Source organism: Dermacentor andersoni, chromosome 4 (assembly GCF_023375885.2).
Source record: "Dermacentor andersoni chromosome 4, qqDerAnde1_hic_scaffold, whole genome shotgun sequence".
NCBI classification, from domain to species: domain Eukaryota; kingdom Metazoa; phylum Arthropoda; class Arachnida; order Ixodida; family Ixodidae; genus Dermacentor; species Dermacentor andersoni.
The window spans coordinates 173,764,163-173,836,251 of NC_092817.1; the positions used below are offsets into that span (position 1 = coordinate 173,764,163).

Sequence of the window (72,089 nt, forward strand, 5' to 3'; positions counted from 1 at the left end):
CATGGCTACGGCTTGAGTGCTGGAAGCGGTTTGCGTGAAAAGGGTATGAATATCAGCTTCCATGGCGGTGACTCTGTGCATAATGGCGATTAGATAGTTGTGTAATGTTTCTACCGTGCTTTGGAGGGTTACGAGCATGTCCTTGACTTCGGAGCGTACTTGGCCCTGAACTCCTTCTTGGAGGGCTCGCTTTTTTGGGGCTGGTCTTGAGAGTTCTTCGGTTTGGCTGTTGCTAGCGGGTTCTAGGGTGTTGGGTGTGCGTAAGGTTTCGGGTTGTTTGAGGCTGCCAACCTCCTGGGTAAGCTTTTGGATTAAATCACACATAACTGCGTTTTCTTTCTTAAGGTGTTCGATATCTGTGTTGTCTGTGTTGGGTGTAGAGACCATTACTTTTTAGAAGATACAATCAAGCAATATTCCAAAGTACTCCATGTAAACATTTTTGGACGCACACAAAATATAACTTTGATTTGCTATTTTCTTGGCACCTTCTGAGTATACTCGAAAGTATACTCGAAGCAAGAAAAACTCCGCGTGCTTCTATTTCGTTACATCGTCTCATAAAAACGCCGCACGTAATGAGTAGTTTTTATTGTACATATGTGAAAATACTTTGTGGATGTATTGTGTAACCTCATATGATTCATGCATCGCAGCTTTAAAAAAAGAATACTTGTATGAAAAAAGTTATGTTTGCCGCATAGACAACACGCAAACGTACGAGGAGCAAGATGTGTCGGAAGAAGACGACGAACCTGCTGCTAGCCTGTCTGAGTAGCTCTGCCTACATTTATCGTTATTTTCATTATTTTCTGGTAATATTACTGGTCAGAACAGTTCAAGACGTCTGTCGACTCTAAAAGGTACCTTCCGTATTGGAGACCGACGGGTGCTGCGCCACCCGCCGCCTCACAAGGTGCTAGAAGGAACCAAGCTGGCCCCGACGAGCAGCCCGCCATGACCTCCCAAGGGATGACACCGGGTCAGAAACGCCAGCTCGTTTGTACAAGCCAGCCTGACTGCAAGCGACAAGACACTGGTGAATCTGAAGACGAGTCAACTATCGTCGAGGACGACAACGTGTCGAACCCTTCAGACCTAGACATGGATGAGGGTGGTTTCCGAATTGTGCGCCATCGTAAAGACAGGGCGGAGGGCATTCCAGTGTTAATCACTGCAGCATCCGAAAGAGATGATTTAGGGCAAGTAAACCCTATTGTCCTGTATTCTAAGCTTGAAACGTTTCTCGGTGGAGCACCAGTGAAGAGCCACTTCACAGCACAGGGAGCATTGCTCTTAGATGTAGAGACAGAAGGACAAGCCAACGTCCTTCTAGAGACCAAGAATATCGGCGGCATAGTCATATCTGCCCGTGTCCCACACAGTTATATGAAAAACGCGTGCATTGTTAGAGGAGTCCCTAAATGGTACTCTGATGAAGAGCTGCTCACCTACCTGAGACCTCAGGGAGTATTCCATGCAAGAATCATCCGTCGGATCCAAACCTCGTTATCTGAATGGGAGTCATAGCGCACTAACTCGGTGGTTCTCACATTTGCTCCAAATTCTGAACGTCCGGAGAAGATCAACCTTGGTTTCACCAGACACGAGCTTGTCGACTACGTGGAGACACCACCACGCTGTTTTAAGTGTCAGCGCTTCGGACATATCGCTAAGTACTGTCGTGGGGAACAGAGGTGCAAGCGCTGTGGGGGACCTCATGACTTTAAGACGTGTGCAAGTAAAGACAACTTTGTGTCTGCAAATTGCGGCGGTGACCATCCTGCTAGCTACGGTCGATGTCCTGCGCGGACAGCTGCTCAGCGAAGAAATAAGTTGTTTGTTCTGGGTCCAAAGAGTGCAAGCGCACCATCGAACACAAAAAAGACGTCCAGAGCGCCACAACTAACTGGTTTGGAAACAGAGTACGCATCTCACTTCCCGCGTCTCACACCGATAAACGAAGTTATTGAGCCAACGCAAACGGTCACAGCCGCTGAGAAACCTGTTCGAAAAGAGTCCGAAAAACGCACTATGCGGCCGCAGTAAACCGACCTCAAGTACCACTTGGAAACAGTCAGCAGGAAAACTGCCAGCATGTGATACGCGCTTTGTTCACGGCACTACGTTCCCACGTCGCGAAGATGCGTGCTAGTTCAACGAAGGATATGCTGGAAGCAGTGCTGGCCCTTGAGTCAGTAATACTCTGCTCTACTTCCACATACCCTCAGTAGCATAATGGCAATTTCTCGCCCACTTGGTCCATTCCGTCGTCCAAAAGTGCCCTTAATAATGCAATGGAACTGCGCCGGTATTCTACAGCTTCTTTTTGAACTCAGCCTTTTCCTTCGAGGCATACCTATACCAATTCTAGCCCTCTCGGAGGCCGGTCTCCCAAATGGAAGGACGATCCCAGGGTACATCAGACATGGAAATCCGTGGATACCACCATTTGCAAATGGAAGTGCGATGATATACATCGGGCGAGAAATAGCTCACGTCACCTTACCAGTGCAAGACCTGTGTTCTACCTTCTTGCAAGTCGCCGCTGTTCAATTGTGCCTAGGAAAACGAAAACTCAGTGTGGTGTCGGTGTATATAAGTCCGCGCAGGAAGGTCTCCATGGAGGCGTTCAAAGGACCTTTGCATTCGTTGCCCCTCTCCTATAATAATCCGTGGCGACATTAACGCACATCATTCGCTTTGGGGAGATAAGACTGCAGATTCCCGAGGCAAGGAACTTGTCGCAGCCGCAGATGCTGCTGACTTATGTATCGCGAACGATGGCAAACCGACTTTCTTCAGACCACTAGATTCATGGAGTGCCACAGACCTCGTGATCCATTCTACAGACCTTGTCGTATCGTCAACAACGGCCCCAGACAGGATGGGCAGTGACCACTTTCCGATCTTCACCAACATCACCGGATTTCACACTGCTGGGCGACAATTCTGTGCTGTGACACGCTGGGACACCTACAGAGAAGCGTTGGATGAACCCCTGGTGAGCTGTTCCCAGATATGCTGCGGAGCAAAAGAGTGGCTACCTCAATGTTGAAACTGCCAGATCATTTCCCTACTCCTGATTTGAAACTAAAGAACATCTGCGCAGCGCGTAGGAGAGCGGTGCAAAAACTAATGAGAAAAACGGGAAATCCATCTGCGAAAACTGAATACAACAGGATAAACGCTGTCATCCGTCGTCACACAAAAAGGTTAAGACGAGTTCAATGGGCTGCTTTCTGTGAGAGTTTATCGGCGTTTACTCCCATGACAAGGATATGGAGAGTAATGAATAGCCCATCCGGAAAGATTCGCCTACACAGGCCATTCGAAGCACTTGCTTTAAAGCAAGGAAAAGATTTGCCAACCCTTGCAGAAGATTTTGCAGACGTATACACATCTGGCAGATCAGCAGGAGTATCGAACCCTCTGTTGTCTGAAGCATTCCATACCATGGATACGCCGTTCACCTTTCGTGAGTTGGATTTGGCACTCAGCAAATTAAGAAGACGCTGTGCTGTGGGTCCCGATTCGATCACCTTTCAGATGCTGACAAATCTGCCATATGAACGAAAACGAGCCTTTCTGGACATATTTAGTCACGTCTGCAGCACAGGAGAGATCCCAGAAGCGTGGAAGACAGCATGGGTGGTGCCAGTGCTCAAGTCCGGAAAGGATCCTGCAAACCTCACCTCATATCGGCCAGTATCGCTAACATCACGCGTATCAAAGTTGATGGAGAGACTAATATGTACGAGGTTAACATGGTATCTTGAGCAAAGAAATAGACTGCCATCATGTATGACCGGATTTCGTCCACGGTTGAGTGCCCAGGACAGTGTCTTGGATCTACTAAACCATATTGAGAACCATCGCGTAGACGGCCTTTCCACACTCGCCATCTTTATGGACGTTGCCAAGGCATACGACTGTGTACTTCATACAGGCATCATCAACGGACTTCGAGCCATGGGCGTCTCGGGAAATGCTCTTCGATTCGTCCATGAATTTCTCAGTGATCGATGTGTCCAAGTTAAGCTCGGAAGTATAATGAGTGACAAGCGACGAATTTCCCTCGGCGTCCCACAAGGAAGTGTCCTATCTCCCTTGCTTTTTAACGTTGCCATGGCCAGCCTTCCAGATGTCCTGAAGGTAGGTCGGACGGCAGTTAAAATGTCCATCTACGCAGATGACATCTGCATTTGGATCTCGGGGTACCAACACAAACGTTTGCCCGGATAGTCCAGGCCGCAATCTCCACTATCGATCGCCACTTATCGACGCTTGGCCTCTCTTTATCAGCAGAAAAATCTGCCTTCATGCTTTTGCTGGGAGTGAGACGCAAGTCAACACGTCTGACGCTGAATATTAGAGGGCATTCAATTCTTCGTGCAACTTATGCTCGATTCCTGGGCGTCACCATCGACAACAAGCTACTATGGCGTGGTGCGGTCGAAAGTGTTGTGGCTGCATCAGTGCAAAGAGTCAACGCACTTCGTCGATTGGCAGGTGTACATTGGGGAAACAATCCTATATCTATGCTTAAACTGAACGCTGCACTGATAACAAGCCGCATTCTCTATCAGCTCCCTCTGATATCACCGTCAAGTCAATTCGAGCGCTTGGAGGCAGTGCACAGAAAGGCACTTCGCTTGGCGATGGGAGTTCCAAAGGCGGCTTCAAACAAGAAAGTCACTAATGAGGCAGAGTCTCTTCCACTCCGCCTCTTGGCATCTCAGGCCTTGCTGACGCAGCTATTAAGGCTGGCCGAGTCACGCGCAGGCACGGCGCTTCTCCGGCGGCTAAGAGCAAGAACTCGCTCACACATCCATGCGGCGCTGAACACCTTCCGATTTTTTAGGATTGGAATGGCCTAAACGAAGTCGGCTTGACCCGCCATGGTCTTTTTCGGACATTACCTGCAGCCTCAATGTACCCCACCTACCGACGAAACGCACCATTTCAACTGCCGAAGCAAAGTTTATTGTGCCCGACCACTTGAGCACTGTTTCAAAGCCATCTACAAGCGTACACAGACGGTTCGGTGTGCGCACAAACAGATAGCTGTGCAGCGGCATTCTGCATACCATCCCTTAATGTGTCATGGTCTGGCCGACTGGATCACGTACTTTCCTCTACAACAATAGAAAGCGCCGCAATCACCGCGGCTTTTCGGAAACTACGGGCCTTTTCTGCACGATATGTCGTGGTGCTGACGGATTCCAAGTGAGCATTACAGAGATTACATCGGGGCCTACCTCTAGAGAAATTTACAAGGCAGTCTCTGGCACTGATTGATGACCTAACGAGCAAAGGATTTAACATAAGGTTTCAGTGGATTCCATCACACGTAGGAATTGATGGAAACGAGGAAGCTGACGCCCCTGCACGCCTAGCGCTGACATGTGTCCCAAAAGTGAATGCTCCAAAAGCTTTTCAAAACCCTAAGAGTGCAATCCGCCTTCACTTTAGAGAGATGCACAAGTATCCACACGGATCCTGTGTGACTCATGGATTTAACGCGAACAAGCGACGCTATTATACCGCATCAGGACCGACTCCGCGTACACCCCAGCTTGGTTATTCAAGACTGGGCTTCGCGCTTCACCACTCTGTGTTTTCTGTGGTGACATTGGCGGCATCGAACTTTTCATTTGGCTATGCCCGCAGTTTGACACAGAAAGAAAAGCGATGGTCGACAACCTACAAAAGATCGGTCTCATGCACACGACCTTTGAAGACGTTGTTTTCCCCGGAGGGCCCGCGGCATTCAGGAAGAGAGAGCAACGACTGCTGATAGCCTTTCTGCGAGACACGGGGCTCATCAACACCTGGTGACACACCCCTGATCTCAACTCGAAGGAGGATCAGGCGGAACAATTGCCAGCTATGTATGCCAGGCTAACCACGCCTGCTTCAACATCACCACCACCACCACCAAAATGTGCCACGCTTCTATGGCTTCCCAAGTACTATACACAAAAGTTATCAAGGAAAACGAGACACATAATTATTTAAGAGAACATTGCGTCCCCCGCACGCCATCCTAAAGGATATCTGAATTAAAAATGATGTGAACGCGAAAGAACAAAACAATGTAACATGGTGGTAACAGTTAGAAAAAAGATAATTAAATCTTTTACACGCGCTATATGTGCAGTGCTGCACCATCATAAATTTAACAAAGAGGCTAGCTTACGGAAATGATAAAAATCTTCGTGAAAGCTGACCTACTCGAATTAAGAGAAGTACGGTGCTTTAACGAAGAGTCTGGCTTGCCAAAATTATAAAAACCTTCGTAGAACCTTGCCAACAAGTATTAGAAGTGAACGGAAAGAACGGTGTGTTTGGAAGGTGGGAACTTTTTTTTTCCGATGTTGTGGAACTCATTCTTTTGCCACGAAGTCCCCGCGTACCTCCGGGAATTGCAAACAATGCTAGCCCTCTTTCCCGCCTGCAGCTGCGTTAAAAAGCGCAGCAGCCAGGCGTTCTTCCGAATAAACAAAGCTCAAAACTTGCAATACTTGCAAAACGCACGTGCGTCGTGGCCGCTAGATGCACACGTGGCCCCCTAACGGCGGCCGGAAAAAAAAAAGTAAAAAAAAAAAGAGCTAAAACGAGTTTCATGACGTCTTGACGGGTTGAAAAGGTATACGAAACCCGAGACACTACGTCGACCAAAGTAAGACCTGTGAACAAGGCTCCCGTGTGGGAGCCGAAACGTCTTCTTTTCTTTTAAAATTTTGCTTTGGTTGGCGTAGTGACCCAGGTTTTGTCTACCTTTTCACCGTATTTCATCCCGACCAGACGGGCTTCCGTCAAACACTGCACTTTTTGACGTGTTGATCAGCGGATTGGACAGTTTCGCGCACTGCAGCCAATCAGCGCGCGGAAGCGAAGTCGTGAAACGGCGAGATGGAAAAACAGGACAAAAGCGGCATGGGTGAAGGAATGGTGGCAAATATATGAGTAGTGCTACCTTGCAAAATAGAGGGGCCTTATCGCATCCGCGACACGTCGCTGGCGCCTTACGACGGCCTGCCGGTGCGTGCATGAAATGATATCGGACAAAGGAGCAGTAAAAAACCGGCGGATAATACAATGCGATGTTGCAGCATAATGCTTTATAAGCATGCATCGAAACCCTGCATAATCAACAGGGTCTTGGGAGCGAAGCCGGTGCGCCAACTAAGTTCGACCTAATTTTGGGGCCAGAAAAGAGGAAGTCGAGCAACATGCACAAACGTCAACAAATTTGCTATGACCTAAAGTAAGTGTTGCTATCAGCCGTAAAAGCAAGATAAGCGACATTGCTTTCAATGCACCGAAGCAGCAACATACACCAACACAGTTCACGCCCAATCCTTGCCGCGCAGCCTGAGCTATAAGCCGTGTTCAGCCATCTTGATAGGGAAACGGAAATAGATGCTCCCATATTGTCAGCCCTGGTCGCCCTACGGTGCTTACATGAATTCGACAAGTGGCGCATCGCATCTCATTTGCACTGCGTCGCATTGATGTAAGTGGCGGCAATGCGCCGGGAATGCGAAGCGCAGGCGTTCCGCATTAAGAGAGAGAGAGACACTGCCTCCTGTGCTTTCTTCACTAAATCCCGAAATGCAAATAACCGGAAACAGGTTCCGGATCTTTTGGAACTAGGCCGCATGCTACACGTGGAAGTGCTGTCGCATAGACTTTACAGCGTTAATTGAAGTGCTAACAATATGCAGGGTTAATTAGAATGAGAAGCCGCCTAAACGCATTCTAAGAGGAGAGGCGCTAGCAGAGCGACGTCGTTAGGTAAGGAATACGTTCTCGCCAGTGGCCCCGAGTGGAGAGAGCCAGACTTATCGATCGACAAGTAACCATTTTCCATTGCTTGCAAATGGAGCAAAGCCGCAGTCTCTAGTCACTAAAAAAAAATTTTTTTTTTAGTTTTCTTCGGTTGATAATGCATATCGAACACGTCACTTCACGGGGTGAGCTTGCATGGTTTGCGATGAGCGCGGCCCTAAAGATTTCTTCCCATAGTAGAGGGCTAGGCAACGGTCATGAAATCCCAAAATAATTTATTTTCCTTTGTTAGCGTAATCATGCATAAGCACTGCGCACGTGACGTTTTTAGGTGATCGTTCTAGTAGCTTTCGTGAAAACGCAAGTCAGAACGATTAAGCGGGCGTGGGTCGAAGAATTTTGACCAATCACGAAGCGCTGATTTTGGAATAGGAATAAAACAGATTGAAATATATTTACGTCATACTGCCCTTGAGCACATAGAAAGAAGGAACGCTGGCTTTCGTACAATCAAATAATTTCTTGGTTTTCACGCGTCAAAGCATCGATTTGAGTGTGAGGCAGGCCGTAGTGGGGGACTCGGGATCGTTTTCGACCACCTGGAACTCTTTGCACTTCGCCCCTAGTGAGATGTGGTGGTCGCGGCAGCTAGTTGATCCCGTGACGTCGTGTTTAACAGCGCAACGCCAAAACTGCCAAACGACCATGGCGGGTAGCCTACTGGCTTTCTGGATGAAAAAGGATAAATTATGTATACCCACCGGCTTGATGCCTCTCACCACAGTAGAAGCGTCTGTTAATTAGGGATGTGCGAATATTGAAATTTTCGAATACGAATCAAATAAGAATAAGGCAAGAAACTGTCTTCGAATATCGAATCGAATATCGAATATATGTGTAGTATTAGAAAATTGCAAAACGAGGTAAGAATAGCTTTATAACCCTTTTAAATATAATATTACATTTTACAAAGCTGCTTCAGGTTAAAGAGGCACTCATTGTAATTAATGTACTCAGGTAATGTCAGGTAATGCTGTCAGTCAGGTAAAACGCTCGTTCCAGATTATCGAGAAGGAAAATTAACTACTCAAAATGTTCAGAAAGTAAAAGCACTCTATGAACTGTGACAACATTTCCACCGGTAGAAAAGTCTTTTACTAGGAACTGAGCTGGCAGGGATGGCCAAGTACTTCTGGGCGAGTGCACTTAAAAGCGGTTACTTGAAGCGGCCGATGGACTGCCACCACTCACAAGGATTCTTGCCCATTTCCAGAATAGGCTTTTCCGCATAGTCTGTAACTTCCCTCTCAGGGTCAGATGCCAAATGTGTCTTCTCCTTGTTCATCACTAGATCGTCAAAAGCATTCCATACATTGGATGCCACCAGTAGACAGGAAGTCGACGCTTGTACGGCAGTGTCCCCACTGGGTTCCAAGTAAGCTGCCTGGAGCTCCCTTGTCACAAGGTCTTTCAGCCAGATCATCTGACCAGATGCCTGATGAACTGTGGCCTTAAAGCGCCCATCAAGAAACATGGCCAGGCTGGCCACTTCGTCAAATTCGCACTCCGCAGAACGGGTCTTGATACATTTTGCAAGACTGTTAGCAAACCCTCAGTTGCCTTTGCAACCTTCAAGGCAATGCAGTATTCCAAAAATAATTGGAATTTGACATGACAAGGAGGTGTACTTTTCAGCACTTAAGATCACAGTTGCGTAAAATAAAGGTATCTATGCTGGTGTCCGAAGTGGTGAGCTCAAGTTTGATGGACTCTTTGATTTCATGGAGCCTCGAGAGCATGAGGTACTGATTGTTCCATCTTGTGTCAACATCCTGCACAACATAGAGTACGTCTTTGTTCAACTGCCTCTGCAGATCATTCAGTCTTTTCTGCGCACTAAGGCTGTGTTTGTAGCGTCCTACAATCGATATCGCCTTCTTGCAGAGTCTGTTGATTGCCGAAGTACTAGACAGCGCATCGCTGATCGCCAGCTGCAGAGTGTGCGCAAAGCAGGCTCCCTGGAGCCATGGCAGTCTCCTGGCTGCCACAGGGATTTTGCGGTCGTTGTCCGTCACGATATACTTCGCGCATTCGATTGGTATCTCCCAGTCGGTGCATAGCTGCTCCAATGAGGCAGCTATGTTCACAGCCGTATGACTATCCGGCATATGTCACGTGTTCAAAGTGAACTTTTTCATCTCGAACTTCACCGTAAGAAAATGACACGTGAGGCTTATAAAGCCCTCGTTGGCACGTGACGTTCAGATATCGCTCGTAAAAGCGAGAGTGCTTGTTCCTTGTTCAAGTGTTTTTCGCAGATAGAGTCGTACGTTTGCTCTTGTGTCGTCGTACAGGCGCGGGACGATCACATGCGACAGCTGTTGAAGCCGGCAGATTGTAGCACGGTACAGCTGCTTTAATCACTGCTTTGAAGCCCCGGTTTTCTACAAAGCTGTAAGGAAGAAGATCTAAGGTGACCATTTCTGCCACTTTCTTATTAAGTGCACTTTATTTCTTCTGAGACAACGGCTGCTGTCTCTACTGTAGTATATCGTCCAGTGTCGTTTGATTCTTCAACGGCGTGTTTGCAGCGGCGTCTTTTTTCTACTCTTCCATCAAGAAAGGGTGCTGTTTCATGCGATTTTCAAGAATAATAGTCGTTTCCGTTGGCGTTTGTAGAACCCGTTCGCACGACTTGCACCGAGCTGTCGACGGCGAGAGTCTTGTGTAGTACCGCCAAAGAAGGCTACTTCCAGGTTTCTTTTCTTACTTGCTCGGTAGCTCGTCTTCCGCAGTTGATGCCATTCTCATAGAACACGCTTGAACGAGGGCTGTATCAGCACTCAGATGGTTACAAATAGCGCAGCGGCGAATTTAGCGGGGTTTGCATTTTCCTCACAGAGCAGCAGCGCAGCACGTAGTAAAGAGCCGGCGACCACCTTAGAATATCGGGAACACAAGGTGGAGGTGTCGATGGCGATACGATGCTCTCCTCGTTCATATATTATCTTCTTTTTAATTCCCAGACATCTAAATATTGTCCAGGTAACATTTTCTAGATGCATATTTTATATCGTTGCGAAAGAGCCCTGGAATCAAGCTGGTAAAAAAGAAACCGAAACTGGTCATGTGTCATGGGCCTGATGCAGATAGACTGCAACAGAATACACAGATAATGAGCGGATCGTGCGAAGTTCTTAGTGAATAAACATGTTGTTAGGAGAATGCGGAGCAAGCATATAATTCGTTAATTGCTCAATTATTTGCAGTCTGTCCGAATATTTGCCGTCGCAGGATTACGGGTGGGTGAGAGTTTGGCAAGGCTAGCCTGAATAGCGGGACGGCTCCCCGGACAATCCCACAGAAGGTGAGCATTATCCGGGAAGCCGCCACATGCCATGCAAGCAGCTTTACCAGGCAAACCTTGTATGTAGTCTTCAAAGTGTGGGGACAAGAGGGAGTGCCTCTGTGCACGCCTCCATAGCACCGCCTCTTTTCGCTTCATGTGTGTGTCTGCTTCTGGATACTTCATGGAGTTGTTTCGCAAATCGTCAAGTTTTTCGCGCCTTTCCGTCCGCGCGAACCCATATTGCTAATTCAGACTCAGTGGTCCCGCCATCACAGAGGAGGGCCCGGATGATTTGCGCGTGATGTGGCATTTGCCACTTCGTTCCCTCTGATCCCTGTGCGACTCGGAATCCACTGAATCCGTACTCTAATGTTAGGGAGTGCGTTGAGGTGCGTTGTTAATGCTGAGTGTAGTGCCGCGGAAACGTTTCTAGCTGCGAGTGCCCTGCATTCAGCCTGGCTATCTGCTCGAATGAGCAGATTTCGTTCGTGTAAATTTGGCATGGTCGCGGCCTCCACGACAGCTGTAAGTTCCGCTTGATGTTGTGATGTAATATTGCAGTGTAGGCCAAATGATAAAGGTGTAGAGTCGGTTGCCATTCCTGTGCAGAAGCCTTAATTATTTGGGGAGGTGTCCGTGTATAGGATCCAGTCCTCGGTGTCATTCTTGAGGTGTAGTGCTCGACTTCGTCGGGCAGCCCCCCCCCCCCCCCCCCATCCGCCAATGCCACCACTCCTCACACACATTCCTAAAGCGCCGACAAATCAATCTACTCGGCGGTCAACTGTTGCTGCCTTTTACAGCGAAAGCAGTGTATGACTAACTTCCGTAGTCTCTTCCACATCATCATGTGGGCCGATCCTGGTGATAGTGCAAAAAGGGTCCAAGATCAATGGCACATACGCCTGTGTACTCGGGAACCTATAACCCGCCCTTCGGAATCTTCGGGATGGGCCCACGTATGGGGAGTGCTTAACGCCTGCTTCACCTCCACCGCGGGTAGGGTCGGCATTGCACTACCTTCGGGGTAGGCCCACGTATGGGGAGTGCTTAACGACTGCTTCACCTCTGCCGCGGGTGTGCCCGGTATCGCAATATCTTCGGCACTGACCCACGTATGGGGAGAGCTTAACGCCTGTTTCACCACCGCCGAGCGTCGGCCCAGTGTCGCACTATCTTCGGGAGCGGCCCACGTATGGGGGGTGCTTAACGCCTGCTTCACCTCCGCCGCTGGTTGGTCCGATATTGCACTATCTTCAGGCCGACCCGCAGCGCAGGTGAAACACTTTGCTTTTCGTTTGAGAGCTTTCACTCTCGTCAGCTTTCGCTGCCATTCTATCTTTACAAAGTGAAATGGTTGTCAAGTTTTTCACTCCTTTTGGATGGCGGTAGTTATCGGCATCTCCTGGGGCATGGAGGCCAGTTTTCTCATCGATTTGGTGCCTGCGAGATTAAGTTCATATGAACTCAGTTGTCACCATCTAATGCAGCAGACAGGGCGTAGTTCATTGTCTTAATTACAATATTTTATTTTATTTATAATGCCCAACACAATTTTTATGTCACCATCTATTCAACGATCACGCGCATCGCTGTTGCTTCCTTAGTTCAACGTTCTTTGTTTAGACTGATCCAGGGGCCAGGAAAGGGACTCGGTTCATAGTCAACAGGTCTGTATCCACGCGGAAAGAGTTGTGGACGGAGAAAACGCCAGTTGTGTGTAACTTTTCCTTTTGCTTCATTATTTCCTCGAATGACGGCTCGTCGCGACGCTAGCAGATCCTCGGAACCATATCCGCGATATGGCTTAGATAAGGTGGAAAATAAAATACTGCGAAACAGCGTCCATCATCAGACCCTGCAATAACCGTTCAACCCATAAGCGATGTGACTGTCACCCCTTACCTCGTCTCGTTCTTCCCTAATTGTACCGCACTTTTCGTGCAAAATTAGCAACTGGAAACAAGAGTCGCAAGGAGATGAGAAATTAAGCGATCTACTAAGGATAAAAGCCAAGGCAACAGCGAAACGGGGAGGAAAAGCAACAATTCTTTGTGAAAATATTTATGGATCAACGCCTTTTTATTTAAAAAGGAAGTAGAGAGAACGCCGCCGTAAGTGGAGAATAATTCCGTGTGTTATGATTGACTATTCTACAGTTATCAATCGAGCCGCCTGACGTAGCCATTTTCCTGCTGTCCTAATAGGGGTGTTTTTCTAACCTACCGCGGTGGGCGCAGTACGTCTAGAACCGCAGCGTCCTGCACTCTACGCGGTTGTACGGGACTGGTGACCACGCATTGTTACGCAACTTCCCAAATAACAACACGGGTTGGTGTTGGCACTTGGTAGAGCAGTAAAGAAGAGATCCAAAAGAACTGTGGTTGTTCCGCAAATATACATTTGTCTATAATTCTTCCAGAGATAATTAAAAAGACGGTACTATAGATCTTTATTTTGCACTTTCGCTGGTTAACTTGTTCTTGGCAAGGTTATTCCTGCGCATATTTCATGCGTGAGTCCATTTGATGTGGCTCTTTGTTTGCCAAGTAAAGAAGAGGTGTATCTCACAGGGGCATACCTGCGAGATACACGTTAATTCAACTCTCTTTTACACGTTTACGCGGCCTTATGGCGAATGGTGGGCATTATTCACATTTCTGTTAGTAAACGTACCTTCCTCCTCATTTGCATAGAAAAGTTACCTTGGGTTGCCCCCCCCCCCCCCCCCCCGAAAAAGATATTGCGTACGTTCCTGGTGTCTGCCACCATATTTCGAGGCATTGGGTCGGCGGTAATACGGTCTACCGTGTCTCACGGGGGATATTGTTGTTCCCTGTCAGGGCATTGTGGGACATCGTAGCCTAGATCACGCATAAATGCCCGTCCCTGTCTAGATAGCTTCAGGCGACTAAATTGTGCCTCTTGGTGGAGTTGTTTCAGCTCGTCCAATTTAGGCAGCGCTGCCGTCTCATCGACTCGGTTGCATCGCGAATATGCAAGGGTGCCCAGTAAAACTCTCGTTATCTGCCGGAGGATGGTTTCCATTTTGCCTTTTTGTGTTTTGGTGAATTGTAAGTATGGATATTGGTATAATATTCGAGCTATAGCCAGGGCCATGGAGAGCCTACTGAGTGGGTGCTCATTGATACCTCTCACCCTTTGTGTTGTTGTAAGTAGCCTCTTGACTTCATGGAACCGTTCAATGGCTTGCCGAACCCAAACGTCCGCCTCACCATTGCCCTGCCGCCAAAAGCCCAGGACCTTGACATGCGTTTTTCTCGGGACAATATCTTGGTTCACTTGTATTGTTAGCATGGTCCAGCCGCTTGTCGCTTGAAACTCCTTCTCGCACATCTACTCGACTTCATAATCATCTCAGTTTCAGGCGCATTTTTGGCCACACACAGTCATTCAATAACTCTGCATTACCGCGCGCCATCGCACTATGGAATAGCCTTCCAAATAATATTGTCTCAATAAAAGATCCTGCGAAATTTCGTGAACATTTGGAACTTCACATGTTCGCTTGACTTTGTAGTACGACTTTGTATTGTATTCGCCTTTGTATTGTTTCTGGACTTTCTTTTCCATTGTATTTCCTTGAATTTGTATGTATTTTTTCCAATGTTGAACAGTGTTCCTTTTTTTCCAATGTACAAACTTATTTGTTTCTCTTACTATGCAGTTCCCTTCTTTGCGTTAATTATTTGTCATTTTTCTGTAACCCCCCCTACTCAGTGCTCCTCCGAGCCTGTAGGGTAAACTGAATAAATAAACTGAATAAATTATTCGTTCCTCTTCTGCCTGCGGTTCTCTTTGGTTGGGGACCACTATGGGCTCGCACTTGGCACTGGACAGGGCTAGGCCCCTTTCTTGAAGGTAATGCGCCGTGACGTTAATACAAACTGGGATACATAGTGCAAGAATGACACAAGGATGAAGCGCTATGTATCCCAGTTTGCATGTATCCCACCAACACTTTCAAACTTCTTCCCTGCTAAAGTGCCATTAATACCTGTTTGTAGTGTCTCTTGAATTTCAGCTGGAGACCCTCTGCTGGCCCAGAGCTTTATATCGTCCGCATAAATTGTAAAATAAAGGTCTTCGATCTACACGCCTCAAGAGAGTTGGCAGCTTGCTACAAGCATTGAGAGAAGTGTGTTGACAGTGCTTACCTGCGCAGCCACTGTTTACTCGCTAATGCTGTTGTGTGCCTTTTCTTTCTACGCACAGGTCTCGCATGAGAGGTCTGAAGGACGGCGTTCACTTGGCAGCGAAGCGTGTTGACAGCAAGGGAACTGATGAAACATGTCTAGAGCACTGAGTGCGGAAGATTCAGTCGACACCCAAGGTGCGCCAGACAGAGACAGCACCGAGCAGAACTGGTTGAACATCGAATGCACGAGGGAGGACGGTGCGAGCTGTAGATTACTGTAACATCGACGCGAGTTGAACAGTCTTTTTCGGCGCTGGCCTGGAGGTCCGCGAAGATAGGGAAGGACAGAGCCCAGCTGATGTGCTTGTTGGAGTGTGCAGTCAAACCCTTGCGCGTACGTCTTGTACGGTTCTGGCAAAGACTCTAGCGAAGCGAAAGCACAAGACCTTGTTGAGCGTCTACTCGGCCAGCACCACTGCGTCACAGAAATGCAATTCAACCTCGACGTGATGTTCCACCTTTTGTTGCTCCTAGCAATAAAATGCCGTCCCTCTTTAAAAAGCGTTACTGTCCGCGGAAGATTCATTAGACATCGCGAGGTAACTTTCATGTTTGAGATGATCAAATGTCTCTCACAGCTTATGAACCTCGCCTTCGAGGTTTACAATAATGAGAAAAGTACGGGAGAGAAGATTGGCTTTTTTGGCGGCTCATATCTCCTAGGCATGCATTATTTGACGACCCCTGACATGGCAGAGCTCACAATGCCCGATTTTGAAGCCAGTTAGCTAATCCAGACGCCCATTCAAAACAACATCACCGACCTCACCGTGGGAGAATGCGTCTGCTACTACCACGATGAAGACTCCAACGCAATCTTCCACAGATACCTCGCCCAAGCAACGTGCATTCTTCGGAAACGAAAGCTCAAATCTGACTTCCCTTTTTCTACAGCTGGTCACCTTTGGAGGAAAAGATCGACGAGTTCTGCAAGATGAATATTTTAGAGGCGCTTTCTGCGGACTGTCTGACTGAATAGCTTTATTGGCCGAAGTATTTACAGGTAGGGTGTGGAGCACTTCTTACGGGGCCGTTCCTTATAAACACTAGGTGGGCTCCTCATTACAGGAGCCATTTGGCTTTAGCCCGGCTCGGGCACGCCCGACCAGGGCTTTCTGGCTCGCCAGGTCGAAGCAGCCGAGCAGGGCCGCCTCCCAGCCCTGCCGGGTGGAGTTGGGTATATGAAGGTGCGGAGACTATTCCTAACAGCGTGGGAACTTCCCTGTGCACGCAGGGCCGAAATGTTTTTGGACTGCAGAGCAGAGCAGCGTTTTAGTATAGAGGCGAAGGAGTACGATCCTCCGCCTTCGTGAGGCCTTTACAGAGCTTAGGAAAGATTGCATGGCCGAATGAGTAATGTTAGGTGATTTCCATAAAGGTAAAAGCCGTATTGGGGTTTGAATCCGGATTCACGGGAGGCGATCGAGGGCGATGCCCGGAGAGTGAATGCGCGGGCAGCGGCGTTGGCCACTTCGTTGCCCTCGAGACCTGTGTGCGTGGTAGTCCATATTATCATGCGGGACGCGAGGGCCACAAGATAATTGCTGTCTTGAAGCATGCGGGACACAAAATAGAGAATAAGGCTCCTTTCGATGTTCCTGCTCACCATTCGCGAATCGGTAGTGATCCGCGAGTCTTGATCTGCGGCGGAGCGTGATGGCCACTTTTCCGCATGTGTTACGTCTTGTGCTTTGAACGTAAGGCCGTTCATCGCGGCGTTTTGGTGGACGACTGCGGCCAAGTACCAACCGCCATGGTTTGGGCTGCAGGCGTCCACGTCGAATACTCAGTCTTTGTTCCCATAGTGGGGTGCCAAGGTTTCCACCCGCGCGAGGCGCCGGCCACTATGGACGTCTCGGGTCATGATGGCCGAAAGAGGGCACACGCACCGGGCGTATCCAAGCGTTTGAAGTTTTCAAGTGAGGGAAGCTCACAGTAAGATTGATTATGAAGAACGACTGAGAAATATCAACATCGTCAGCTTGGCTATGACAACTGCAGGGCAAAGGCCGCTCCCATAGATTTCCATCTACTCCGGTCATGTGCTAATTGTGGCCATGTTGTCCCTGCAAACTTAATCTCATCCGCCCGCCCAACTTTCTGCCGTCCCCTGGTACGCTTCCCTCCTATTGGAATCCAGTCCGTAAACTTTAATGACCATGGGTTATTCTCCCTCCTCATTACATGCCCTGCCCATGCCCCATTTCTTTTTCTTAATTTCAACTAAGATGTCATTAACTCGAGTTTGTTCCCTCACCCAATCTGCTCTCTTATCCCCTTAATGTAACACCCATCATCATTCTCTCCATAGCTCGTTGCGTCGTCCTCAATTTAAGTAGAACCCTTTTCGCAAGCCTCCAAGTTTCTGCCACGCAGGTGAGCACTGGTAAGACAGAGCTTTTACACACTTTTCTCTTGACAAATAATCATCTGAGAATGCCTGCCAAATGCACCCCAGCCAATACTTATTCTTCCGATTATTTCACTCTCATGATCCGGATCCGCGGTCTGAGGAAAATGGAGCAAAGTAAATGGGCTGGAAGAGTGTTGAGGTATCTGTACAGGAAAAACATTCACAGTGGAGAAAAAGAACTAGGAAGCTTACCAGCAAGTATGCAGCCTGTAAGGTGGGCAACACAGCAACAAAGAACGTCAAGCAGAAAGTCGGAGAGGCTCAAATAATTTCATAGGTGGGCAGAATGAAAAGAAACCTGCCATGAGTAACTACTTAAGGGGAAATAAAATCAGGGAAGGGAAGCTCATTACTTTTGGAAGCGAGATCGGGATGCCTTAGAACACGCACCTATAAAGCGAAATATAAGAAGCACGTGCTTGCTGCGGTAAAACTAGGTAGGGAAGCGATGGAGCATGTTTATTAGAATGAATATGTCTGCCCAGTGGTCGATTCAGGCACCACTGGCCTCCTTCAAGCCCTTGGGTTCAGGGAAAGCAATTTAAGGAAAGGCATTTTCAAATGTCCACACAAGGCTGTCATTAATTCACATTTTACCCAATCATTAACCTGCTATGACAGCATTTCACAACGGTCCTCCAATTTTTGTTGTGCTTGTATCTAAACAGCTCAATAAACTTCAACATAAAATGATTTAATAAAGGAAAAATTACACATCCACCCAAACGTAATTGTTACAAAGGAAACCCATACGGGTTCCTTGAAAGAAAAGCCTCGCAGTTGAAGAAAGATTCGTCCTGGTCTGGGACTCTAACCTGGGACCACCGCCTTTCCGGGGCAGCCCCTCTACCCTCAGAGCTAAGCAGGCGGCTAGAATTTGGCAGGGCAAATTCGAATTTATCAACTCGAAGCAAAGGCAAGAGTTGCGTCAAAATAAACTGTAGCGATACTGTGTCTAGAAATCACTTGTACAGAGCACTTGTACGTGTCTAATGTCTACCAAGAAGTTGCAAGATTTCGCATCAGCAATTTTCGTCGTCAACTTCGTGGTTCCCAATACTGTATGCAACAGTCATACGATCTTGCCCACAAAAGACTTATCTTGGCTAACCATCACATAGGGGCTCGTCTAGTGCCCACACTCGTCTCATTCCCAGTCTGACAATTCAAACGCTTCGCCAAAGTGTTTGACCCGTGCTATTACTTTTGTAGTAGGAGCTGTGATGCTGTCACAAGTCTTTTACTTCCAGTATGTACCAGAAACTTCCAGCAAGAATGAAGTACCGGGCAAGTTGGAATGGAATTTCGATTTACTGCACAGGACAGATTAGGAAAATGACGACACGAGTGCCATTTTTCAACTAAACACATATTGAAAATGTGCTGGTACAGGGTCACCGAGCCATTAATATGGTACGCGGATCTTTGACATCTTGTTTCTTTTGTGACCCTGTGTATTTGACCCATTTTCTATAAAACTTCAATTCAAAGACACCACACCTGTCCATATTTGTTCAGTCTTCTTGCGCAGCAAATCGTGAAACCTCGAATAGCTTTTCACTACTGGTAAAACCTGTCTGCCTGTTTAACATCATGCATCTGAGAAGCTGGGCCCACAACCCTTTGAAAACAGACGCAGTAATAGGCCTGCCCTATGCGGTAGTTTAAATCACTGCGTTAACATTGTCGCAAGCCAATTTGCTTGCACCAGTATCCACGTTCGCAGTGCCAATTCAAGATGCTGGAACATTAAATGGAAGCAGCACAAGTGCACAACAGTCCAGGGCAGCAGGTCACACTATCCAACAATCGTACCCAACATTTCGAAAATGCCGATGTCTGAGCATTTGTTTCTCATGTTCTCCAGGAGTTCAGAGTAACCTTGAATGTGTCCAGTATAACAAAGCACAGTGAGTGAAACTCTTTAATAGGCACTTGGGACTTGGCCACACCATGAACAGAAAACAATGGGGAGAGACAACGCAAAGCCTCCGAAGATGAACAATGAATGAATAACAAAGAGTGCTATGCGATGCATAAATCGCTGCCGCTGACGGCTGCTCATGTGCATGCATAGATGTTATCACAATGCTCTGCAGAGTTTCTTGCCGTGACTACTAAAAATGTTGCGATGAAATGACTGACTTCAGATGCTTATCCTTTTGCGTGGATGTTAAGTCTTAAAAACTACATTGCAGAAGCTCATAGGTGTCTGCTTGGTGAGGCACAACTCCATCGCCTGTCTAGAGCGCTGTGCCAAGAAGCTGCTGAGGGCTTCTTAATGCCTGCAAGAAAAGAAAAAGACCACACACATTAAAAACCAACAAAATGGATACAGTAAAACCTCGTTAAACAGTACCCGCTTAAACAGCAGTTTCGTTTTCATAGTAGTAAAATCAAATCCCCGACTCAGAAACAATTGAATATAATGCATTTTGTATCTGCATAAACAGTACCAGCTTATTGGCTCTCTATTGATTAACACAGTGTTTCCACTTTTCATAGCACAATCGCAGCAATGCGTTGTCCCTATTGGGCAGCCCAGAAGCCTCAGAAATAGGAACGGCCTCCAAGCGCCCTGTGCGTTTGTGCATGAAGCCGCATCAACATCAACATCATTTTGGTGTTTGGAAGCAAGGACAGAAAAACACCGGGTGCTCAGCATAGAAGAAAAATTGGACATCCTTCATGCTATCAAACGTGGCCCGAAGAAGTTGGCGCTTGCACGCGACAGGGATCTACCGTTCACTACGGTGTGCGACATTTGGAATGCGAAGAAGTTGCTCAGTAGCGCTGCTGTGACTGCTAGAGATGTCGGCTACGTGGTTCGACTTTTCGCCATTATTGCCTCTGTTGCCGAAGTGTCGCCTGACGACAGTGATGAGGACAGCACGGAAAGCGACAGTGCAGGTGATTCAGGCCCAAGAGTGGCAGGAATTACGAGTTATGTCAACCTCGTGAATGCAATCGGTGCGATGAGAACAGCACCCCACAATGAAAAAGGTGCCCCCTAACTTCTGCAGCGCTACTGTGCCCGTGCATGGAGAATATACAACGCCAACGAAGAATCTGTCACAAGAGACTTTGCCAAGAAGAGGGGACTGGCTGAAAAGCTGGCTCAGAGCTTCAGTAAGTTTGAGGGTGCTGTCGTCGCTGCTAGGCTGCCGCAGCATCAAACCAAAATAACAATTTAGTGCAGTGAAGTGAATAAATACTGCACGTTTTTGCCCTTTCATCACACTCTCTCCAAGTCCTGTTTTTGACAGGTAAGTGGACGATATGCTTTTTCGCTTAAGTTAAGCAGTACAACAGTTTAGTATGTACTTTTTCTGAGCTACGGCCAACTACGGTTTAACGAGGCTTCACTGTACATGTTAACCTTAATGGACCACTAAACAGAATGATTTCACATACACAATTACCCTTCTACAATACCAAAAAAAGACAGCTGCCATGAGAAGAGGTTTCGCAATGCAGAGAACACTGAAAAACGAAAGACAGGTGAAGATGCCGCATTGAAGTTTCCACCCCAGCTCACTGTGACGTAACGTATTTTGATGGTGTTTGCTAGGGCCTAAAGGGGCCAAAGACTGAACATGGTGTTACGATCGGCCTGCAGGGGTACTGCTCTGCAAACCTATCTCAGCCCGCTGCAGTTTCGATCGACCTGCGTGGAGGTCGATCGAAAGGCTTAGGTGAAGGCTTATTGTATGCCAGAGGTGCTTCAGTGTAGTGATCAACTGTCACATATTTGTTACTTTTTTCATAGAAGGAAATTAACCAACATTTTAACTATTATGAACAATTATTCACCATAAAGCTGAAAAAATATCAATGATGCAACCTGGGTAGTCAATCGAACAGCTTGCCCAACTGACGTCGATTGGGCTATGTAAATTGTGAGGGGGCTGCTGAAAACTTGGGGGAATAGTGATGTTGCGATCGGTAGTGATGCACATTTTTTATAATAAATTATATGCTTTATGCGAAGCACTTAAATGCCTTACTTAATGATCAGAAGGGCCTACTTTATTGATTTAGTATGTCTGTACAAAATCTTGAATATCGTTTCCGGGTCATTGTAACCACCACTCTTTGAATTATTTTTTTCCTGGGTTTCTAAGGCTCCTCTAGCGATAAGGGCGGCTTTTTAGGTATTGCGCAATGGTGAGTTACTTGTACAGCTCATTTTTCACTTAACTGTCCCTGTAAAAAAACTAACTGTGAAAGGTGTTCCCTAGCAATTCAGCATCCAGCTGCACAGGCAACGCGCTTGTCTACTCACCGCTCATCAGTTGCGGGGAAGAGGACGCCCACGTCCAAGGCCCATGAGCTTCATCCGTGACCGCACTTCCGCTTCCAGGTCGTTATCGCTTGCATGAGCAGCTCCTGTTCACATGGTCGGAGACCATATTTAAGCACATTACATTTTTTCGACTTTCCTTTTGTGCATCGTTGTGCTCACAACAGTCACAGAAAGCTGAGAAAATCCACAAATGAAATTTACAGCAGTTGAGCTCCTTTATAACAAAGTCCCATCTGGCAAGAAAATATCTTCTTTATAGTATCCAATATTTGTTATAAGCGCCTATTTACTAGACAGTGATACGAGTGAAAAACATTTTAAATTTACTTCATCGTATGTCACAATTCATTATATCCATTATATCCATATTCATTTTATAAAAGTTTAGCTACCGTTGAAATTGAAATGTACCATTGAGTTTGAAGTGAAGGTAAAATATGCAATAAGCTTCGCATTCTTAATGAAGGAAATCATAAATGAAAGCAGAAGAAAAAACAAGCTGCCAGTGGGAGCTGAACCTACAATTACAGTGACCGAGCGATAATTCAAGCTTCACGGGGTCCACCACGATGTCTGAATAACCAGGAGTTCAAAATATGCTGAATTTACCGAAAAATAAGCGGTTTATTCAACAAGTCACCAACAAAGATGTGCCATATTCTTGGATCATCACTTTCGGGGATGCCTTCAATTTCACATGACTGCAGCACATCTTAAGATGCGAAGGCATCTAGGAGTGACAGCATTCTTGGCACAGTGCCAAGCACGCTACCTCATCTCTGTGCAAATGCTGGTGCTACTCAAGCGATATATTGTGAAAATACAAGTACCTTTCAGAAGTGATCGTTCATGAATACAGCCTGAGTTCGTCAACGCATGTTGCTGTGTGCACATATGTTTTGCCAAATCAGCTAGTATTTGATTCAAAAGACACTATTTGAAATAGTTGAACCACTGGAAATTCAGCAATTTTCTAGCAATGCCCTTTTATGCTATTCTTTTCCACTAGTGGTGCGCAAATATTTGAAGCGTCGAATATTCGCTTCTAATCAGTTAGCATTCAATTCGAAAGACACTATTTGAAATATTCGAACCCTGGAAATTGTTAAATTTGGTAAGTCAGCTTCTGTGCAACACAGCCATGTTATGCGGCGAAACATACAAACTGCATTGCGGTGAAGCATCCTTGCCATGCAGTGAAGTATATCAAAAGTAATTAAGGCATTGTCATGGGGCAACCCCTGATGCTTATGACTTCACGACACAATCAGCTGAAGTAGCCATACTGTGCTGCCTCTATGTATCTGCACTACACCAGCCGCCAGGTGGAAACCTCTGCGTCTGCTAATAATCTGGCCAAGTGCCTAAAAACATGGTTCTCAAACAAGAAACTTGACCAAGTAGCAAGCATGGCAGTGCTTTTAAAAAAAAGACCCCCATCTAAAGTGGTGGAGTGCAACCTGGATTATAGACCTGGCTTAAGAAGAAGCAAGGAAAATTTCGGCACCAAGGAACTCGGATAGTATGTCTTCAACAACAAAAGCTAAAGATGCTCGGTCCACATCAGCACTGTGGAAAGACATAAGCTTGTCAACCAGGAGAAATTTTTTTCACTTGCTTGAGGCAGCAATTTTCAGTACCACAAGCACAGGTTGAAAGATATGTACATGACGAAATTTGGGGCCAAAAAGAGAACAGTCATGTGAGTGGTGACGTAAGCATAGTCCAAACAGTTGGCTTGGCTTGTAAAGGGATATCTGATGATACTAGATACTAGTGTGTCTAGTAAGCAGCTCTTTTAGGTGTATGAAGGCATTCTGACACATAGGAGGATGGTCACAGCTCTCCGAACATGTCAAGCAGCTATCCTTCCTTCATGACAACATTAAGCAGCTGCAGTTATGACACTGGCAAGCAAACGTGCTGTACTAGAAGAGAAACTTGGGTGAGTTGGTGGTAATTCATGTTTCGGAAATTAACAGCGCTAAACAGACAAGGACGAAGGAAAAGAAGAACACGACGCTGTACTATAAGATATTGTTCACTACTAAGCATAATTTTCTGTACGTTATTTGCTGTACAATAAACTTGCTTTTTTTCTTAGTGCTCTGGCTGGTGAAAAAAAAATTCATTTTTGCAGAACCACTTATATTCACATTAAAAAAATATTCGATTCGCATTGTTTTCATTATTCAAAATCACTTTGAAATTTTAAATTTTGATATTTGCACACCGATAATTTTTACGCTTTGAGCTTTGTCTGGAGTCGGCGATGCTCTGCACGTGTTATCAAAGAGATCAGCTGGCCATAAACAGTCTATAAGAGTGATATGATAGACATGATAAGAGCTGTCATGATATCACTACAGATCGACAGTCAATGCAAGCAATTCTCGTCGGCGACTACCAGATTGACTAGGTTTCGCTAGTTTGTCGGAGCGCCGGTGACACTGCCGACCACCGTGCCGGCGATACCTGAAAAATATTGCTATTTCTGCTCGACTCGGTGGCTACATAAGCACACAGTCATACAGTCGAAAATCCAAATTATCACACGAGACGCTGTAAGGCATCTGAAATTTCGGTCGCGTTTATACATTAAGTCTATGGGGCTAGTGGCGATGCAGGGAGACTGTCCGAATAACCAAGCATGTATGTCCCTATGCTTTCCTTCATTTCCTCTTTTTGGTGTCGCACGGCTGTTTCTTAGGAAACCTAGCCCATCAGTTTCCCAAGCACTTCTTGCTCACTGCAGAGCAACCTGTATACTCCGGCGGAAGCCTCGAAGACAACGGACAAATTACTGATTTCTCCATTTCTGTACCATGTACAATATAAAAGGAGCTTGAACATGGCTGGTGCTGATGCTAAAGAGTTCTCAAATCAGGAGGACCATGGCAAGCTTGCACGACTGAAAGCGTGATGCGAGTGAAAGCATGGGAGGGTAAGCTGAGAAGGATGGTAGTTTGATGACCACTGTCTGCTCGCGCAAGCAAGGGTAAAGGGGGAGGGGGTGAGAGGGGAGCGAAGTGAACTCGTGGTAACATGATCAAGCGCACTGCGGGTGTGGGAGGCAGATTGATGTGCGTCTCGTTTTCTAGTGTGGCCGTGGTTGTGCATGGCTGCCAGTGTGGCTAAGCACATACGTAATCTGCCCGCATGCACGCTTTTAGAGGTATACAGTTAAACTGGGGTTCTCAAGCATGTTGGGCCCAGGGAACCCTGCTAACCTCCATGAAGCGCCAAGGTACCCACCCCCTAATAGAGAGTCTAGGTGTAGCGCGTAACGTGTTTGGGACCAATGATCGTGTTGGGCAGGTTACTTTGATGGCAACATGCAAGCCACATGGTCCAAACTGGGTGCAATCATTATCAGCGAAGACAAGATAGCATCGCAACCAAGGCATGCTGAGAAACAATTGCAGTTTTCAGTGCTTATTGCATGGGGAAGGGACACACAATATTTCATTGCAAGAGGTATTAGAATTATTGCCGACTCTACTTTGAGTACAGTAAAACCTTGTTAATTCGTATTTCATGGTACCGCAAAAAAAAAGAAAGATGTCTGAATTCACTGAATGTCGAATTATCGAAACGAAACTACTGTTTGCAGCAAGCACTGCGGACAAAACTGTGGTGGCTATCAACGCGATCATAGATGGTGCCTACACACGTATGACGACACGCGGCCAGCTGGCAACACGGTGTTATGCAAGGTGATAAACGCAAGAATAAAGGCTTTAAGTGCAGGCACAATTAGGCACGAAGTGTTCCAGCATTGCTGTGAGCCACGTATTCATGCGTATCACATACTATTCCACTGATGACCACAGCTATGCGGACTCCGCCGCTTTGTGTCTGTAGGACATTAGCCGTTCTCACTCTTTTGCATAGGGCATTCGCGGTGATTTGCGCTCGCCAATCTACCGTACTAGAACCAACTGTGTTGCACTGCTGCATGCATGTTTTTTTAAAACCTCCGACGTATACATCAGCGTATCGCGCACGCTAGCGGCACTCATCCACAAATGGGAGAAATGCGCACAGTAAGTTACGGGCCTCCGAGATTCAAGCGCAAGAGCTTAGGCGCGCTGCCTAAAACCCCTCAAAGTTAGCGCTGCCCGTTTTCGGAGGCTGAGTGGCTACAAGCTGCCAGTGGAGTTATTGTGCAGTCTGTGTGTTTCTGTTGCGCACTGTAATGTGCTTTTTGACACTCTGGCATGGGTAATGGAAGTCCCTTGGATCGAGTGCACCTTGTGTTCACTATCCCAGCCACTTGGCGAGCGCAGAACCAGGAAAATTTATTGGTGGCTCGCGAAACCCTGAGGAATGGCCTGCAGACCCCTTCCCCCCAAGTTCAGCAGAGCCCACTTTATAAACCCACGTAGTAGAACCTCATCAATACGATCCTGTTACATACGATTTCTCAGCGCCAACGTTCGCGATCGAGAACACAAAAAATGACTTGGGAGAGTTACACTTATTTCTGCCAGTTCATACGTTCCCAGAAAACACAATTTGGCACTACCATACAGTACACTGCCAAACTGCAATCGTATGATACGTTTTCCGTCCACTAGATTCCATGCAAACAAGAAAATGCACGAGGCGTGTGCGATTGAAAACGATAGTTGCCCGCCACATCAGCTACCCCGCGATACTTGCCTGCCCATCATGTAAAAATGCTGGCACACACTCAGCAGAGACTTTTGGAATAGGGGCCCCAAAAGTTTGGGGCCCCAAAGAGCTTTGTCGGTGTTAGCGTTGGGACATGCAGGATTGAAGAGATTTAGAATGGGGTTTTGCACTCGCAGATGGCGCCTCGTGCTTGCAGCACCACTATGGCGTCAAAGAAAAGTATAAATAATTAAAATATACCATTTTATGATGAGAAGGCTAATTTTGAAATTTGTTCTTCCATGTTTAATTACAATTCAGAGGTTATTCTATTGGCAGCAAGCAATTAGTTGCGCTTAGTTTTGAGTAACCAACTTCACATGCCTTCACCAACCAAGTTAAGGGGGGACACGGGTCTTTGGCACTGAAAAATCGCGAAAAAATCGAATTTTGGAAAATGTTATATTCGGAATCTACGTTCATTATTCTACTAATCTGCAAAGTTTCATATCTGAAACATATCTATTTCAACCGCAATATCATTTTTTTGCGTTAAAGGTAGCTCAATCTGTGTAGCTGTAGAAACGAAAACGGTGCAATTTCAACGACGCGCAGCTTCCGCGCTATAGCTCCGCTCGCGGCCATGTTGGTATCATTTGAAAAAGCAGTTTTGCGTCTTCAATTTTCGCGCGCCAGCGCTTATCTCCAACCACCTGTAGCAGTAGAGAAACGCCGCGAAAAAATGATGAAATGCCAGTCGCTATTGGCTGCTCAGGGCACGTGATGAAAAGCGGCTACGCGATTGGCTGAGAGCATCGTCTGCAGCTCGTCCCGATCGCTTACACGGACGCCATTTTGTCCTGTCGTCGGACGCGAAAGCAACTTGCCGCGATGTCAACGAGAAAGTTTGTGTGCCGACATAAGTACGGCAAGAAAAGAAGGTCGTCACTGATTCAGAACATCAGAAGAGTGGCTGAAAGATCGAGAGGCACCGAGGGCGAACTGCAAATCGAAGATGAGCGACTGCAGGCATCGAGCGACGGAGCCGCCGAGCTGCGTACACCAGGATTAGGCTTAGCGGTCCCGTCAACGAGTGACCCTGACGTCGGCCGCGTTCGTCGTGATACAGTGATCCGGACGCCTTCAGATATTGATGAAGGTAGGAAAATAGCAGACGCCAAAGTTCGAGAGCTTGCATCGACTGCAGCAACGCAAAGAAAATCGGACTTGCTGGCCGCGAGCGATTCCGGTGGCTGCCCACCTGACGAGACCAGTTTCACCGTGGTGTGTTTGGAACTGGTGAACACGCTTCTTGAACACCTACAGTGCAAGATATGTGGCGGAAACGCGAAAATATGCCAAGAGGAGCGAGAATACGGCCTTGCCGTGAAACTGTCACTTGTTTGCGCCAACTGCGGTGACAAAGCTACGGTTTGGAGCTCGCCGCGCGTGAACGGTGATAAAAAAGTGAATCCGTTTACAATAAACATTCTGGCTGCGCGTGCCATGCAAGCTACTGGCAACAGACAAACGGCCCTCAACGATATTTTCGCCATCATGAACATTTCTCACCACGGACTGCACACGAAAACGTGGCAAGCCTACCAAAAGACAAAGTTGACGCCCGCCGCGGCTCGTGCAGCCGAGCGACAAGAAAAGGAGAGCGCAGAAGCCGTACGGAAATTGTACAGCGAGCTTAGGCTGGACAATCCCGGGAACATCGCCGTGTCCTACGACGGGTCTTGGATGACCCGAGGGCATTCGTCCCACATCGGAGTTGGCGCGGTTATTGAACTTTTTTCGGGGCTCGTCTTGGACCACGTCGTACTAAGCAACTTTTGTGCTGGTTGCGAACGCGGACCACAAGCTCATGACCCTCTCTATGAAGAATGGAAGGCCAGTCACGTATGCCAAAAAAATACGGACAAGAAATCTGGCGAAATGGAGGTTGAGGCTGGCCTTATTCTATTCAAGAGGTCTTGGGAGAAGCACCAGCTGAGATATACGACTGTTTTGTCAGATGGGGATAGCAGGACATTCCTTGCCCTAAAGGAGGCTGAAGTCTATGGGTATATAGATATCCAAAAAGAGGAATGTGTAAACCATGTGCAGAAGCGCATGGGGACAGCCCTCCGCAATCTGCTGGCAAAACACAAGGGCTCGAAACCACTAGGTGGAAAAGGGAGGTTGACTGGTGACCTTGTGAACAAACTCAGCTCGTACTATGGCTGGGCAATCAAGTCGCACAGTGATGACATTGATGCTATGCAAAAGGCTGTGATGGCGACATATCACCACGTGACATCAAATGATAGTCTCGCCAATCACAGCCTTTGTCCCACTGGTCCCAATTCTTGGTGCCGGCAAAATGCTGCGAAAGCTAAAGAAGAGCCAGCACCAAAACATCGTTATAGCCTTCCCGATCATGTGGCCAAAGCTCTACTGCCTATCTACGAGCGGCTATCTGATAAGAAGCTCCTTGAGCGGTGTGTGCGTGGCAAAACTCAGAATAGTAATGAGAGCCTGCACTCACTAATATGGGCACTCGCCCCAAAAGAGAAGCATGCATCTTTATTCGCCATTGAAGCAGCTGTGGCAGAAGCTGTAATGAACTTCAATGCAGGCCGTGAAAGAACCTCAGCTGGAATTTTACATGAGCTTAGCATGAATCCTGGCCAGCGAAGCACTAAACGCATGAGAGAAAAGGATCGGCAGCGATCAGTCTCATCTGCACACAAACGTGCATCTGCAGACACTGTGCAACAAACACTGAAGAAGCGCCATAAAGGTGGCAGTGATCAAAGTGATTATGCCCCGGGAGCATATTAGTGCTTTGAGAGTGCAAATGTGTTTACATTTCTCCATTTTATCTAAATAAAGCTTCTTTGTTTGTTTTTCTCACTTTACTCAAAATGGAAATTTTGGCCTCTCAGTGCATCCATAAATGCGATATCTCAGCTCCAGTTGCAGATATCGTAATAATTCTTTTTGAAGTGCATAGCTGAATGAATGGAGCAGACATTGATGCAAACCCTTTTTTTAATTTCCTTTGTGGGTAATTATTTGTTATGAGACACTCGTATTCAATGGGCTTTAATATGGGACATAATTTCACAAACTAAAATCTGCTTGCATTATTGTGTCCCTTATGGTTTACTGAGTCCACAAACACGTATATAGAAAATTTTTAACGAGTGATTATTTTTTACTTACTTTCACGCATAATGCCAACTGATTTTTAATTATCTGACGAAGTAAGCAAGCTAGAAGGAATGTAATTGCATTTTTGGAATCTGCAAAAGAAACTGAACAAGTTTGCCAAGTTTTACCAAGTTTCATAAAAAAATAAGCGAGTTGTATTTTGATGCAGCATCCCCCCTTAAGCAGTTCTAGGCCTACGAGCCAATAAATTGACAATCAAATTCAGAATCAGAGGAATCTAATGAATCAATATGCATAACACACGCTAGTTGAGAGAAAGCGATAACTGCAGTCACTTCTCTAGATTGCGAACTTCACGTGTTACCATGAACCAATATCAGTCTGGTGTTAGGTTAGTGCGTTGCTTTGATGGCTGCCGCCATGTTTGTTGACGCAAAGCTTTTGGGGCAGTTCGGGGCTCCCACTAAATCAGTGAAATAGTGTGCCCGACACAAAAACCCAAACGCACTTTGCATCTCGTGCATGCGCAGTGGCTTCGACGCCATTTCTTTGGGGCCCCAAATGGTTGGGGCCTCTATTCTAAATCGCTCCAGCTTTTTATCCTGGTACCAGCAATTCTCCTCCTCAGTTGTCGCATGCCGCATTCACTGTTGTCGCCACCAAACTTAGTGATAACCATCATCCCCTACCATATTTTTCAGCGTATAACCAGTGCCCCCAATTACAAATGCAGGGGAAAAAGAAAACCTGCACAAAAACTGCATACACCAACACTCAAATCTTTGCAAGAACAGTCTATTCACAGATGCATGACTCGTCCATGTCATATCTTCGGCCAGGGACTGTTCACCCCATCTTCGGCGATACTGATAAAGCTGGATTCACATGATAGACATGACCACAGACGAACCAGTCAGGCGACATCCGAGGTGGATCGGATCACTTCGCAGGCGCAGCTAGCATTGTCGCAACAGAGGATGACAGTAAGGCCAGAGCAGCCCTCGCATGAAATGGTGATTTCGTTCTTCGCTGTATCACAAAGCGCTTCGCCTGGACAAAGGGAGCGCTGCGGGAGTGGGTACGAGTTCGCCGGCACCACATTCACTCTTTGCTATACGCAAAATGCCGACCCGTAAAAAGGAGGAGAATGAATGAGCATGAAGGAGAGAAGGTGGGCTTCCCTAGGAGATTACGAAATTAAATGATGGAGAACTTTGCCTCAAGGTGTGGCTATATGGTAGCGCATGCCGCACTGCCGTGAAGCCTCACCTACAGGTGAAATTCGCATATAACCCGCACCCCAACTGTTAGTTTACTGTTAGCTTTTCTTGGAATTCTTGGGGTTGGTTATACGTGAGAAAATACGGTATCTATTACAGTGCCTTGGGCGTAGTGCCATTTGTAGTGTACTGCATGCTTTTAGTGCGGGATAATCCAAACGCACCAACATTCTCTGCTACAGGCAGTGCAATGCGAGCGTCATGTTTCGCTTCGGCGGCACCCGGCGTTGCCATTCAGGTCTATTTCATTTCGGTTTCCTGTTGCTGTCTTAAAACGCTACGCAATAGAAAAACAAATCGTGCCTCGGGCTGTTGAAACCCGACCAGCTATATGCGCACCAGCGTCTCATGCGCAACGATTCGCGTAACGTTTCGCATTACGTAGATGTCAATGAAATAAAGTTTATTCTATCAAATTTTTTAGTTGCTTCGGATCATACTTTTTTTCTATGAGTGCATTCCTTCTCGCATTTTCCCCCCAAAATATATGAACCACATCGTACTGTAATCTGTTGCATGTGGACAAGGTGACATGGCGTGACACCGTGCAGTGTCTTTCCGCACGTTTAATGCTGGTGGTTGTGTAATCTAGAGTTTCGGAGACGTGTTGGAGCTTCAGGCAGATGAGGCATGCACTTCCCGTAGCCAGTGCTTTTCATGATTGCGTTGTGCCACTGCGGGCGACACTATCAGCTGCGGAGGCGGAGTGGACGCGAAAGCGTGGCTTTGCTTCATACCGCCGACGTGAAAATATCATTGCCGTGGCATGAAAGTATCTTTCGTCACAAACTCAAATTCAAAAAAGCTTTTTCTTTTTTCACAAACAAATTTGCTCTTTCCGACTGCCTGATCATCCCGAGAATATTGTGACCCCCTTCTATGTCAGAAAAGTCCATCGGCAACTGTTCTTTTTTGCATAAATGATTGAATTTCAATAGAATGAAATTTTGATATAATGAAGCAAATTCAATTTTGCAGACTGTTAAACCAAGGTTTAACTGTACTTCACACATTTCAAACAATAACACATCACCTGCAGGAACTTCCGTGTCCTGCTCTTAAATAATTAACACGAGTCCTTTGCCAACATTGTCAGTGAAGTATTAAGGAGGCGCACTCACGGGCCTTGGCAGCAGCAGCCGAAGCGTAGCCACGGCCCAGTCCCATGCGGTGCACATGGGTCTTGAACAGCTGGTCCGACTCGTCACCACTGTCGCCACTGTCACTGTCATCAACTAGCACCCCTGGACCTGTTTGCAAAGGGACAAGATCACAGCTGCATCAATTAGCAGAGTGCATTAGGCACTCACGCTCTGCATACAAGTGCATGCAAGGACAGTACACAAAAGAATGGCACACAGACAGTGCTCGCTCGCAACTAATGAATTTAATGGCACAACATGTCATTTATTACCTCTGCAACTGCAATTCATGTTGGTTAGCAGCAACGATGCTACAAGATGAGAGCAAAGGGAAGGCGGGGGGCACGATCACTGCTAACAAATGTGATTATGCAAAAAAGAGGTGAGGCGTGCAGGCAGGACACAAGAGTAGAGAAGTGGACAACACGAACGCAGACTATCAACTGAAGGGAGCACTGAGGCGAAATGAATCCTTACCAACTAGCTCAGCTTTCTGTCATTCTAACCAACGTGACTTGTATTGACTATGTTGATTGTCATTTTCTCCTTTGGGGATATAACTGTACAGATAAATATACCGAACTACCATTGCGAATAAATTTAGCACTGCGTGCATGTGCCATACTTTGATGTCCTGTCCTTGCGTACACTTTTACATAGAATCAGTATCACCAGCTCGTCCAAGCCACCACGCTAGGGGCCTGCAAAGTGATTCATTCATGGTGTTTAGTGTCCCGAAGAAACACTCGGGCCATGAGAGATGCCATAGTGGGGGACTTCGGATTAACTTTGACCACCTGGGTTTCCCTGATGTGCATGTAGATCTAAACACCACATGCGTTTTTTATTTTCACCACCACCACCACCACCAAAATGTGGCCACCGTGGCTGGGTATCAAACCCACGACCATGTTCTCGACAGCAGCTTGTTGTAGCCAGTGTGCCACCACAGTGGGTGATGCGTGGGCAATCCTTAAGACCAAAAAACTACCAGTTCTGTCCTGCATCAACTGACCCTCTTGGTAACTAAAGATTAAAACGTTCTAAGTTAAAAAGCTGCAAGTTGAGACAGAAGTGACATTTCAAAGGGCTTTTCAGTTTGCCCCACTGGAAGTTGTAAGTTGTAATACACAATGGCATATAATGCAAAGTGCCGCAGTGGAAGCATTCTCCCTAAGATTTTCCCTCAGGTTCTCCACATAGTCCCTCGGGCTTTGTGGAAAAAAAAAAAAGAACACATCCTGCAGATAGCATACGCCTCTGCGAGCATCTCACTGAAATTTCACACTCGTGTGCGGTGTGCGAGGCTTGCAAGCGTAGCGCAGAAGTTTTTCTCAAACCCTCTCTTTTCAACAGAGGCTTCTCCTCAACCTTTTCAGGCTGCCGGCAGCTGCCCCTTGACGTCAGCGTCAGTGAGGAGACGTAATTTAATAGTGATGTCATTCTACGACTGCTAAGAAGAGTGTTTCAGGGCCCCTTTAAATATTTGTTAGAAGGATTAACTAAAGAAATAAAAGTCACAAGAATGCTGCGAGGAAGGAACCAGTCATCCCTTCAGCACAATTCTCTTGCTAGCTTGCATCAATGCTGAGAGCTGATACAGCAGACTTCCATTAACACGTTCACTGCAGCAGCAGCACTTTTTGATGCCTTGATTCTTCTGCATCATGACCCATAGGTGCGTCACTTGTCATATTCCTCTGGTGCGTAGTGACCCACTAGTAATTGGCCAGCAAGTTGTGCTTCTTTGATACTTTCTCAAGGTGGAGAGGGATGGCACTACAACGCATCGGATCAGAAGCAATAATAGTTTTTCTTTGTTGACTTCTGGCAAATATGTCACTTGCGCACTGCAGAGAAAGCCTTCACAGCCGTACAGTGCACAATAAGTGCCGTGACCCACCGGTGACCCATGCCACAGTGAGCGTGTCAATACAAATCTGGTTAATTTCTTTGTTTTGGTTAAAGAAGCCGACCGAAGGTACTGGCCAGCACCCATGCATTTCTATGGGCCCGAACTTTTGTTATATCTTAAAATTGGCGTTCGCCAGTTAATTCGAACTTGACCAGTGAGCACCCATGCGCCTGAACCCTATGGTGACCCAACTAGCAACCATTTTAGTGGCAGCATCTTTCTAGACAGAGCTTAGCGCACGGTGAATACATTGAACACGTCATCTCAGTAGAAGGAAGTGTACTTCATTACTGCATGCCTACCAACAGACCTGTCAACCTTAAAATCTGAAAAGTATTTCAGTCGAACCCAATATGTACAAAAAATTCGTAAGAAAATACTCAAGGTTATTGTATTCTACATGTCCACTGCTAAGATTTTTATCAATTGCAGCCATTCTGTGCGGATGCTGTGAGCAGGCATATTTCTCTAGTTGCCACAGACAGAAGTATGTTTATGAAACTTTGAGGGTGGTGATGCAGTGGATGGGCACGACACCAATCGAGCAAATCTAAAGAAAAAAAAAGAAAGTCTAGGAAGTTTCTTGGCGACTGTTTCCGTACAATTTAAACTCAGCGTTGCCCTAAACTAGAAACAAGTTAAGAATAAAACTATTCGCATTAATTTAACAATCGTAAACAAGCTCTAAAAATAAGGTCATATTACGATAAAATTGTAAAGGTTGGCATGTATGCAATCATCTCAGCTGAATGCAAGTGACCAATCTATATGCTTTCATTGGCAGTGACAACTGGGCAGACAGAGCCAAGAAAGAACCTGCCACACCTCCGCAGCAGACTAGCAGCAGCAAACTTTGAGCAGTACAGACTTGCAAGGAACAGATTTTTTTTTTAGCTCAGCGACTTTGGTGAACTTGTCACTGATTCAGCCTGCCATCATAAGGCTTAATGGTAGAGTCAGAGGCCAGTGAGCGATACTTTTCAGGAACAGATCTTTCATAAAACTTGACTCAACAATCACAGAATGGCAGACAAAGCCACTGGTTCCAGACAGCCTGCCATCATGAGGCTTAACGGTAGAGTCAGAGGCCAGTGAGCGATACTTTTCAGGAACAGATCTTTCATAAAACTTGACTCAACAATCACAGAATGGCAGACAAAGCCACTGGTTCCAGACAGCCTGCCATCATGAGGCTTAACGGTAGAGTCAGAGGCCAGTGAGCGATACTTTTCAGGAACAGATCTTTCATAAAACTTGACTCAACAATCACAGAATGGTAGACAAAGCCACTGGTTCCAGACAGCCTGCCATCATGAGGCTTAACGGTAGAGTCAGAGGCCAGTGAGCGATACTTTTCAGGAACAGATCTTTCATAAAACTTGACTCAACAATCACAGAATGGCAGACAAAGCCACTGGTTCCAGACAGCCTGCCATCATGAGGCTTAACGGTAGAGTCAGAGGCCAGTGAGCGATACTTTTCAGGAACAGATCTTTCATAAAACTTGACTCAACAATCACAGAATGGCAGACAAAGCCACTGGTTCCAGACAGCCTGCCATCATGAGGCTTAACGGTAGAGTCAGAGGCCAGTGAGCGATACTTTTCAGGAACAGATCTTTCATAAAACTTGACTCAACAATCACAGAATGGTAGACAAAGCCACTGGTTCCAGACAGCCTGCCATCATGAGGCTTAACGGTAGAGTCAGAGGCCAGTGAGCGATACTTTTCAGGAACAGATCTTTCATAAAACTTGACTCAACAATCACAGAATGGCAGACAAAGCCACTGGTTCCAGACAGCCTGCCATCATGAGGCTTAACGGTAGAGTCAGAGGCCAGTGAGCGATACTTTTCAGGAACAGATCTTTCATAAAACTTGACTCAACAATCACCGAATGGTAGACAAAGCCACTGGTTCCAGACAGCCTGCCATCATGAGGCTTAACGGTAGAGTCAGAGGCCAGTGAGCGATACTTTTCAGGAACAGATCTTTCATAAAACTTGACTCAACAATCACAGAATGGCAGACAAAGCCACTGGTTCCAGACAGCCTGCCATCATGAGGCTTAACGGTAGAGTCAGAGGCCAGTGAGCGATACTTTTCAGGAACAGATCTTTCATAAAACTTGACTCAACAATCACAGAATGGTAGACAAAGCCACTGGTTCCAGACAGCCTGCCATCATGAGGCTTAACGGTAGAGTCAGAGGCCAGTGAGCGATACTTTTCAGGAACAGATCTTTCATAAAACTTGACTCAACAATCACAGAATGGTAGACAAAGCCACTGGTTCCAGACAGCCTGCCATCATGAGGCTTAACGGTAGAGTCAGAGGCCAGTGAGCGATACTTTTCAGGAACAGATCTTTCATAAAACTTGACTCAACAATCACAGAATGGTAGACAAAGCCACTGGTTCCAGACAGCCTGCCATCATGAGGCTTAATGGTAGAGTCAGAGGCCAATGAGCGATACTTTTCAGGAATGGATCTTTCATAAAACTTGACGCAACAATCACAAAGTGGTAGGCAAAGCCCAAGTTCACAAACTCCACACAATATACCAGAAAGTCGCCAGGTATGCCGAAGGCACCAAGTTGTTCTATGTGTGGTCCTTCACGGCGGTCAAGAAGCAAAGAAATGCCAGTTCCAACATGCACAAGCTTGCAGCTAAGCAATATGCAGGTAATGTGTTGACCCTTGCTAGTCTGCCCCTGCATATTTCTCTCACTTAAGAGTCTACCATTTTGCGCTGTCCTCTCTAAACAGTGACAACCCACTAGGCTTGAAAATCCAGACTAAGTTTGCACAAGGCCTATCCACTCACCAAACTTCCTCTGCAGGGCTTCCTCCGCTGCCTTCAGTTTCAGAAGGACCTGAAAGAAGAAAAAAAAAAGAACATAACTAAGGTCTGGCAGAGAATAAAAGGGGTGCCAGTATTCTTTCCTCGTGATATTCGCCACTCATTCCTTTGCATTAAATGGAGGTACAAACACTAATCTCAACAGAAGAAAACTGTAGACTTGCATGACCTTGCAGAATTGAAAGCCACTTTACAGCGAAGTTGTTTCTTTTGAGCAGTTGCACAACAAAAGCTGTCTGTTCTGCCCGAATTAAATTGTACACTTTAAAGCAGTGCCCCCCCCCCTCATATAACTAGTCTGTTTGAAACCTTTCCAGCCAATAAAACCTTCAGGCACGTGGAAAAAATGCAACATTTCCTCCACATAGGTTTTACTTAGTGCGAACATTGACAATAATGATTTTCCCATTTTCACTAAATGTGATTTGATGGGCCTGTACAGTTCCCCCAGGGCAGAACATTAAAATATTTGTTACCAAAACACAGACCTGGCGAAAGTCGTTTTACACTTCGAAATACCGCAATAACGAGGGTTCAACAATTTTGTGTAATGCTCTTGCCAGTAACATTGAATTTTCAGGGCACACTGCACTTAAGATGTTCATTTCTAAATTATCAAGATTGTGTAACAGTTCTTTCGGGGCAATGCAGGTGATAAGGGTAGCGTGAAATTTGTGAACATCTCTTTTATATATCTTTTGTAAGAGCTGTATTTGATCCACATGCAATTAACATCACACACACATTTGCAATAGAAATCCAGCAACTGTTGCTAAGCTTGTTTTTGGTAGCATTTAATAGCTATGCCACGACTGCATGCACCATTTTGCAGTGCTAGTAGAAGTCAACCATATTATGCCGTGGAGCCCTTGATCAGGCAACTTATTGAAAAAGATGTGATGAACTGAAAACACTCAATTTTATCTGTACACGACCCATGACATGCCCCTTACTTTCATCAAATGAAACCTGCGCATGATGCAGAGTTCCATCAGGATACTGGGAAGTATATCATACATGGTTCACAGAACTCTTCTGAGCACGAGCACAGAAATTTTTCACAAAAGTTACATTTAATCTACAGGCACTTCGGAAACTAAATTGCCATAGTTTTCTTCACATTATTTTTCACATTAGTTTCAACTTGGTGGCATTGTTAGTTATTTCAGGGCAGCGAGCTAAACTTTGTGCCTTTTGAAAAACGCTCATAATGGTCTGGAGCCCTTGCATACATGTGGCAACCCTTTTTTCATCTTCCCTTTTTCTGCAGCGATCGTTCCTGGCGTTGCTGATTTCCCAACAACCTGCAAAATGAACTCGACGTCAGTTCACCACAGCGTTTAAAAAAAAAAGTAATCGAATATGCTGAAATGCATGGGAACATGTCTGCCCAGCGGCACTTTGGCGTCTCGGAAAAAAGTGTCCGGTACTGGTGAACGCAGAAAGTCAAGCTCTCTGCCTGCAACGCGCGGAAGACGTCCTTTCGCGGGCGCCGCGGGATGCACCAGGAGCTCGATGACAAGGTGGCGGATTTCGTCCACGAGTATCGTGCCAGATCTTTGCAAGTGACAGCAGAACTCATCTGCATCAAACCTATCGAGATCGCCCAAGGAACAATTCAAGGGCTCCATTTACTGGGTTCGTCGCTTCATGCGACGCAAGGGATTCGCACTTCGGCGGCGCACATCAATCTGCCAGAAGCTGCCAGAGGCATACGAGGACAAGCTGGTCGAATTCCAGTGCTATCATCCAACCGCGTTCTAAATAAAAAATTAGGAATGCATGAGAATTTACGCTATATACATTATTTATGCTATTTTACGCCGCTCACACTATTTTACGTCAGCCCGCGTTCTAAATAAAAAATTAAGAATGCATGAGATTTTCTAGGTGACATAGAAAGTGTTCGTTATACGCAATAATTCGATATATCAGTGTTCGATATATTGAGGTCCGACTGTACGTGCATTGCAACTGTGCTGCGGCAGTGGCAGGTATGAAGGAGGCACTCCGCAATGGGAGAACGGAGCTCGCCGTCATTTCGCGGAGGCATGACGTCAACCCTTCAGCCACTGGACGTCGTGCTCAACAAGCCCTTTAATGACCGTGTTCGTGAACAGTATAATCAGTGGATGGCCGGTGACAACCCGACGACCCCAACCGGCCGGCTGAGCAGGCTGCCTCTCGCCACTGTTGCTGCATGGGTGTCGCAGGTTTGGCACTCACTGCCTGACGATATGGTGGTGCGGGCATTGAAGAAGTATTGCATTAGCAACTCCTTGGACGGCACCGAGGATGACAGGTGGGACGCAGCCAGTGAAAAGCAGTAGTCTTCGGACGAGAGTTCAGACAGCTCGAACGAATGAGCAGGTGACGAGTCTGGCGGCACCACTAAATAAAACAAAGTTTTGTGCCTTATAATTTTCATGTTTTCTTTGCTTCAATGTAAGGGGGTCGACCTATATTCCGCCTCGTCCTATATTCCACATTATACGGTATCTATATTACGTCCAATCACGTTCTAAATAAAAAATTAATGCATAAGATTTTCTAGGTGACATAGAAAGTGTTCGATATACGCAATAATTCAATATATCCGTGTTCGATATATTGAGGTCTGACTGTACGTGCATTGCAACTTTGCTGCGGCAGTGGCTGTTCCAGCGTCCACATTCCTGGGTATTCATTTACGTGTGTGAGAGCCAATTCAGAAAGTGTTGGCAAGCACACACACCTTGGACTCCGTCTTGGGCATGGGTGGCATGGGAAGCATCTCCTCCTCCTCCTCTTCCAGTGTCTTTGCCTGCGGCAACACCCTTGGCTTCATGTCGCTTGGCAACAGCTCATCTCTAGGGAGGAGGAAGAAAGTGGGTGAGCAATGCAAACAAAACAAGCGAGCTAAGTGAGAGTTCCATTTTCATGCAACAGCAATGCACACAGATAAGACACATCCCGAATAAGGCCATGGGGACAACCGCTGGATTGCAACTTCTGCCTGCCATCTTTAAAGTATTTCACTTGAACCGCCTTTTTAAGCGAAAACCTGTTTGCACCCTGCCTCTTATATGTAGCATAGACCAGTTACAGCAAAAGTCGCCAGAATAGCGAATACCCACACTATAAGCGGCGCCGCACTACATAACCAAAACAATAGGATTCAAAGGCTGCACGTATGCAAAATATCTAGACCAAGCAGCCGTGCATATCCGATAATTGAAGCTTGCGACCAGGAGTTTTGCATCTGTTTAAATTTACTAATGTTCAAATGTTAATGTCCAAGTACCTGCAGGCTTCACATGAAGCAGAAAAATAAAATTTTTTAAAGGTACAACACTCGCTGAAATTTCAGATGCCGTACAGTGTGACGTACAAGTTGTCGGACTGATCAGCACACACATGGTGTCGAAAACATGGCGACTGTGGACCAAGTTGCCATCATTTGAGTGTTGCCCGTACCCTCATGATGCGGCATGAAACAGGTGCATTTTGTTGTCACCTGGCAAATAATGGTCAAACAAAATTGCCACGTCAATTCAATCTGGACAGCTTGTCAATATGTGATGCAGTCAAGCTTAAAGGGCACTAAAGCGAAACAATAGATCAGTTTAGACTAATGAAGCATTGTTTGAGAACCCTGCAGGCAGTCATTTCAAAAATATAGTTTGATTATTAGATGAGAGAATGAAGGTCCAAGTATCAGTATTTGAATTTCGCGCCAAAACCGCAGCGCCGGTACGTCAGCGTGACGTCGGGGATTCCAAAGTATGTTTTCGCATTTGGGCCCCATTGGATGAATAAAGGTTCCCGAAACTTTCCATGCTTATTATTTGGTTCCTTTAGAATGTAATGTAACGTATTTACTCGCATAATGATCGCACTCGCGTAATGATCGCACCCCTGAATTTTGTCGTCAAAATTCGATTTTTTTTATTTCCCGTGTAACGATCGCACCCCGAACATGCCGCAGCGATATGTAGTGTGCTAAGTCTAGCTAATAATGATCGCGCTTACCATCTGTCGAGTGCTACGCGAATGACTCTCCAAGACAAACCAAGCGGTCTGCAAGCACCAAACATTAAGTAGATGCCTCATTTCATTGCTTTCATCACTTTCCACACTTCCATGACAAAAAGAGGTACAACCAAACTTGCCTTTATTATGTGTAGGCTTTATAATGGTTGTAGTCAACAACAACAAAAAAAAGACGCCTTTCGGTTCTTCTCATCTGCACTCATGGGCATGCAACAAATCGCGAGCGGCAATGATAGTAGCCACGTTTACACCGATACATTAAAAGTGTACCTTATTCATACGCCAACGCTTGTAACACAGCTAAGATATTCACCCACCCTTAGCACAGACGTGCGGTATTAGGATAGTAGTGAAGACAGATGCCGCAGTTTCCGCAGCATGCCCGCCATGTGTTTCTATGTCACTGGCAGCTAAGCGCGCCCATCTGTTTCTGCCCCCTCAAAGTGGACATGGCAACGTTATTGCCGCAAACTTGCCGATATTAACAATATTATTCATTACTGATACGGAAGAAACTGTTTCGATGCACGTAATGTACTCACGAGAAGAAAAAAAAATCGCATTCCGCACATTTGGCTTCCTCCGCCGGCCGCCATTTTCTTTTTCTTTTTTTTTGAGTCCCGCACCCACATCCCGCAGCAAACGCGGGACAAAGAAAACTTTTTTTCACGGGAAATTTAACCCGCATAATGATCGCACCCCTGAATTTGCGTCAGTTTTTTCAGACAAAAAAGTGCGATCATTATGAGAGTAAATACGGTAGTCAATCTGTACTGCTATATATAATTAGTAGGCCCTAGAAGATGCCATCAAAATCCAAGATGTCACAGCCCCCAGGTGCGAGAACTTAAGTAGGTGTCGCCACCCGTATTACGTTCTTGCACTTTTTCTGGCTTACCAAACGTCGTATCGTTGTAAGAGTGGTGTTTTTGGTGTTGTAGAACGGTTAATTTACTGATGCAGAAGAAATCATTTTTCACTTTAGTGTCCCTTTAAGGAGTTGTATATCTGCAGCCACATTCAACCTGTTTTTGTATTTGTTTTTGAAGTATTCAAGCCTGGAAATGCATTTCTGCAGTCCCCACTCATGTCCCAAAGTTTACAGTAGCCGCACCCTCAAAAAAAAAGAAAAAAGATTTTTTTTTTTGGGGGGGGGGGGGATGCCTGGGTTTAACGAACCCCTAAAAATGGCTTTGCAGACCCCCATTCGAGAACCTCTGGGTTACATTATAAGTTGTCTTAGCTGTATTGCCCTGTACTGACCAAAGCCTGTGTGTATAAAACCTTTACAGTGACTGCTCTCATATCTAGGACATCAATCACCATCATGATCAGCCTGTTTTATGTCCACTGCAGGATGAAAGCCTCTCCGTGTGATCTCCAATTACCCCGTCCTGCGCCAACAGATTCCCACTAGAGCCCGCAAATTTCCTAATTTCATCGCTCCACCTAGTCTTCTGTCGTCCTCGATCGAGTTTCCCTTCTTTTGGTACCCATTCTATAACCCTAATGGTCCAACGGTTATCTAACCTGCGCATTACATGACCTGCCCAGCCCCATTTTTTTCCCTTGATGTCAATTAGAATATTGTCTATACCCGTTTGCTCTCTGATCCAAACCACTTTCTTTCTCTTAAGCTTATGCCTAGCATTCTTCCTTCCATCGCTCATTGCGCGGTCCTGAAGTTGTTCTCAAGCTTCCTTGTCAGTCTCCAAGTCTCTGCCCCATATGTCAGCACTGGTAAAATGCACAGATTGTACACCTTCCTTTTCAATGATAGTGGTAAGCTTCCAGTCAGCAGCTGGCAATGCCTGCCGTATGGGATCCAACCTATTTTTATTCTTCTGTGAATTTCCTTCTCACGATCAGGGTACCCTGTGATTTATTCCTAGGACAAGTGTGGATGAATTGCCTTTCTGCGACATTCAAGCTCGCCACATTGACACAAACAAATTCAATAGTGCTGTTCACCGTGCCTTTGCATGGTGATCAGCACTGCATTTTGCTTTTTTACCAAACTCCTTTCTGTAACCCCCTTGGGTCTTGAAAGCAAAATAAAATCCTCGTTAATACGTACCTGCTTAATAAGTAATTCCAGTTTAAACATAGTCACAATGAATACCCACTATGTCGCATTGAACTTAATGTACTGGCTGACCATTTAAAGCCATCGTCACTTACCACATGCCAAATGGTTAGTGTGCTAGTAGTAGCACTTCATTTTTCAGTGCGTACAAGCCCGGAATCCGGGAACTTGCGTGCACGTAGACCATAGATAGTGAAATTGCAACTCGCAGACTTTTTCACTGACAGCAGTTTCTGCTGACAGTAATGTCAAGACATGGTGGTCATGACGTGTTTCCTGCTCCCATAGCTTCTGATACTTTCATGCCGTTCGCAAAAACGTTGAAGTGGGCGATGGCCCTACCATCTCCGAAGCAGTATGCGTGTTTATACCTTCATGAGGGCCTTTGCAGAGAAGTGGGGGCCCGCAGCTTCGCATAGTTTGAGGATGCTGTCATTGTTCCAGGCCCCTACAGGGGCCATTAAACTGTTCATGAACAAACGTCTTCATCTGTGTCCGAGTAAGAATTAAAATGCAGTTCTTTTCCCGCTGGTAAGTCTATAGCTGCTCATCTGCCACTGTCGGTTAACTAGTACATCGCTTAATGTGTACCTGATCCACATTCCCTGCCAACTACGTACTAACGAGGTTTTACTGTATGTGAAATAAATGTAAATAATCCTTTACTCATCCATAAGGTATATTAACACACACTATCAAGGCAGGATTCTACTAAGTGACCCAAATCCCCACTCCTGAATGGTGGGAGGCTGTTCTGTCCAGCTCAAACCCACAAAACCTGTGTGGATGAAAGTTTTTGGTCCAAGAGATTGCAAACCACACAAGCAAAAAGCAAAGTACCCCCCCCCCCCACACACACAAACACACATGCACGCATGGGTGTTACCACTCACGCCTGGCTGTGCAACGATGCGTAGTAGTGCCGGCGTTCTGCCGGTGCCATCGCTTGGACATTCACAAACACAGGAGCTACAGACGGCCTCGGAATCTTATCCTCCAGGCTGGTTGAGCCACTGATCTCTGCAAGCAAGCAAGTAAACCTTGGGTGAGAGCCCAGTTAAGCAAAAGCACACCGGACCTGGCACTTCTTTACATGAACAGTTATTCCCTTTAAGAGGGCACCAAACGACAATCCAATATGCTAAAAATAAATTAGTATTTATTTCCACATACTGTTGGCCATAACGGTGTGGGTACAGCAAATTAGCACGTAAGATTGAAAACTTTTTATATTCGCTCTTCTCCTAGAACACCATGTATTTTGAACTTCAATACTATGAAATGTGTTTATACACGATTTCAACAGCATATGAATACCAGTGAGATCTGCCTACCACCAGTTATTCAAGCTAAGACGCTTCCCTGTGGCCTGAAGAATCACACCTAACCATCTCACGCAGTGGCGACCCCTTTTTTCTGTTACCTTACACTTTAGCCAGCATTAATTTACATTCCAGTGAATTGGTAGCTTGCATAATCTGGTGCAAGATACTGGCTTTATCTCGTGTGAACACTCTGTTAGATGATAAAACATGCTGCAAATTGAACACGACCACCACATCCCGTTCACTCGAAAGCAGAAAATCACATTCTTTTAGACGTCCATATCTGCAGTGAACCTACTGTTTGTAGACAAGAAGGAAAGCAGGCAAATACCTTCGTCCCAATTCTCCTCCGTTGGCACATCCTCGGCAGCAGGCGGCAGGGCAACATTCCCCGTGGGCTTGTCTTTCTCTGAAGCTGCAAGGCATACGACACTTGCAGGAAGCGTATGCGCAAGCCAACTGTTTGACTATGCGAAAGCCTAGTAGTTGCAAGGTAAACAACGTGCAACAATTCTCTCTGCAGCACATTTTTTTTCAGTGTAGACCCTTAATACAACAAAGCTGTACATGCTGTGACAAACTTAATTATCCCATCTACTTTAATTGAGCCTTAAACGAGAAGAAAGGGGGTTAACCGAGGGGCCCGATTTTTATTAGTCATAAGAAGCCAACAAACACTGACATCAAGGACAACAGAGGGGAAATTACTAGTGCTTAATAAATTAAATAAAGAAACGACAAATTAATGGTAATTAAAGCGGATGAAAAAACAACTTGCCGCAGGTGGGAACTGAACCCACCCGTCACGTTCGTTCGTACATCACGTCACGTTCTCGTGACGCCTGTGGCAAAAAGGACGTTCCACGCCCGCTGCCAAAGACTGCGAGTGGTGGCGCTGGCTAACCATCCCAGGGTTCTACTAGGACACATAAATACCCAAGAAAATGGATGGGAAAACGGCCCCACGGTAGCTCAATTCATAGAGCATCGCACGCGAGATGCGAAGGTTGTGGGTTCGGTTCCCACCTGCGGCAAGTCGTTTTTTCATCCACTTTAATTACCATTAATTTATAGTTTCTTTATTTCTTTTATTAAGCACAAGTAATTTCCCCTATGCTGTCCTTGGTGTCAGTGTTTGTTGGCCTATTAATTGAGCCTTGTGTTTCAACAGCGAAAATTCACACATTCTTACAACAACCCAAACACACAGTAGACAGCTGCTTTTTTAAAAGCAGAGATGTTTGTACAGCAGAAATGTACAGATCTTCGCCTACGTGATGCTCTGCAAGCGAGGGGGAGAGAAAGGCATAGGAGGAGGGCTGAAGAAAGCGAGAAAAAAAAAACTAGCAATAAATGTAACTGTGGAAATACTAGTCAAACCCATTCTACTAGGCTGTAGAATGTGAAGAGCCATGTAAAGACAAATATGGAAACATTCTATCATGAACCTTCGACACTTAGGTGCACTTTAGGTCCCTGGCAGTCTCCATTAATGCATCATCATGCACTAAATTTTTTGTTTAATTACCTTCAGTAAACTGGCTGCCTTTGGAAATTGCAGCTGTCATTTCGATCTATATGTACATGAGAAAAAAGTGCCAGCAACGAAATCAATATGACAGATCAGACTAAAACACCCAAAGATGCCACAACTGAAATTGAGATACAGTATTAAGCTGCTGGATTGCATCAAGACAGTCAGCATTTAAAGGGGCCTTGAACCACATTTTGTCAAGGTGGAGAAAGGCATTTGAAGTGAAAATAGGCTACTTCAGAAACACTTGGCCGCAAAAAAAGTACTTCAATGCGTTCAGCAGAAGTGCAGTTATTGGCAATTGTTTGCAGCCTCCGCTGTGCTCCTGTTCCTTCTTCAATGCCTTGCACTGCGAAGGCTATGGCACAGTGGGACGTGCCCACAACATTCCGCCTTCCAAATGTAACCTTGGTACGCAGTTCAAACTTCATTTTGAATGTTAGCATAGATAGCACGACTTCCGACTGGTGCGTACGAGGTGCTAAACATAAGCCAAACGAGGTTGTCTTAAGCGGGCCGTAGTACACTTAGCCAGTGAACTCGTGGCGGCACCCTGAAGCAGCCATGGTGTCTACGCCATGTAGCAGACCACAGCTTTATGTCGGCTATAGGCCAAGAGCAGCTAACGGAATGATGAAATACTGCGTCCGATGACGAAATAGTATGTGTAGAAGACAGTGAGCACACGGCCTTCTGTTGAAAAGAGCGTTTGAGAGAAAGGCGACTTCGCGATCCGCTTGCATACCTGCCAATCTGGCAAGGTCAAAAATAGGGAGACTTTATTCGCGCCAACAGGAAAGGGGGGTGGGGGTGTTCGTTCAAACTTTCAGATAGTGTTCGACGAGTCCTTTTGCAGGTACCTTGTAGAAGCAGGCTTTGCTCACTTCAATGCTCAAAACATGGTCCAGACTGACGGCCCTTCACTAGTAGCTGGTGTTGGAGGGTTGTGTTGCACATCGACGAGCGGAATTCAGTCCTAGTTTTTCGCGCCGTGCTAAAAATACTCACACTCTGCGTAGCTATGCAGTATCACGAGTAAATCCAGCATCACCTTAGCAACTCGGTGAAACATGTTTTCCATCAGTGTTTTTCATTTTTCCAACCATAGAACACTGCACATCCCACCTTTCTTCATTCAGAATGTCCTCTGGAAGATTGTACGCCTGTAGTGTGGCAAACTCAGCTTCGAGAGCATCTAAAGCATCTTCAGCAGATTCATTGGAAACTCTGAGCAACAGCCGAGGGAAACTGAATAAAGAAACGAAGACTCGAGAGCGATGCCTGTGAAATAAATTTCAGGTTGGCCACCTCTGCATTCTTCAGAGTTGCGTTTCAAAGTTGCGTCCGCATCCATAACGCTTCGCTTCGTCACATTTCGGAAATATTTTCCATACAAAAGGCCCAATGTGGTCGCCGACACTAAGAGGTAGGTTGTGTTTGATGAGGCATCCCATAAACAGGCACTCCACAGCTACAACATGGTCATCGCACTTGTTTTGGAGAAAGTTCACTATGTTGTCTTGCTGCTCAGCAGTGCGAACATAGCTTTGATGCTTCACCGTGGAAACATGCAGTTACAAGTCACCTTTGCCACCACGAGACACGCTGACGTCGCATCCACACGTTGTATAAGATGCAAGATGCTGTTTTTCATGTCAAAAAGCACGAAAATTCAGAAGTGTAAGATCGCAAAAACTTCTGCAAATACCTTTTCTTGGGCTTTGATAGCGCCATGGCATCAAGCACACGAGGATTCTAACTTTACACGGTGTACCGCACACACACAGCCTAGCCAACACTAATGATACACACAAGCACCAGGAACAATGCACCATGCAGGAAGGCATGCATGAAATGCAACAGTTACATTGGCTCTGGCTTTGGTCAGCTTACTAGGCACCATAGTCGGCTGCTTAGTCAATACCGATGGTGCTAGTGCAGCCGTTGTTGGTGATGCTGACGATTACGATGTGGCTGTAGATTCCGCGGTGTCGGTTTTGGTTTCGCAAAAACCATTATTGCGCAAACAGAGACCACTTTTTGGAAGATTTAGGACAGTGATCGTACAATTGGACAGTTCAGTAATAAATCAGGAGGGTTGGCAGGTATGCGCTTGCGAGCTCCATGCACCGCGTATGACAGCAAAACTTGGCCAAGATGTTCTCAGCAACATATGCTACCCGTGGAATACGTTCTTTCACCAAGCCCAAGAGGTGGTTCAGGGCCCCTTTGAGGTGCCCCATGTGGCTACTGTATAAATCAAAATATAAGGAGAGATATTTTCTTCAAAAGAAGCAGGATGAGGTATCTCGTATAGCAGTCAGCAGTGGCTCCTCACCAGGTCTGGCCATTTTGAGCTGAGAAGTGTTGTGCATACAATGCACACTCGAGAGCGTGTCTTCTAAGAATTGCATCGCTACACACCATGGAGAGAGCTGAAATTTCAAATGCCGTTTTCCCTTCTCGCAGCCGCCGCTCTCCAAGCTGGAGAATGGCGTACACGTGGTAGTGCGCCTACGCAGATGTTTGCTGTGATGTTGCTCATTGGGACACACGGCACTTCAGAAATTATTCAAGGCAACATCTGTTACTTGTGTAATTTTTTGCTCCATAGACGAATTAAAGTTTAGAGAAATAATAAAACACACAAACCGAATGTGTGTGTTTTTCTTTTAATTGGCACCATAGCAAGAGTCATGTAGTTCCATTTCATCTGCTTGTTCCGACGTTGTACAGTTGTGAGCGCAGAGGAAAACTGATTTGCTACCATGTTCCAGTGCACGATCATGCTCTGTGTTCCACTTGCGTCTGCCTCAGTGTTTGTGTAGCAGCGACTTATACTGCTAGTCAGCTGTCCTCGTGCACAGCACGCAAAATCGCACGCTTTGCCTGAAATTATTGGTTCGCGGCACTTCAAACATTTTACCTCTGCTATTAATGAACTACAGCTAAACCTGCCTATAACGAACCTCCATGCAATGAATTCCTCGATATTCCGAAGTTTCTCTATTCCCCGCTGTCACTCCGTAGAAACATGTATTTGTGACCTCTATGTAACAAAGTGGCGGCGGGAGACACCCTGGAAATGACGAATTCCCCCCGCCAACTACAGTGGAACCCCATTCATACGTTTTTCACCGGACCAGGGAAAAAAAACGTAACAGCCGGGAAAACGCAACAGTGAGGAAAGCTCCGAAAATAAATGAAAAAAGTGCAGCTTCAACTATAGACAATTTATTTCCACAGAGTGCGCTTAGGACTTAAAAAAGTCTAGAATGGTGGCTTGCTGTTTCTTTCGCTCGCTATAAATCGCCACACGTTTGTCGATACCCTGGAAGGCCGCATTGCTGTCAGCGTCGCTGTGAGGTGCGACGTAACTGCGGAGGAGGTCCAGAGCTGCGACGGCTTCTCCAAAGCTAGGATTTGGCAACTCCCCGGCATCATGCGGCTCGTGCTCCTTGTCGTCACCGCGCCACGGCAATGGCAACGGACGAACGAATATCCGCGGGAAATTTTGCCCTCTTTGGCATAATCATGCTAACGTGCTAACGATTGTTTAGTATTGATGCGGAGCGCGCGCGTCCGAGCAGCCCGATTGCGCGCAGCGCGGTGTGGGAGAAACGTAAACAAGAGAGGAGAGCAGGCTCGATAGGCGGAGCAACGCCACGAGCAACGCCAACTTCCGGTTTCACTTTAGCTTCACAAAGAGTGACGTCAGGGCCTCTCCCGAGTTTCCTTCCTCCGTGAGTCGACCCGTCCAACAACCATGCGGTGACCGTAATCACAGTGATGATAGTAAGATCATTTTTCACGAATGGCCACTTAGTGGCGGCCTCATGCGGCCTCTCAAACTGGCGTGCGGCTTCTTGCAGCCAGTTCCATAGCCAAGCCCGGCCAAGCCCAGCCAAAACTCATCAAAAGCCAAAATGGGGGTTGGAGCGTGTTGTCTACTTTAGCCCAGGCGGGTTCGGGGTGCTAAGTTGCGACGTATCATGCGGGAACGTTTTCACAGCTACAACGTAACAGCGGGGTTCCTTATACATTGGATCCTATGGAAGCTATGCCGGGACCGGATGAAAACGACGTAGCAGCCGGGAAAACGCAGCAGTGAGGAACGTAACAGCGGGGTTCTACTGTACATAGTTATCCCAAATTTTGTTATTGCAGCACGAGCAGCAGCCACATGCTTTAATTAGCCCAATCAAGTTGCCCTTAACGCAGCATTAAGTACAGTTTCTGTTACAATTTCAGTACCGCAACAGATCTCCCCGCTAAGGAATGCCATCCGCCAAGACAATCAAAAATCAACGCTCGGCCAGTCACCGTTCAAAAATAAGCGAGACGAGAAATGTGAAGGCAAAGACTTGCGCGTTACCTGTGAGAAAGCGCTCTACTGTTGTGTTCAGAGGACATGTGTAGATGTGGTGCATCAGCTCACTGGCAGGAACCACATGTTCAGCCGAGAATGGGCACTGCTTCATGTCCTTGTCTAGGTGCGCCTGCGTAAGACAGAAATGGGCTCTGGTACTGCAGGCATAGAAAAGACCTAAGGCGAGACCGCAGGAGGATTTGGCTTTCCAGATGTTTGGCTGCCCTCTCCAGATTTGCTGGCCGCCACACTTCTGTCAGCAGACTTCAGTGCAGTGGGGCGGAAGCATGGCACCCAGAAAATCCCGAGAGAGCAAGTGAAAGTTCGCAAAGTAAGACGCTCGCGTTACCTCGCCCCTGCTCATCAGCAAAATGGGTTCACAACACTCGTTGAGCAAAAAAAAAAAAGAAAGCAAGATTAAAGGTTTTTTAGGCACCCCCTAGGCCCTAAGAAAGGATCTTCAACGACTAAACAGCCCGTTTGGCAAGTTGAAAATGGATTAAACAAGAAATAATCTCGCCAAGTGCAACGAAAGAACATGCATGAAAAGTTGTTAGCGAGCAAAAGCCCACTAATTAACTCCACAACCGTTATTGGGCACCACGAAGGTGCTAAGCAGGGGCACAATCTTGTAACACTTTACAAAGCAAACCGTAACAAGATTGCACCCAATTGAACTGGTTTGACTTGCAGGTTGTAAACTATCTTGTGGCCAAATGAAAAAAATAAAAGTCAGTCACTCAGCTTAATAACGAAGATTGGTAAAGTGCTGACAGCGATAGAAAGTTGTACCATCAACGTCCTTAAACCATATGTGGAGACATTATGTTGGTGTACTGTACCACAATGCCCTGACAATGCCAGCATGATGAGCGGCCCTGCAGGGGGCATTGCATTAGTGATTTAGTACAGCATATTTCAAATGTAAGGACTTGCAGCAGTGCTAGCTGTACATATACCTCAGATTCAACGGTGCATGCTGGAAACCATGCACTTTTTCTGGGGATTCATGTGTAAAAACTATAATTCAATTACGAGGCCCACCGTAGGGAAGGACTCCCGATTAATTTTGACCACCTGGGTTTCTTTAACGTACACCTACATTTATCACGAGGGACGTTGCAAAAGTAAGTTTCATCATTTATTTTCACATGGAAACATTACTAAAAAAAAAGAAACACCACGGCATCATGAACTATACACCTATATATATAGGTGTATATAGCGATATAACTATATAACTATATAGCTATAACTATATATAACTATATCGTCGCCACTGATATTGAGAATTATGCCGTAGCGTGCAATTAGTTTGAGGAAACCACTAGTAAAACTCTGTGCCCTGCGATGGAAGGAACTGCCGCACAGCCTGCTCCACCTCAGCATTGTTTTGGAAGTGATGCCCCGAGAGTGCGGCTTTCAATGCAGGGAACGGGTACCCATTCCTACCAGATAACAGCATGCACTTCCATTGGCAACGACATTGTCAGCATGTCTGTCTACCATCGTGATTTGCACTCTAATAACCTCGGGCAAGCCAGTCTGCTGCTACACTCTCTCTTCTTCAGCGCTCTGCGCCTGTGCCCCTCCTCCGCCAACGCTCTGTCCATCGTTGAACCAGTAATGGGCGTGGATCCTTATGGCGATTGTTTCACCTAGCGTACCATCTTCTCTTCCAAAAAATGATGAAACTTATTTTCGGAACGTCCCTCGTACACCAGTGCTTTTGCATTTCACCAAGACATGTGCTCTGCCAGATTTCAGAGGCCATAGGTCACAAATGTTTGCTGGTACTTCGTATTTCGTTGAGATGAAACCACTAACTAAACTTTCTGATCGACACTGCTATATGCAGAAATGCAAAGTATGGTCGGTGCCACAGTGGTCAGTGCTGTGTGCACAATATGGATACAGCATTAGATTAGCTTGACATATGGTATGCATTTGGTTTACTTTTACTTTGCAAACTCTTGCGTTTAGGTGGTATCAGAGTCATTTGTGTTGGCACGCTGCTAATCTAAAAGACTACTTTGCACTGTGTTCAGCTGCACGTGACATCGCTAAAACCGCGTTTCCCATTAATACAAAAAAGTTTACACTAGAGTTGAACCTAGTCATAACAAAGTTGAAGGGGAAGCCGAAATTACTTTTTTATATCTTACTTCGTCATACCAAGCATGACATGCATAGCTTTGAACATGCAAAGATGGCTACAGCGCCGCGGCCGGCCAAACTGCTATGCGGCTGCGTATGGGATGAAAATTCAATAAAACAGCAAAAGACTCTCTAGCATGCCCAACATGCGACTTTGTAGCCCACGACACGACAGCTGTTGCGATAACGTCCTTATGTTGCTGCGAACATCGTTTGCTTCCAATTTCCATCGGCTCGCTCATATAGTCGTGAAACTGGCACAACATTGACACGGTCAAATGGAACAGCTAGTCTAGCATGCTGTCACGCAGATGAAGTCCATAGTTTTCGAGCAGCACGAGGCACACAGCACAGCGCACCGACTGCGCAGCTGGGCTGGTAATCTTGGGCGACCTCCACGACTTTCGGAGATAGTTTCACTTTCGCGAGAGACAGGGCCGGCACAGCACCAGAAATGCCCTTGGAAGCGAAGCTATCCTATTCATCGCTTATTGTGTGCGCGCACTGGCTTGGTTTGTTGGCCGGCTCGTGCCGGTTTCACACTTTTAGGTGTCGCTCCTAGCTGTGGCATAAACAGCGCTGCACGCCGCAGTGGGAGAGAAGTGCCGCCATTGGTTTTTAGCACCCTGCACGCTAGTATCATCATCAATATGGGGGGCGGTGTAGCCAGGCATGCCCTTCGAGATTGCAGTCTCTGTGCACCTAGCTTCGCCAGCTACACAGAAGTGCAAAACGATAAGGAACAAGTGTTGCTTGTGGCAGTGAGGACTAGTGTTGCTAATGTTGAAATGCTGCGCGGAACAAGTATAGAACCCGGTGGAAAGAGACATGCTTAGTGCACAACGGTGGGTATTTTTGCTTTCAGAGATAATTTTAGTTCGTCATATCCATTGGCAAAACAAGTTTACTTCCTTAAAAGGAGGTTTTAAATATATGGCTCTTTATGGGGATTTCATGGGCGATTCCATTTTCTTCGCTACATCCAGTCTCTTAAAGTGAACTTCAAGTGTATAATAAATCTTTCCTTAAAAGAACTCAACAGTCAAGGCCAGAACATAATGCAATTTGTTGCAAAACACTAAAACTGCTTATTCAAGACAGTGACTGCTTATAAAAAATTTTGAAGATTTCTCGTAAGATGCTGTCTAAAGGCTCTCTTAATAGTTGACTAGAACAATCTCAGTCAGACAAATGAAAATATTTATAAAGCTTTTACACAAAATATTCATACAACGGTGCCTAAAAATTTTCAAGCAGCATTATACACCCATCTTTAGAAGTGGGTCCAAAAAAAGAAAGAAGAAAAAAGTAAACAGCTGATTTCGTAGTCCTTTGAAAGCAGCTATTGCCCTAAACTGGACACAAGAAAATTTTTGCTGTCATTAGATAATCATAAACGAGCTTTAAAAACCTGGCCTTGGACTATCAAATTATAAAAGCCGACAGGTACACTACACAACAGTCTTTCAACATGCATGCAACAGGGGCACAGTATGAGAGTCGACGAGTCAACAGTTTGCACCCAGTCAGTGCAAGCTGGCACCCACCTTCTTGCACTTGGTGATGTGGATCTGCAGCCGACCGAGCTTCACCTGGTGTGCAGGGTTGTAGGGACAGGTTGTCAGGGGCTCCTGGCGATACTGGTATGTTGCCATGGTTCACAACTGGAATGAGTCAGAATGGCAGCATGGTTAGACTAGCAACTGGTTGACTGAGTCCCAAAGCAACACCGGGGCTAAGGACTCGCTCACAGCGACAATCAAGCAGCGAGCAACTAATCCAAAACAGTTGCTCATTTTTTTTTTTTGGCCGAAGTGCCAATAAACGACAGATCGCTTTGTGACCATTGTGGTCGCCCGATTACTGCGCGTCGCCAATGTGAATGAGCCTCAAGAGAGACACCTTAGAGAAGGCTAAGGATTAAATTTGACCACCTAGGACTTTTTGAAGTGCAAATACTTTCACGCAGCCAAAGTAAGAATACCGCTACTGCATGCTGAAATCAAATGTGTCATCACTTTGCTCGAGAGCCAAATGGTCCTCCATGTTACTTTCCCAAGTTGTAGTTACCATGTGCTTGCTGCTTAGCCTACTCATTAAGGCCCAGTGTGAACCCACTCTGGTGAAAGGGATTATGCAGCAACCTCTGCTAACGCAGCTGCTTCCCTGCGAACACATTAGTCAACAACTGGTGCCACAAGCACAATGCACACAACACGTTTACATAAGTTGCATTAAATTAAATACTGCTGTTTATGAGTCAGAACCCCCATTTCCTTATGAGGCAAGTAGTGGACGGACACTGCATTTATTTTGGGCACCTGGGGATCTTTATTTTGTTCCCAAATCGCAGCACACAATCGTCTTGCAATAGCTGATCTGGGCTCACGCCCTTAGTTGTTTTGATGTATTCCGGCCCCTACTGCAGGAATCCCAAAGCGCTTTGCAAGTTCGTAAGGAAATGAAGAAAAAGCACGCAGTGCCCAGAGTAGACTTAAATCGCAGAACCACAAGGTAAGAGTCTGGTTTTACCTCCGTGCCACTCCACCGATGCTTAAGAGAAACACAGTACAACAGGAGAGCGCAGTCACTCCACTAACTGTTACAATGGGTTGATGCCCCACTCTGCAGCTTACCTAAAAGCTAACGCTGATGTGAAAGAACACCTCAGCGATAATTTACCACTTCCAAAAGATGCAAGCACCCTCTAGTGGCATGCCGCTTGGTTGAAAAATACATGCTCGCAGTGATATGGAGATTACATACGCGTGACGCGTGCTTGGTGCACGCTCATAACTGGTGCAAGCAACGATCAAGGAAGACTCGATCCAAAATGCCAAAAGGCTATACAAAAGAGGGAGAAGAAATAGCTGTGTCTTGCAATGCACATGGTGGCGATGAACAGGAAGCCTGCGTCGGAATGGTTTAATCAAGCTTAAGATTTACTCGAGGTTTACTCAAGTTTCTAGGTGAACGAGAATACTTGAAACTTATGAACAACAAATGGAATTCTGTCCTGTTCGATTCAATCCTCAAATTGCATAGTTGCTATATGAAAAACCGAATATTTTTCTCATACTTTTCGAGTACTGCCCATCGACTGCACACAGTAAGACATGGAATTTAAGCAAATATGCCATAACGAATTTCGTCCACGGTGGAAGTACTACAGCATGCTGCATCACTCAGATAGGCAGACTTCTCCAGATGAACACAATTACTCACAATGTTCAGAAACTGCATTTGGCAGAGGGTATGTTTGGCATTTATAGATTGAGCACCTGTCTCCCACTGAAGGTGTTAAACATGCGCCAGACTTTAAGACAAACCAGAAAGCATCCACATTCCACAGTCGCTGATAATTTCAATGGTAAATTACCTACGTAGTGCATCAGTCTAAAATTTGTTAGTATCATTGGGTCCAAAAATTCGGGAGCGGCAGCGTTTTATAAAAACACACATTACGCTCACGTAGCTTTATTATGCTACAAAATAGCACCAAAATCTTGAATTGCACTAACGTGCACATTAATCTATTACAAACATCCCCAGCGTCAGCGTGACAGTCGCTTAACGCTTCGAAACTGCCAAACACATGCTAAAATACTGATATGGCAGTCTATGTTTTTTCTTAAAGGGGTAATTTTCGCGAACCTTTGTCGTATTTTCCCACAGTGGAACGCGTCATCCGCACCGAGAACGGCGCCTGAAAGCCGTTTTCAAACGTCAGACTTAAAGCAGAAAATAACTTCGACGTGTTATAACACAGGCTACGCATAGGTGTGGAATAGTCTCCGAAATGTTTCGCTGTTCGTAGGCGGAAAGTCTGCTGCCTTACACAGAGAAGCAAGTACCTGGCGCTTCGCGACCCTTGTAGCGATAACACCCACAGCACAGCGATTGGATGACAGGCGCTTCATGCGCTTTACGCGCACGTCCACAATGCATTGCTTGCTTCGTACCACCTGTCAATCATCACGTTCCTTAAATGGCCGAGCACGTAGGACATGCAGATTCGTCGTGTCACTCGAAAGCAGCAGCGCAGAAAGCTAGGAAGGCAGCGCTCAAAAAGTAACTTAAAACTGGCTTTACCGATAATGCAATACTCGCGGCTGCGCTGGAGAAACCATAGCTCATTTTTGTGCCATAGCTCATTTCGCTTTGTGCCGCGGCCAGTGCAAAGCGAAAGGACCCAGCACGACTGCAACATGTCTCGAGGCGTTCACTGCGAGAGCTAAAACAATTGCCTGCTCACAACGACGGGACTACACCCGGCAGCAACAGGACACAAGTGTGGAGTTGGGCGAGTGGTTTAAACGCTCATATTTGAAACATAGCAAACAGGACGAAAGACAGTGGACATTCAGCGCTTGTCCTGTGTCTTTCGTCCCGTCTGCGCCGTTTCAAATAAGACACGTAAGTACGGCAGCAAAGTACCAAGACTTACGCGACCGGAATAAAAACCCTTGCGCTGCTAAGGCTGCGAAGAGGGACCAAGGTGAACGGACCTTTGAGTCACTTACGAGGTGAAACTGTTCGTGCTGCTGCCCAGCCGCGCGCTCCTCCCTGCCGGCACCACAAAGCAACTTGCCAGTAATGCTGAAAAATACTGAAGTAATAGACGGCAATTGGCAATAGTACGGCAATAGTTTTGGATAAGTCCAGGGTTGCCGATGGCTCCTGCAAAAATTGGCCAAATGATCTCAAAATGTAGCCCGAAATTAGCCAGACCCAAATTTTTGGGGGGCGAAAAGTAGCCAAAGGCATAGCTAAAACGCTTTATAACGTTCTAGGTGGTTTTATGGATGATGCTCTGCAGGTGTTTTATACATGGCGTAAATGGTGTTGAAATCTCCCTGCGTGTACTTCGGGCTCCAAGACTACCTGCGCCGCACGCACACCAGCACAACACTGGCCTCAAGATCTGAGTAAAGGATAAATAAGTGGATAGATGTTATGAGGCTCTTCCTTGAAACGGGTTAATGAGTGGCGCTATCAAGCGCTTGCTATTATACTGCGTAATGTCCTTCCTAAAAAATTACACATAAAACCACATAAAATTATTAGGCAGGAAGTCAACAACAATACAAAAACATATCCTAGACGAAGATGAAAACAGACTGAAAGGAGAAGCGGCAATAAATTACATCCGAAAAATAACAACCAAATTTTCCCAAGGCAATGACGAGATTGTATTTGAAGAAAAAAAGAGCATGAAAGAGACCCAGGTGGAAAAGGAACTGCTGCTGACAAATTTCAACTGGAAGAAAGCTGAAGAGAAAATTCCTAAGCGCACAGCCATAGGGCTAGACGAGGTTCCCGTTAGGCTGTTTAATGAACTAGGACCAAAAAGTAAGGAAGCTCTGGTGAAAGCAGTGGAAGAAACTTCAAAAGATAGATGAATACCAGACAGTTGGCGACAAAATAGAATTCATTTAATGTATAAAGGTAAGGGGGAGAATGATAGAATTTCCTCGTATAGACCGTTGACCATTACATCGGTAATATGCAGGCAATCAAATTAAAGCTTCAACCATGGGCAGAGAATAATGGTATTTTGGGAGAACTTCAGGATGGCTTCAGAATAGGTAGGCGTTTAGATGATAACTTATTTGTTCTTACTCAGTGTATTGAAATATGAAAAGTAGAAGGCAGACCGTTATGTGTGGCCTTTTTAGACATTACAGGAGCCTATGACAACGTAGACCGCAACATTTTTGTGGGATATTATGGAAGGGGAAGGCTTAGGTGACGATTGTCTACAGCTTTTGAGAGAGCTTTACCTAGAAAATACCGCTTGCGTTGAATGGGGAGGGATGAGGAGCGAGGATAAAGTTCATATCAACAAGGGACGGGGCAAGGGTGCCCTTCATCCCCGCTGCTGTGTATGGTATACATGGTGAGGATGGATAGGGCGCTAGAATGAAGTAATATCGGCTTTACTCTCTGGTACAAAGAGGCGGGTACAGTAGTAGAACAGCAGCTTCCAGGTTTATTTTATGTGGACCACATTGTGTTGCTAGCTAACAAGCAAAGTGATTTGAAACGTCTGGCTAATATCTGTGGACAGGAAGGCAACAATTTAGGTTTTAAATTTAGTGTTAGAAAATCAGGTGTTATGGTATTTAATGAAAACAGTGAACAGACAGTGGAGATACAGGGCCAGGAAATACCTCGGGTAACAGAATATAAATACCTTGGTATATGGATAAAGGAGGGCAATAGATGTATGGAAACACAGGAAAAAACAATAACAATGAAGGGGAAGAGAAATGTAGCCATAATGAAGCACAGAGCGCTATGGGGATACAATAGGCACGAGGTCCTCCGAGGTATGTGGAAAGGTGTAATGGATCCAGGACTTACTTTTTGAAATGCGGTTGTTTGCTTTAAATCAGGAGGACAATCAGGACTCGACGGGAACCAAAGGTCAGTGGGACGCCTCGCATTTGGCGCTGACGGGAAGACTACAAATGAAGCTGTGCAGGGTGATATGGGCTGGACTAGTTTTGAAGTGAGGGAAGCTCACAGTAAAATTGATTATGAAGAAGGACTGAGGAATATGGAAGAAAGTAAATGGGCGGGGAGAGTGTTGAGGTATCTGCACAGGAAAAACATCGATTCACAGTGGAGGAAAATAACTAGGAAGCTTACCAGCAAGTATGCGGCCTGTAGGGTGGTCAACATAGCAACAAAGAACGCCAAACGGAAAGTCAGAGAGGCTGAATTAATCTCAAGGGTGGCGGCAATGGAAAAGAAACCTGTCATGAGTAACTAATTAAGAGGAAAAAACGATTGAAATCAGGAAAGAGACAATTTATGATAACTCAAACGGAAGCTCATTACTTTTCGAAGCGAGATCGGGATGCCTTAGAACACGCACCTATAAAGCGAGATATAAGAATGAAGAAGGATGTGCTTGCTGCGGTAAAGCTAGGGAAACTATGGAGTATGTTTTATTAGAATGTGAAGACGTCTACACAGCGGTCGATTTAGGCACCACTGGCCTCCTTGAAGCCCTTGGGTTCAGCGAGAGCAGTGGAAAAGTAAACATGCTCGCAATAGGGATTAGTAAGGGGCGATTGGAGGATTGGTGGAAGAAAAGTAGCGATACGACAAAAAAAAAAAAAAAAAAAGACGGTGACTTACAAAAGCACAGTTCGCAATAGGGGATCAGAAAATTTGGTTGTGTGAGTTGATAGTGTTTTTTTTTTTTTTTATCGTTTAACCTAGGTAGGCAATTAGGCAGTATAACAGCAAGAGCTTGGTATTTACGCCTTCGGAATAGACGCTTTCTTTCTCTTCTTCATTTTTTTTAGAATGCTGCTCGGTGATTGCACGTGCATTGCTGCCGCAGTGTCGGCTTTCATTCTACTATGTTATTGTACTGTTCCCTTTGGAGAACAAAAAATTTCCTTGTTCTTCAAGCAGCATGTATCTCTCGTGTGTATTTTTGCGCGTATAGTTTTCGATGGGTAGGCCATATGTAAACTTCCTGCTTGCCGTTTCAAACAAATAAAACATATCTGCCCCATCCGGCGCCTTGTACTCACATTTACGGGAAGTATTCTTATAGAAAAAAGGAACTCCAGTGCAACAGTCCATTCATGTTTCCGTTTTACGCGCGTAATAGAATACTGAGTAATTGGTACGGGTTCTTTTATTGCTGTCGGACCTCGGGCGCTGAAAACAGTTTTAAGTAGCCATTATATGTGCTAATCTTTGGTCCGTAAGCCGTCTGAATTTTTTTGTTGAGTCCATAGCATAAAAAACAAGCTGCGCGGTATCTTAATTAGTGGCTACATAGTGGATATGGCACCACCGTGGTAGTGGAGTGGCACTACATCTGCAGGCTTGGAGTGACCCCTGACACTGGCGAAAGATGCCGAGAGCGAGTGGTGCGATACTAATCCAGGTACAACCAAATTAGGAAGGCCCACTAAGCTTGACCAAAGACAGAACTAGAACAGGAATTGGCCTCCATGGTGCAGTATTCGGCCACAACCTCCCTGATGATATATGCAATTAACTAATGGCCCTCAGTCCCCACCAGTTGCGGAGCACTTGACCAAGGCGGCGGTCAGACCTGTAACGCAGCAGAGGGTGCTAAGAATCCATGGGTCCGGACAGGCCGCCAATGGAAACTGACCCTTGCAACGTTTAACACCTGGACCCTCTCGAGTGAGGCTAGCTTAGCAGGACCCCTCGAAGAAGTAGCAGACATTGTTTGGGATATTATCGGCCTTAGTGAGATTAGAACTGGTGAGGCTTACACATTGCTAAATAACGACCATGTCTTCTGCTACAGAGGTCTCCCTGATAAGCAATACGGGGTAAGATTCCTAATTCATAAGGACATAGCGGGCAACATTGTCGAATTCTACAGCATTAATGAGAGGGTAGCAGTAGCCATAATCAAACTTAATAAGAGGTATAGATTAAAGGTAGTACAAGCCTACTCTCCACATCCAGTCACGACGATGAGGAAGTAGATCAGTTTTATGAAGATATTGAATTAGCAATGAGTAGTAGCAGCAGTAGTAATGGGTGACATCAATGCAAAAGTGGGGAAAAAGCAGGCGGGTGAACAGGCAATTGGCAACTACGGCGTCGATTCTAGGAACGCTAGCATGGAACGTTAGATGCTGGTAGAATTCGCAGAAAGGACTAAGCTTCGAATAACCAACACCTTTTTCACGAAGCGTAGCAACAGAATGTGTACCTGGAAAAGCCCTAATGGTGAAACAAGAAATGAAATTGACTTCGTACTTTCTACCAATCCCAACATAGTGAAGGATGTTGAAGTGTTAGGTAGAGTAAAGTGCAGTGGTCATAGGTTAGTGAGATCTAGATTTCACCTAAATTTGAAGACAGAAAGAGTAAAAGTGGCCAAGGAAAACAGGCCAACCTAGACGCAGTAAGGGTAAAAGCAGACCAATTCAGCCTTCTACTTGCAAACAAATATGCAGCCTTAGAACAGAGAGATGATGATGATGACATAGAGGTAATGAATGAAACCGTAACAATGCTGGCTTCAGAGGCAGCAATTGAAGTGGGAGGCAATACATCAAGGCAACCAGTAGGCAAGCTTTCCCATGTAACAAAGGACCTAATAAAGGAGCGACAAAGAATGAAAGTGTCCAACTCAAGAGATATGATAAAATTCGCGGAACTGTGAAAACTTATCAACAAAGCGAAAGTAAGTGATATTCGAAATCATAACGTGAGGAAGACAGAGGAAGCAGTAAAAGGAATGCACGCAGCATGAAATCAGTCAGAACGAAACTTGGCATACGACGAACCAAGATGTATGCACTGAAACATAAGAAGGGTAATATCAGCAATCTCAAAGGTATAATAAAAGCAGTGGAAAAATTCTATACTGACCTGTACAGTGCCCAGAGGACTCAGGAGTACTCTATTCGAAACAATAATGAACAGTATACAGAAACTCCTCCTATAACTAGAGATGAGGTCAAAAGGACATTGTAAGGCATGAAACGGGGAAAAGCGGCAGGAGAGGATGGAATAACAGTCGATTGAGTCAAAGATGGAGGAGACATAATGCAAGAAAAATTGGCGGCTCTCTATACGAAGTGTCTATCGACTGCAAGTGTCCCAGAAAACAGGAAGAATGCAGACAATATACGAATCCACAAAAAGGGAGACGTTAAAGAACTGATAAATTATAGGCCCATAAGCTTAATCCCAGTATTATATAAAACATTTACAAAAATGATCTCCAATAGAATAAGGGCAACACTGGACTTTAGTCAACCAAGGGAACAGGCTCGCTTCTGGAAGGGATACTCTACAATGGATCACATCCATGTCATTAATCAGGTTATCGAGAAATCGGCAGAGTACAATAAGCGTCTCTGTATGGCTTTCATAGATTACGAAAAAGCATTTGATTCAGTAGAGATACCAGCAGTCATAGAGGCATTGCGTAATCAAGGAGTACAGACCGCTTACGTAAATGCTCTTGAAAATATCTACATAGATTCCACAGCCACCTTAATTACACACAAGAAAAGTAGGAAGACACCTATAAAGAGAGGGGTCAGACCAGGAGACACAATCTCTCCAATGTTATTCACTGCGTGCTTGGAAGAAGTGTTCAAGCTATTAAACTGGGAAGGTTTAGCAGTTTAAGGCTAAACCCCATTAGCGCGATTTTGCGCGCGACAGCGACGAGCGACGGGTTCGCGCGACGGATCGGGCCGTCGCTTGAACAGATCGCTCGGTCTTGTCGCGCGATCGCTCGGTTTTGCAAATCTAGAATTTGTCGCTCGTCGCCCGGAAGTGCTATGAGCGACTAGCCAATAGCGCAAAGCCGGAACTGGATGTACATAACTCCAGTACTTCCGATTGTTACACGGAACGAGCAAACGATTGAATTTTTATAAGTGCAAGGATAAGAACCTACTGCAAGACTTTCAGAAATATTTTATGCTGCTTTTTACAGTAAAATACATCAACTTAAGTTAATAAAGCACGCGTCACGCTAGTTTCGGCGCCTATATTGCTGCCCTCATACCGGCAACACTGGGGAGACGTCGCTCGAAGTCATCGCTCGCATGGGGTGCAACTTGTAGGCGACGAGCGAACGCGACAGCCATCTCCATTGCGTCGCTTGTCGCTGTCGCGTGCATGATCGCTTGCATGGGGTTTATACTTAAGGATCGACGGCGAATACCTGCAGCAACCATCGGTTTGCCGATTACATTGTTCTATTCAGCAACACTGCGGACGAGTTACAACAAATGATTGAGGACCTTAACAGGGAGAGTGTAAGAGCAGGGTTGAAGATTAATATGCAGAATACAAAGATAATGATAAATAACCGGGCTATAGAACAAGAGTTCAAGATTGCAAGTCAGCCTCTAGAGTCTGTGAAGGAGTACGTTTACCTAGGTCAACTAATCACAGGGAACCCCGACCATGAGAAGGATATTCAGAGAAGAATAAAAGTGAGTTGGATCGCATAGGCCAGACATCGTGAGCTCCTGACGGAGAGCTTACTGCTATCATTTAAAAGGAAAGTATGCAATCATTGCTTTGTACCGGTGCTGACACGTGGGGCAGAGGCTTAGAGACTGACAAAGAAGCTTGAGAGCAAGTTAAGGACCGCGCGAAGAGTGATGGAATCAACGAATAATGCTACACAAAACTTTAAGAGACAGAGAGCTGTTTGGATCAGAGAGCAAACGAGTATAGACGATATGCTAACAGACATTAAGAGAAAAAAAATGGCGCTGGGCAGGTCATGTAATGCGCAGATTAGATAACCGCTGGACCATTAGGGTGACAGAATGAGTACCAAGAGAAGGGAAGCGCAGTAGAGGACGGCAGAAGTCCAGGTGGTGCGACGAAATTAGGAAACTTGTGGTTGGTAGTTGGAATTGGTTGGCGCAGGACAGGGGTAATCCGCCTATTGCGATGCATTGTGGCCGCATCGTGCGGTGGCCACGAGAAACAATTTGGCAGGCGCCGCGGCAGCCGCGCCACGCGAGACTCGCGACCAAACAAGCAGCGGATGAGACAAGACCGAAACAACGTGTACGCGCTGTCATATTTTGTCATCGTCAGATAGCCATCAAGCCCGCTGGTGAATGCTTTGTACCGGGAGATTTCTTCAGCGTGACGAACGGCTGGAAGAAGAGCTTCGGCAACGCTTTACAAGCTGCTTCTTGGCCTGAAACCGCTACATCTGTGGCGTGAAGTGAATAAGTGAGAAAGCAGCATAAGTACGCACAAAAACGCATGACTCGAATAGGGCATGAGGAATAATTCTTAGGGTGACTATCAAGTTTCATTACTTCATGCAGGCACGTAGCCAGGGTAGGGGGAGGGGCGGCCCCCCCCCTCCAAAATTAAGCGGCATACCCCTCCCTCCCCCCCGCCCCCTATCCGCCCACGCCACCACCCTGACATACATTCCTAAAGCGCCGACAAATCAATCTACTCGACGATCAACATTTTACTGCCTTTTACAGCGAAAGCAGTGTATGACTAACTTCCGTAGGTTATGATATCATAAAATTCGCGGAACTGTGAAAACTTATCAACAAAGCGAAAGTAAGTGATATTCGAAATCATTACGTGAGGAAGACAGAGGAAGCAGTAAAAGAAATGCACGCAGCATGAAATCAGTCAGAACGAAACTTGGCATACGACGAACCAAGCTGTATGCACTGAAACATAAGAAGGGTAATATCAGCAATCTCAAAGGTATAATAAAAGCCGTGGAAAAATTCTATACTGACCTGTACAGTGCCCAGAGGACTCAGGAGTACTCTATTCGAAACAATAATGAACAGTATACAGAAACTCCTCCTATAACTAGAGATAAGGTAAAAAGGACATTGTAAGGCATGAAACGGGGAACATCTGTGGCGTAAAGTGAATAAGTGACAAAGCAGCATAAGTACGCACAAAAACGCATGACTTGAATAGGGCATGAGGAATAATTCTTAGAGTGACTATCAAGTTTCACTACTTCATGCAGGCACGTCCCCAGGGTAGGGGGGGGGGGGTGTTAACAGAAAAAATCCTCATGTGGGCCGATTCTGGTGATAATGCCAAAGGGTTCAAGATCAATGGCACATACCCCTGTGGACTCGGGAACCTATAACGCGCCCTTCGGAATCTTCGGGATGGGCATACGTATGGGGAGCGCTTAACGCCTGCTTCACCTCCGCCGCGGGTTGGCCCGGTATTGCAATGTCTTCGTGATCGGCCTACGTATGGGGATAATGCCTGCTTCACCTCCGCCGGGGGTCGGCCCGGTGTTGCACTATCTTCGGGAGCGGCCCACGTATGGGGAGTGCTTAACGCCTGCTTCACCTTTGCCACGGGTCGGCCTGATATTGCACTATCTTCAGGCCGACCCGCAGCGGATGTGAAACACTTTGCTTTTCGTTTGAGAGCTTTGACTGTCAGCATTCGCTGCCATTCCATCTTCACAGAGTAGAATATATACCTGTGAGATACACGTTATTTCAATTCTATTTTGCGGGTTTACTGGTATTATGGAGAATGGTGGGATTATTCACATTTGTACTAGTAAAAGTACCCTCCCCCTCATTTGCATAGAAAAGTTACCTTGAGTTGCCCCCCCCCCCCCCCTCGAAAAAAAAATCCTGCGTACGAGCCTGACTTCATATGTCTTGCTTTATGGTGCGCCATAGCGCTAGGCGCACATACATGCACAGGCAGTGCGGATGCCAACAGTATACCAAGTTGCATACCTTATTTATCCACATAAAGTGTGTGTACTTCTACAAAAATGCCAAGAAAATGGTCAGAATGACCAAAATCAGTTATACCTCCCTGTTTGTGGGGCGCCTGTCTTCCTCTTAGAACAAGCCGCGGTACGAACATAGCGGTCGACCACGTCATCTTTTTGAACTGGTGCGTGTACACAAACAGCGTCGGTATCACAGTAGTGACGCCAAAGAATACAATAGCAATACTGTGAAGGACGAAGCTAACTTTTATTGGCCGAACTTGTGCCCACAAGAACAGGCTACAGTTAAAGCACAACGATAGCGGCGAGCGCAGTCGGCGATCAGCGGGTCAAGCGCGTCAGCTTTTATAAAGGAGCCATCGAACATTCCAGAGTAATCGCTTGAGCCCGCGTGTCTTCCAAAAAGTTCTACATCATTCGCGTCGCGCATACATGCAATCAGATTACTCAAGGTTTTTTTTTTTTTTTTTTTTTTTTTTTTTTTTTTCGGCGGCAACAGATGGCGGATAGAACGAACTTCCGATACATGCGGGCGTGCCCCGCGCTGAGCGATAATATTTGTTTGGCGGTGAAAAGCGGTCACCCGAAATAGATAAACAAGTACACGTCTCGGTATGAAGTCCAGATGTCTGGGCGACAGCGAAGGTGCCCCTGAAATGTGTCAGTTACACAATAAGACGCGCCACTCGACTCCAGAAGACGCCACACAGGAAAATGAGCCTTAGTATACATCGTACTATACATCCCGATTCGCTAAATGAACATAAAAGCCTTCTGCAAGTAATACCAACTTTACTTGGTGCCCCTTATTGCCACTTTACTTGGTGCCGACAAGAATGACGAAACGACGACTAGCAACGATTGCTAACTAGCACTGTCAACTACTTCCACAGTGCACGCTGTTTCCCACGTCAGCCCGGCAGTACAGGTGGGCTTGGCTCAGACAGATAACTACGCCGACATCACGAGCATTCGCCGAGCGTTTATAAAGCTGTAAGTGTACACGTTGTGAATTTGCGAAATAACGGCTTTCTAGCGACGGACGTACAGAGACGATAGAGAAAGAAAAAAAAAAAAAAAAACACTTCGCGTTTCACTCAACCAGGTCGCGCGAGCTCAGAGATCGTTTGTTTCGCTAGCTCAAACATGCATTTGCGTCTTCATCGAGATTATTCGTACGAGTCAGTAATGACAAAAACAGAGAGGTAAACTGCGTAGCCAATACACACCTGTCACAAAATGCAGCCCTAATCCAGGCTTCACGGCGCTGTAGATGGCGTTTCACCGACGGAAATCGGAAGATCTGCATTGCCCTGCTGGGATGGTCATGGGAGGTGCACCCGTACACGAGACACGACATTGGTATCGCGCCAAATTTCGATGGCAATAATGTTGGAAAGGAGTTCCGTGCGCGCGGCAGCAAGAATGGCAAGACTGTCAAGTGAGTAAAAGAACTTTATTTGAGTTCCGGCAAGGACGCGAACGGGGGCATCGCGCACCCGGCTAGCCCTACTCGGGACTGACAGGTATAGTCCACCGGCCCGTTCACGGGCACGCCGGACAGCCAGAATTTGCTTGTCTAGAGCGGGTCCACGCAAACGCGAGTCCCACTGTTCCTTGCTGAACTTGGGGTATCTCGACCCGCACTGCCGGAGCATGTGTGCTATAGAGTGGAGGGCTGGCCGCTGGACGGGCAGGCATCGTCGCGATGTACGTCGGGGTAAACCATGTAGAACGGCAAGACACGGATATGTGCGGTCTGTAAGAGTCTGAAACGCCTGGCGCCCTATTCCACTGGCAAGTGCAGCGCCTGCCACGGCCGTATACTCCACTCACTCGGAGGAGAGAGTCGAGTCTGGCCGTGCTCCCACAGGTGCGCCTTACAAATTGCTTCGGTCCTCAGCCGCTAGGGCGCTGCGCATGCTCAGTTCGGCATCGCAATATGCGGATTGGAGATCGCAGGGAGAGGCCTTCGTTAAAGTTACTTTACCTTCGTCCTGCAGTGGACATAAAATAGGATGACGATGATGATGATGAGTCGATATGGCGTTGCACGGCTAAACTCGAGCGCACGGGTTCAGTTGCGGAATTCGATCTGAACGAAATGGAAAAACACTTGTGACTTCTGTTTAGGTCCACATTAAGGAACGCCAGGTGGTGAGAACCGAACAGAGTGTTTCGCAATCATGTTAAGGCATTTTCGGCTTTTTTGTAGGGGTGTAATAAACGAAAGAAATTATTCTCGAGTCTTGCTTCTGAGAAAAAACATGTTACGTTTGTCTTATATTTTATACTTAAATGTAACGCCGTTCCCAACTGTACATCCGCTCGACTAAGCAGCTTCTGTATTATAAACGGCTGCTTTCAGTTTTGCGGTGTGCTATCATAAAATGAAGCAATTAAAGGAACGGCATGCCTCCCATACACACAAAGAAATTTGTAGATCTGCTGTGTTCGTTGAAAAAGTGGGGTACCACATTGGGCACCCAGTTTCAATGAGTTGAAGACGTGGTTTGACTGTCAAAAAAATGTTTTTCTTGCCTGGATCAAGATATAGCACATGCCTGGTGTAGGTATTTCGGCGTGCGGCTCTTGTCGCATGACGGTGCAAATGCCCTGTCGCAGGCCAGTCTTGCTGCAGCCGACCTTGTTCATCCATCGCACGCTTGAGAGCGGCGCAATAGCAGTGCATGGTACGACGTGGTATTTTTTCCTATTTTGCGGGTTTTCTTTGGAACGCGGAAAAAAGCACTACGTGAGATATATCGTGTTGAAAACAATTTATTGAGAGGTTTCTCGAGGTGCTCTACAACTTTGCGTATCACACTGGGGGTCTGCAGCCAATACTAAAAAAGTTGATTAATTAAACATAACTAATCCGCTATGTAATCCGTATAAAATAGCTTGAGTAAATCTAGGCAAGAGCCAACATTATGCATTCGATTCAACTCGCGTCCGGAGGGCCTTTCATTTTTAAAACTTTGGCTCAAGCTTTGTGGGACAACCTGGCTATGTACCCTTAGATTTCCCTAGAAGTGCATTGGTCATCTGCATCTATTGGTGCCACGCAGTTAATAAAAAGGATTTATTTCACTATAATGTTGTTATCTTTGATGATTGTCCCTGATCAATATTCCGCCAACAAGAAGCCCGCGTAAAATAACGCGATATCAAAAAAGAAATATCTTACCTTCACGTTGCAGATAGGTGGCTTCTGTGGCATTAATTACGTATTACTTTTAGAAAACAGTGTTAAAAACAGCAGTTCACTTGGCTAAAGGTACGATTGGTACCAGCGGACGGGAGTCGCGGGGGCACCAAAGCAAGCAAAACCTTAAAAAAGTTTACTGCACAGACTTCTTGCGTTGCGCTTTCGCCAGCTTCCACGCAACGAACGCGCGCTCGCTAGCAGACAACGTTCTTGACCACAAGAGCAAAATCCAAGACGTCATCCTGTATATCCCGTGCCTCAAGTATTTATAAGTAGCCAAAAGGTGTCAATATAAATTTGCATTTGGAATAAAGCGCCATTATAAGCGTGTACGCGCGAAATTGGTCTCAGCGCCAGCAGCAAATTACGTTGAATATGCCGCGAAGCGCGTCTCCACCCCAATCCAGCTCGCTCGCAGCGCCCTCGCACAATTTTTCCTCACGCGGCGCCTCAGCAGGAGAGCGTCATTGATTCCACTCTACCAATGTCTAGTACACTATAATCGTGTGCCCAAGAGGCGGTCCGAGCTCAAGGCACTAAAATAGCGATGCGTTTCTAAAGCTCGATTCATAAAATAAACATGTTATTTCTCTTCCGCTATATTACTCCAAAGCAGCTCGACATTGAGCTAGGAAATGCTGCCGCTTGGAGGCACACTGGGCTCTGGAGAAAACTTGAAACCATGCTTGAAACCTTCAAGCATTTTCCTCGTGCAAGGAAGCGGAAGTTGAGGCTGAATTCGCCTTTGAGTGGGCAGCCATGTTTTGAGGCCACAACAACAACAAACAGAACGACCGGCTGGCCCATAACAGAAGAGGTGAATTAAAGTTTATGGTTTTAATTGCCGCCTCGATTACGGCGCTGGCAATAATCCATGTTGTATTAATATCGAGAAGAGTTGAACTGCGCAATAATTAAACAGGAATTCGCTGGTAAGGTGCGTTCAGCACGATAACGCGTACACAAGTTTCTGTGAAAGGCGCGAATGCGTGTGTAGCCAAATTTCCAAGGGGGGCTGTGTACCTAGCTTACTTTCAGTGCGACTTGGAAAAAAATGAAAAAAATTTCATCCCGCTAGGGAGCACGCCAAGTCGATTTATATGTGTCGCGTACGGCTGTCACGAAGTTATGTACAAAGTGAACCCCTCTGTTTTAACAAATTCAACTACTATACATCAGAGTAGGAAGTCAGTAGAGCAGTATGTATATCTTTACAAACTGGCAAGAACTCTTTGCCAAACCACCACTGCGATGCGTGCAAAAATAATAAAATATGGGCGTAACAGTACGACGAGCACCTAGTAGGCATGTCGAACGCAGTTCTTTTTCCTCATCACAGCTGGAAAACAAGCGTGAGCAAATACATTGTAATGATTTAAGAAAGAACAAAGAGGTATTGCAATGATGATAAAGAACGTGCATATAGAAAGTAGGCCATAATCGCAATTGCTCGTACGCACAAAGTTTAAAGGGAAAAAAATTGTTGCAGGAGTACGGTAGCAAAACCGGCGAATCATCATCCTGACGTTGGCAAGGCAATCACTCACCGACCTTTGGTGAGCAATTGCCTTGCCGTTTTCACGGTGGACGAACATCCTTTTCCTATGTTTACAGAGCTTATCCTTTTAATAATACGCAACGTTCAATAAATACCATGAAACGATCTCAAATTTCATGTAATATGTAGGCGCTTGACTAAAACAAAGAATGAAAAGAAAACATTGCGTAGAATCCCAATTCCCACTTCTCACACAAAGGATTTACGGCAAAGGATTAAATATACAGTCTAGCTCCATGTTAATTAAGTTCTACTGCCACTTGGACCATATAGAACTGCAAAGTTGAAATGCGACAGAAACTGTCCATCTGGCTGAAAATCTTTGCAGCAGACCAAACTTAACGTGAAGGAGAGCTTGCAGTGTCTCATCCGACATGGGGTTTCTCAACTCGTTCTTTGTCGACGAAACCTGTCTGGACTGGTGTGTTCGAAAGAGGCTGCGCAAGTAGGCACAAATCGAGCTCAGACAGCAGGGGGAACATTGGATTTGCGGTAATATTTTTTTCCATTCCTGATATTTGTTCATACTAGAGCAGAATATTTCGTTTTTATCGACAGTCGAGACTATACTGGGCTGCGCTGAGCATGTACATATATAAAGACACGACCTGTCGCGTTTCTCGTTTGAAGCGACTTGCGGATTTTTTCGTAAACTTACTGGGAAAATTAATAACGTGGTGATTTGCGGGAAAACTAAGCAATAGGCTTTGAGGAAGCCTTGATAAACATTGAACGCCTCGGGCGAAAGTGACTCGCTACGACATGCGCGCGAATACTTGAGCTGTAGTGTTAAGCCCACTTAATAGTTCACTCTATAGCAGCCGGCACGGAACATGTAGTCTACAGCTGTCAGCCCCACCATTTTTCTTACTGAACCACACTTGAACCAGCAGCAGATGGCGCCAAAACCAAAACAAAAAGAAGAGAGATAGCGCTGGAATGACGTATAAATATGGCAGCCATGACTTAATACCGTCCTCCCAGCGCCGACATTAGTAAAAACACAGTATTAGAGATTGCCTACGTATCTTTGTAGCAGTAATGAGCTTTGGGTTTTCATAAACCGGCCTTCCAGAATTTTCTCAGTGTTGACGTGTCCTCGGCACTTGGAAGTTCTTAACAGAAAAGTAGCCCAAATATAGCCATGCAGCGAACTCAGAATTTTCGACGCCAACCCGCATACAAAGTAGCCTACTTTCGCTATTAATAGCCCAAGCTGGCAACCCTGATGCTCGGCTACCCTCATACTTGTAGTTCCGCGTGGCGCTGCTTGAAGTGTGTCGTGTTATATGTATATTGCTTGCGTTCGACGATTTCAGCTAGAAAAAAAGAGAAACATAAAAAGTGCTCTGCAAAGTTGTACTGTCAGCAAGATAAGCTTCAGCTGCAATGTCGCATTGTTTTCATAACACAATGGCGAGATGAACGTGGTTTAGAAAAAAAAGAACGTTATGCTAAATTTTACAACCCATATTGTCTGCTCTTGATACTTATGGTGCAC

The 72,089-nt window shown here is 46.0% G+C and overlaps 1 protein-coding gene across 3 annotated transcripts; it reads right to left on the reverse strand.

Moving 5' to 3' along the window:
* Positions 1-19,688: 19,688 nt before the first annotated feature.
* On the reverse strand, positions 19,689-57,202 carry LOC126530676 (uncharacterized). Of its 3 annotated transcripts, none has more exons than XM_050177941.3 (10): positions 57,091-57,202; positions 54,115-54,231; positions 50,417-50,540; positions 44,839-44,922; positions 44,076-44,202; positions 39,799-39,913; positions 37,029-37,077; positions 32,265-32,393; positions 22,064-22,167; positions 19,689-20,063 (listed from the first exon to the last, which is right to left on the reverse strand). In XM_050177941.3, the coding sequence occupies exons 2-9, from the start codon at positions 54,220-54,222 to the stop codon at positions 22,070-22,072; spliced, it is 834 nt and encodes a 277-aa protein (XP_050033898.1). In that variant the 5' UTR covers positions 54,223-54,231; positions 57,091-57,202; the 3' UTR covers positions 19,689-20,063; positions 22,064-22,069. The 3 variants fall into 3 exon arrangements, with proteins under 3 accessions (XP_050033898.1, XP_050033899.1, XP_050033897.1); XM_050177942.3 differs by having other exon boundaries at positions 57,076-57,202; XM_050177940.3 differs by lacking the exon at positions 57,091-57,202 and adding an exon at positions 57,015-57,084.
* Between the last annotated feature and the right edge of the window lie 14,887 nt (positions 57,203-72,089).

Coding starts and splice junctions, on each gene's coding strand:
- LOC126530676 (XM_050177941.3), bottom strand. CDS start 54,222: ATGGCAACATACCAGTATCGCCAGGAGCCCCTGACAACCTGTCCCTAC. Junction 50,541..54,114: donor ACATCACCAAGTGCAAGAAG/GTGGGTGCCAGC, acceptor TGTCTTACGCAG/GCGCACCTAGACAAGGACAT. Junction 22,168..32,264: donor GGCTGCTGCTGCCAAGGCCC/GTGAGTGCGCCT, acceptor CCATGTGAACAG/GAGCTGCTCATGCAAGCGAT.